We start from the raw sequence: 67,995 nt of genomic DNA, 5'->3' as shown, positions 1-67,995 counted from the left end.
CACAGATCCATCTGTTTCCTCTAGTCCTGTAACTGGTCACAGAGAGCAGAGCCTGGAGCTGCCCCTCGTGAGGATGCTGAAGAGCTCAGCAAGGTCTCCCCTCAGTCTCCTCTTCTCTAGGCTGAACAAACAGAGCGATTCAAAGAAAACAATCCAGAGTTTAGCAGGAAATCCTGGTCCTGAACTCTACTTCTGGTTCTCCTTGAGGAGAGGGCAGAAGCGCAGGGGCTGGCAGCGTCAGCGGCAATGCCTTGGCAAAAGGAACCAGCAATCGCTTAATTGCTCCAGCTCCAGCCAGGCAGCAGCAGGAGCGAACTCTGCACGGAGCGGCAGCAGCGCCGGGGAAGGTCACCAGCCGGGACCGGCTCCACCGCGGGGGATGCCCCGGGGTCCGCGCTGAGCCGGGGCTCCCGCAGCCCGCCCGCAGGATGCTCGGCCGGGGCTGTCCTTGGGAACGCGCTCCCGTGGAGGACGCTGGAACAGCGAGCCGCTGCTCCCCGGAGAAGCCATCGGCGGGGCCGGGCTGCTCCCCGCGGCTGCCGGCCCCAGCCCCGCGGGCGGGCCCAGGTAAGGCGCCGGAGGCTCGCTGCCCCGCGGGATGCTCGGCGCGGCCGCACCGTCCTCCCGTGCCCGGCCGGCGGCACCTCGGGCAGCTCGCAGAGCGGCTGCTCATCCCCAGGCAGCTGCTTCACCTTCAAGCCTGCAGCGATGCTCAGGCAGCGGAGGAGAGCTGATTCCAGCAGCCTGCAGGACATCCTGACTGCCAGCCGCGGCGACGGAAGCAGAAGCGTCCCTTCCTGAGTGCCCGACCCAGAGGTGACGGGGCCGCTGGGACAAAGCCGTGGTGCGATCGGCAACCTGGGCATGAAAGTGTTGGGGGCAGCGTCTGTGCTTTGGGTGCCAGCTCAGTGCCTGCCCAGGCTGGGGTGACTTTGGGGCTGCAGTGCTGTGTGGAGAGGGTGAGGAGAGGCGCTGGGGTGTGGATCCGGGCAGGGAGGCTGGCTGAGGGAGCCCATGCTCTGTCCAGGCTTTGGGGCAGAAATGGGCATAAGGGTTGGCTGGTCATTAGAGGGAAAGCAGGTCCCAGTTTGGAGCTGGAAGGTGCTCTTTGCACAGAGGGAACTGGCTATGAAATCATGGCCAGAGGTGCAACATGACCCCAAGAAATTGGAGTTTTAAAATGCAAGTGAACGAACAGCAAGTACCAGTCAGGGATAAATCCAGATCTTCCTTTCCAGAGCACCAACTCCATAGGGACCCCATATCTTGCTGAAAGTAAAGCCACACCTATAAGGACTCTTCAAGGCCCCTGAGACTGTGTCCCAGACCTCTCTAGTCCTTACATCCCAACAGATAATCCTAATGCACAGATGTTCACGGACAGAGGACGCAGGGGATCCCATGTGTGGCACATCCCTGGTCGGGCCAGGGTGAATGGCTGGTGTGGTAACAGCTGGCACTCTTCCCTCTATCACCAACCCTCCCAGCACCGCTCTGGGCATCACCATCACCCCTGACACCCCACTGCCACCAAGGTCAGAGCAGAAAGGAATGCTGGGGGACAAGGGATGTTCCTGTTCTGGGACCTCACCGGTCCTTCCCCACCAAGGGAGGGAGGCAGGAAGGTGAGGGGCACAGCAGTGACCTGCCTGGAGCCATTTCCTTCCTCCCATCCCCTCCTGGTTTTGTCCCTGGAGACTGTCAGGTTCCTCTTTGCTCACACCAGATTGCAATGGCTGTCCTGGTGTCCTGATCCTGTCCTTACAGCAAACTGACCCTGAGTTGGGATCTGCCCCAGCCTGGACACCATCTCCCCTCAAAGCCAGGTCCTCTCTGGCCCCAGCAGTCCCTGGATCCAGCAGCTCTGCTCCCCAGGCCAGGCTGATGCAGCTGCTGCAGAGCTGGGGATGTGACATGGGACAAGCAGGGCTGCACACGAAAGGCACCGTCCTGGCCAGAGACCTCCCAGCCCTCTGCTCCCCCTGCACCCCTTTGTGAGCCCTGGCCAGAGACCTCCCAGCCCTGTGCTCCCCCTGCACCCTCTGTGAGCCCTGGCCAGAGACCTCCCAGCCCTCTGCTCCCCTGCACCCTCTGTGAGCCCAGCCAGGCTCCCTCAGGAGGAGCCAGCTGGCAGCATCATCTTCCAAACAGGGGCTCAGAGGTGGCCAGAAGTGATGTGCCCAAAGGTGCATTTGTGGGGAGGGAGGGCATGGCTGCACTTCCCTGCTCGAGGGCTCTGCCCACCAGCATGGATGGGCACTGATGGGTGACCAGGGACATCTGCAGGTGTGGGTGGGCACCTGCCCTGTGCCCAGCGGGCAGGAGGAGGGGCAGGGCTCACTCCTGGGAGGGCAGCAGACGTAGGTGGGTGCAACAAGGTACAGGGGACAGCTTGCTGCCCAGGTGGCACTGAGAACTGAAAAATGCCCTGGGGCAAGCAGTGTGTTCTGATTCCCTCTGCTCTTGGTCTCACATCCAGTCTCTCTCTACCGGCTCATGCCTCTTTCCACCAGCACCTTCATTTTCGTGCTGTGGGTCTGCACAGGCCTGTGTCCCCTCCATGCTCTCCCTTCAAATGCACCTCCTCAGATGCTGCTGCTTTGGCAGAGGGGAGGAGGAGCAGCCATGCTGGCAGGTGGGAGCACACTGGGCTCCAGTTGTGCACCATCAGAGGTGTGTAAGGGTCAGGACATCTCAGCAGTGCAAACTTTTCAGCTCCTAGGAGCCTGGGCCTTGGCACATCCCCACACAACATCCCTACTGTGTTCCTCCTATCCGGGGTGAGTGGCCATGGCCCTTCACCCAATCCCTTCAGTCTCCATCGAAGTTTTCTGCACAAGGAGCAGCCCAAGGGGCCAGGTGTAGTTCCAGAGGCGACATCCTGGGTGTCCTGCTTAGCTGCAGCCAGCACAGGCAGGTGTGTGACTGGCAGAGCCAAGCCAGCAGCACGGGGAGCTCTGTCAGCAGCCAAGGGAAAGTGCTGCAAGGCTTTCCTGAGGACATCCCTGAGCATGAGGACTTGGTGTTGTGATGCTTCGGAGGCAGAGGATGCACTGCATCCCAGCATCTCAGCTTCCTCTTTCTCTTTCCTCTTTCTCTTTCTGACCAAATTACCAAATAAGTAATTTTGCAAAGGAAGTGCATCAACATCTTCTCTGCAGCATCCAGGGGCATTTCATGACCAAGGCAGAACCTGGCAGGAGGAATGTCTTGGTTTGAAAAGCCAGGTGTCTGCTAGTGAAAGCAGGATCCTCCCTTGAAATGGAAAATGTCCCTCCCTACAAGTTATTATAATTTTAAAATTAAGGGGCTCTCAGGTAAAGAGATGGGAGTAGGAATAACAGTTATTTACTAGGAAAACTAAAAATACAAATGCAATAGTACAAAAAATAAACACTGCCAGAGTCAGTGCATGCCCTGAGCCCCTGTGGGTCAGGGAGGTGGCTCAGCCCCATCCCAGGGTGGCTCAGCCCTCCTGCAGTGCCAGCTGTGCTTCTGCTGGAGCAGGATCTGCACAAGGGGGGAGTTTTCCTCTGGAGCTCCAGGGCTGGAGAGATGGGCCTGGGCTCCTCTGGGAATGCAGGGGGAAGGAAGCTGCTCCTCTGGGAATGCAGGGGGAAGAAAGCTGCTCCTCTGGGAATGCAGTGGGAAGAAAGCTGCTCCTCTGGGAATGCAGGGGGAAGAAAGCTGCTCCTCTGGGAATGCAGGGGGCAAAGGCTGCTGTGCTGTTCCCAGGTCAGATTGGATCCAGGTAGGAATGCTTGGCTCCTCCCCTGGGCAGAGCATCTCCCCATGGATGATGGAATTTTCTCAGCCATGCAGGGACACACACTGGCCGTGAACAGAAGATAATTAATAATTGAAGAGATCTCGTGGAGGGAGGATTGGCTGTGGGAGAGATAAAGAAAAGTGCCCAATGAACAGCAGAGAGCTGACCCAGCTCTGACAGATGGTGACAGAATGCACAGCCCCATTTCCCACCTGAGACACTCTCCTCAGGAGCTCCTTAAGCTCCAAGACACCCAGATGTGAGAGGTGTCCTGCACACTGAGAGCACAGACACAGTCCAGCCTCAGGAAGTGTCTGCATGTCTGACAGCCTGTTACTCCAGCAAGAACCTGGTTTGTTTACCCTGGATCCTTCTGGAAGTTTCTGCAGACACCTTGCTAAGTGTCACGGTGCTGCTCATGCCAGGAATTGCTAAGCTCTGGCAGGGACAGGGGGAAGGAAGGGCAGTGTGTGGTGGGGCTGCCTCCAGGCCTTACAGATGTGTTCTTTCATCCCTCACAGGGCACAGAACAATTCCTCAGTCTATCCTCCGGCCACTGTAGGATCTGCAGGTGAGACACAGGTGCTGGTGGCCCTTTCTGCAGGATAAGGCTGTGCTGCTGCTGGCCAAGCCCAGAACTTTGCTCTGGAGCTTGGGCCCTCGGGTGGCACTGGCAGGTCTGTCAGGACTGCCCAGGGAAGCTGTTGTTCTGGCACACCTGCAAACACACGGGTGTGCACAGACGCACAGCTCTCCGTAGAGGTGACAGCACAGTCACCTCCGTGAGCTGCCTGGGGTGGCTCTGGCCAGAGCAGCCCTCGGAGCAGACACGGGGAAGTGTTTGGGGTCCGTGGGGCTGTTGGGGTGCAGCGGGAGCTGCTGCAGCGCAGCGGCGTGGGGGCTGAGGAGGAAGGAAGTGTGCAGAGCCCGGCAGAGCAAACAGGAAGAGCAGTGGGGATGTGTCAGCGAGGATGTGCAGTGCCCCACGGGCAGACCTGACCCACCTGAGCCAGGCCCCAGGGACCTGCGTCCCCAAATACAGCCCTGCCCTTCCCTGCTGGGGAGCGGGAGCCCACCTGTCCTGCCCTGAGGTACCCAGGGGTGCTCGTGGGCGCTGAGGGGTGTCCCCGCGTGGGCAGGGCTGGGACAGTGGGGTGGCACAAGGAGCACGCAGGCAGGCGCTGAGGGCGAGAGGCACTGAGCGAGAGCTGGCACATTCCAGGAGCGTGGGGAACGGCCGGGCCACGGCCTGGGCCAGAGGACAGCGGGCATGGGAGGATTCACCCTGGCTTCCTGCAGGGCCAGTGGGGCATGGTGCCCCCCAGCAGCCCCATGGCACCATGCCAAGCACGCTGCCTCATTCCTCCTGCCAGCCGCACGGCTGCTCTCGCCCACCCCTCCGTGCCCCATGGGCGCCGGCCGTGGGGTGCCACAGCGTGCCACAGCGTGCCACAGTGTGCCACAGCGTGCCATAGTGTGCCACAACGTGTCACAACGTGTCACAGTGTGCCACAGCGTGTCACAGCGTGTCACAGTGTGTCACAGTGTGTCACAGTGTGTCACAGAGTGTCACAGTGTGCCACAGCGTGTCACAGCGTGCCACAGTGTGCCACAACGTGTCACAACGTGTCACAGTGTGCCACAGCGTGTCACAGCGTGCCACAGCATGTCACAGCATGTTACAGCGTGTCACAGCGTGTCACAGCGGGCACCAGCACAGCCCAGCAGCCCCTTGGAGCCGCCCCTGGATCCAGCCCGGGGCCCGGCAGGCCAGGCCGGCCGTGCCCGCGGGCAGGCTGGCGGGGCGGGCAGGGCGTGCAGCAGAGCCGAGCTGCAGAGATGTGGCCGGTATGTGTGTGGGCAGCAGCCGGGGTGGGGGAGAAGGAGGGAGAGGAAGCAGCAGAGGCAGAGGCAGCAGCTCTTTGATAAGCAGCTTCCTGAACACTTTCAAACCGCGCTGTCAGGCCGACAGCATGGTGCCCGCGGGCCCGTGCCAGGACCGAGCTCCTCGCCGAGGGCAGCAGGTAGGCAGCGCCAGGCTGGACAGCAGAGCCTGGCCAGTGCCAGGCTGGACAGCAGAGCCTGGGTAGTGCCAGGCTGGACAGCCTGGACAGGAGAGCCTGGGCAGTGCCAGGCTGGACAGGAGAGCCCCAGGCAGCGCCAGGCTGGACAGGAGAGCCCAGGCAGTGCCAGGCTGGACAGCAGAGCCCAGGCAGTGCCAGGCTGGACAGGCTGGACAGGCTGGACAGGAGAGCCTTGGGCAGTGCCAGGCTGGACAGCAGAGCCCGGGCAGTGCCCGTGCAGGGGTGGTGGGCACGTGTGTGCGGATGGCAATGCCAGGCAGGCTGGGATGCTGGGCAGGCCATGCGAGAGCTCTCCTTGTGGGTGCTGGCAGCTGAGGCGCTTCCCTGGGCATCTCCCAGGTGTTTCCTGGCCACGCTGGGATGGGAGCACACACTGGCTGTCCCTGCTCAGCAGCTGCTCTTGTCCTGCCTGGACTGAGAACACCCTGCGTGGGGCACGGGGACGGTGTGAGTGGCAGTGGTGGCATTGTCACTCCCAGAAATGCCACCGGGCAGCAGGGAATCCTGGGGAGCGGCTCCTGCCCTCGCTGTGTTCCCAACCACCATGTGGACACCTGCTCTCCACAAGACCTCCCTGAGCAGATGGGCTGCCTGGGATCCTGCTCTTTGCCCACCGAGAACTCTGACTCTGCATCATTCGCTGCCTCCGTGGGTCTGGCTCCTCCTCAGGGAGGAAGCAGGGCATGAGAAGGAGGCTCAGGATCCCTCCATGGAAGCACAGGGCCTGTGTTCCCAGCCCTTCCCCAGCCCTGCCAGGGCCTGACCCGTGGCTAGTGATGGAGGATGTCTGGCACCTTCCCCAGCTGGCTGCCCCATGGCCTTTTGCTCAACCACCCAGATAAAGCAGTTTCCTCTTGACACTTGCTGTGACCTGCAGGATGGAAGAAGCCGTCCCAGGGTCGTGAGGCTGTTGAGGGTGCCTGGTCTGTGTGTCCCTGCAGCAGGAGATGGCCAGACTCCCTGCAGTGGCTACAGCCTCCTTGTGTCACCTGCTGAGCTGTCTGTGCTCAGACATTCCAGCTCTCACTGTTCCCCACCATGTCCCCAGGACGAAGCAGGGGCACGTGCTGGGGAAGGGCTGGGAACACAGGCCCTGTGCTTCCATGGAGGGGGAGAGCACCTGGGGCTCCCCCAGACCAGACCTGCCCTGCCACCACAGGGTGGGTGTCCTCCCCTCAGGGAAGCAGGTGGCCCTTGTGCCATGCCCAGGGTCACCAGTGTGGGCTGCAGTGCTGCAGGCAGCCCCGAGGGTGACTCTGCTGGGAGCTCTCCAGGATATCTCCTGTATCTCCTGGATACAGGGCTGGGGGTCCTGCTTCCAGGACTTGAAGTCCTGAGCACTTAGATCTTGCAGACCATGTGTGGGAGCTCCATCCAGCCTTGTGGTATCTCTCAGGTCTGATTTGCTTTTCCAGCTGCTTCTCCTCTGATGGCTCCAAGGTCTCCCAGGAGCTGAGAGCCCCCCGTGTGGCCCTGCTGTGCTTCAGTTTGAGGGCTCTGTGGTTGCTGCAGCATGGTCCAAGCCTGCTTGGTGTGCTCCAGAGTTCATAGGGGCAGCCTGGCAGCCCGGGCAGCTGCAGCGGACATGGACAAGCAGGACAAGCCCAGTCCCTCTGCCAAGAAGCACGTGCGGCTCCAGGAGAGGTGAGTGTGCCTCGGGGTGCCCGTGGCACTGCTCATCCCCAGGGCTCCCCAAACATTCCTTCCTGCCAGCCCTCTGCCTGCCAGCACCTGCAGGTGCCAGCTCTGAGTGTGGAGGCAGCCCTGGCCCCCACCCAGCCCTGGACAGATCCCGACACCTTCAGTCCTTCAGGGGCTTCCCAGCAGAAAGGCAAAACGTTCAGTTAATTCCTTGTTCCTCCCCGTCTGCTGGGGTCTCCATGTGGCTTTTGCTCAGTGTGGGGTGGTTTTACCTGGTGCTGCTGTGGGGTGGTCTGTCCTGCTGTCCCAGGGTGGCAGTAGGGCAGCCAGGGACCCCTGTGCCTTGCAGGAGGGGCTCCAACGTGTCACTGGTGCTGGATATGAGCTCCCTAGGGAACGTGGAGCCCATCCAGCCTGTCTGCACGCCACGGGACATCACACTGCAGTTTCTGAGGACGTCCAGCCACGTGCTGAGGAAGCAGGAGCTGCAGCAGCATGCCCAGAGCCTGGCACAGCTCCAGGAAGAGTTTTCGGTGCGATGATCACGATTTTCCTTCTCCCTCCTCACAGGAGGGGCAGCAGGGGCTGGCAGTGGTGGGACTGACAGGGGTGAACATGGGACTCTGAGCCCAGCTGTGCCCACAGCCCCAGGGGGAGGGCAGGTGGTGTGAGCAAACAGAGGGGAGGGGTGCCCACGTCCCACCTGCTCCTTGGTGTTCTGTTGGGGTCCCTGGAAAACCCTGTCCTGCCCTCCCATGCCATGCTCTTCTTCCAGCACTGCCTCTCTGGAAGGAGTCCCACCACAGCTGGAGTGAAGACAGGACTCATCCCAGGAGCTGGCAGCCCTGGTGGTGCCCCTGGGTCAGCTCTGCCCTGCTGGGCAGCCAGGTCTGCCACCACCAGGGGACACGAGTGGCAGCAATGGGCTTTTCCTCATGGCTGTTTTCTCCCCCTGCAGAAAATCCCACCCAACTTTGTGAGTCCGGAGGAGCTGGAAATCCCTGGACGTGCTTTCAAGGACAGATACAAAACCATTCTCCCCAGTACGTTCCACTGTGTCCCTTTGCCTGTGCTTGCCTGTGGGTGAGGGATGTCTCAGAGCAGCCCTGGCACTGGGGTGGGCACCCCTGGGTGCTGTTGCTGCTCCTGTGTGGAGCTGGGTGCCGTGTTCCAGGGGCACACAGAGCTGGGGGGTACATGGGGAGCTGCTCCAGGGCTGTCCTCCCCACGTGTGCAGCACTCGTGGGGCTTGGCATGGTCCTAAAGGCTGAGGGTGTTCTGGAGGGACTCGGCTGGGCTCCAGTCAGGGTCTGTGGGACGTCCTGGGGGATGACTGCAGGGGAGTTGCCCACCTGCTCACTATGGCACCTGCAGGTCTGGGCTGTGCCCTGCCAGGGGAGTGAGGCTGGAGTGGGACAAGAACAGGCCTGAGGGAGGGTGCAGACAGCTCTGGGCATGGCACGGAGCAGCAGGACTCACCTCCAGCCCCTGAGGTCGAGGCAGGGAGGCTGGGCAGGATCAGTCCCTTGGGTAAGACCTGTGACATCTTTCAGATCCTGAGAGCCGGGTCTGCCTCAGGAGGGCTGGCAGCCAGGAGGAAGACAGCTACATAAATGCCAACTACATCACAGTGAGTGTCCTCCCGGGGCCTGCAGCCCAGGGCTCCCAGGGCACCGGGCTGCAGGTGCCACACTGGGTCACACATGCTGGGGCACCCTCACCTGCTCCCCTGAGGCTGCCCTGGGGCAGCAGACTTCACTTGCCACACCTGTTGGAGCTGGAGGGATGTGGCTCCATCTGCACAGGGCAGATTCTTTGTTCCCGTGGTGGGAGAGCCTCAGGAGGGAGCTGCTCTCGGGTCCTGGGCACACTGAGCACCCCAAAAGGCTCCCATGCAGTGGCTTCTCCATCTCCTCCTCACACACTGGCCCATTGTCTGGCAAAGCCATGGGAGGCAAGCTGTGCCAGCAGGTTATGGCAGCTCAGAGATCCTCACACCTCACACATCCTGGGATTTCCTCTCTGCTCGGGGAGCTTGCTGCAATTTCCCAGGAAGGGAGCTAATGAAGATGGGGTGTGGTTTATTTTTGGCTCGTGGTGGGGCTCCTTTCCAGAAACTGAGAAATCCCCAGACCCTAGGGTGTTACTTAGACAACTTGGTTTTGATTCCATCCCTGTGCAAACCCTTCCAGGCTGTGGTTTCTGCCAGAATGGGATCCCGTGTGAGCCAGGTGCCAGCTTTGCCTGGCAGGCTTCCTGCTGAGTGAGTGATCTCACTGCAGCACCCTGCCCTTGGGCTGCCCAGGCTGTGGGTGCTGTGGGTGCCTGGCAGTGAGGGAAAGCAGGACTTGGAAAAGCAGCCCACCGAAAAGGCTGTCTGGGGTGACAGACAAACCCCTGGGATGTGGAGGTGGAGCTGGAGGCAGTCAGGAACGTTTCTTTTCTGATGGTGCCTGTGGCACAGCAGCAGCCAGCACGGAGGGTGCTCCTTTGAGACAGGAACGCTGTGCCCAGAGCTGCTGGGAGCTCCAGGGGCAGCTGGGCCACGGGCAGCAGAGGAGCTGTGTCTTCCTGAGGCAGCCTGGCATCTGCACATCAGGTGATACTGGCACTGTCCCTGTGCCCCAGGACGTGGGACACTCGGGGATGCTGGGCTTTTCTTTACAAGGTCTTTTAAGGCTAAGCTATTTAATTAAGAAATGACACCTACATTATTTTCATTTTAACTCAATAACTCAAATAATTACTCAAAGTCTGCAATGCGGGCTTTTTTGTCTAATTACAAAACACTACTAAAGCTTATGAAGAAGAAGGTGAAGAAGGACTAGTAAATGCTTTAAAATTTCTATTTTAGTCCTATATATATTATTGTATTCTAGAACTCAAAGTTTTCTACTTGGTGATATTACACACTTCTAACTAAACTATACATTCATAATCCCAGTGCTATCAATCAATTTTGGAAGCCTTCCCTATGGCCCCAGGTCAAACAGAGTGCTCCCCTGGGGGTCAGAGTCTGTCAGCACAGAAAGTGTAAAACTCTCAGCCTCCACAACTCCAACATCTCCCCCTCTTTTTGCATCCCCTCTGTCTCACCTGACTGCTGGCAATGCACAAGCACTGCCAGTCCCTGTGGAATACACACCTGCACACAGGTGTGCACACTGAGCACACCTGTGCCACACACCCCTGTGTGCAGCTGGCATTTCCTGACCCCTTCCTCCCCCTCGCCTCTTCAAAGGTGTAACGGTGCAGGAATTCATGGGCACATCAGAAAATTGGCAACCCAGCCTGCCTGGGCATGCCTGGGAGGCACAGGAATTTGGGAGGGCTCTGCAGGTGTTTGATCACATCAGCCCCGCCTGGCATTGATGCTGTTCCTGTTGATGGTGCTCCATGAAATGTTTTTGAGCATGGCTGTGGGGGGAAGGTGGAATTCCCAGGGTTGACACCCCCAAGTGAATGGAAAATCACATTTCCTAGGAAAAATAAATCATTTCAAGGTATGAAAGTAGGGCTCTGCGAAATTTTCCTGAAAACATTCCTGTCTCTTAGCTGGGCCAGTACAACTTTGGTGTGAGGCCAAACCATTAACAGACTGCTGGGAAGGCCTGGATTTTCTATACCTTTGGCAATTTTATACCAGGAGAAGTGTCTGGAGACAGAGGATGCCAGCTGTGAAGCAGGGATTCCTGCTTGTCCTTGTGGGAATGGCCACAGTGAGGAGCACAGCTCCTTGTGTGAGCTTTGCCTCGCCAAGGCACCCATCACGCTGATGGGATGTGCACTTGGGTGTGCAAGGCCAGCTGCAGGGACTCGCTCCTGGGTGATGGGACGAGTTGGGGATGCACTTGGGTGTGCAAGGCCAGCTGCAGGGACTCGCTCCTGGGTGATGGGACGAGTTGGGGATGCACTTGGGTGTGCAAGGCCAGCTGCAGGGACTCGCTCCTGGATGATGGGACGAGCTGGGGACGATGCCTGGTGGCTCCTCAGCAGATCTGCAAAAGCATTTTAAGGACAGGTTTAGTAGGAAACAGCACGTGTAGCTCAGCCTCTAAACCGTGGAGGGGAAAAGCGTGGCGAGGGCTGGAGGGAGCTGGGGACAGCCCCGGTGGCCCCAGGGTGGCCCCAGGTTGGTCCCAGGTGGCCCCAGAGTGGCCCCAGGGTGGCCCAGGTGGCCACAGGGTGGCCCCAGGTGGCCCCAGGGTGGCCTCAGGGTGGCCCCAGGTGGCCCCAGGGTGGCCTCAGGGTAGCCCCAGGGTGGCCCCAGGGTGGTCCCAGGTGTCCCCAGGTGGCCCCAGGGTGGTCCCAGGTGTCCCCAGGTGTCCCCATGTGGCCCCAGGTGGCCCAGGTGTCCCCAGGGTGTCCCCAGGTGGCCCCAGGTGGCCCAGGTGTCCCCAGGTGTCCCCAGGTGGCCCCAGGGTGGCCCCAGGGTGGTCCCAGGTGTCCCCAGGTGTCCCCAGGTGGCCCCAGGTGGCCCCAGGGTGGCCCCAGGGTGGCCCCAGGGTGGCCCAGGTGGCCCAGGTGGCCCAGGTGGCCCTGTCCCCTGACGGGCTGTGCTCGGCAGGGCTACGCGGGGCGGCCCCGGGAGTACATCGCCACGCAGGGACCCCTGCTGAGCACCGTGAGCGACTTCTGGCAGATGGTGTGGCAGGAGGAGGCTCCTCTCATCGTCATGATCACCGAGCTCCCGGAGCGCAAGGAGGTACCACCGAACATGCCCCGCCCAGGGGTGCTGCTGGCAGCGCAGGGTTGTGTGAGGCCACATGTGGGGCTGTGCACCCACTTGTGCTTCTGTCTCCGAGGGTGCCCTGCTGAATCACAAGTGGAGGAGGAGATGCCCGGGGCTGCAGCCTTGGCCCCGTCTGGCAATATTCCTCCTCACGTGGCTGTGTGCTCTGGGCAGCTTTACCAGCTGGGTAATGGGAGAGAGGGTTTAGGGCAACCCCCAGGGATGGGGGAAAGCAGTGGGCAGCAGTGCCCCTCTGGCTCCCCAGAGCTCTCCCCTGGGCTGGATCCCCTGGCTGAGAGCTCTCAGCCTAGGGGAGAGCTGGGGGGCCAGGGGGGCACTGCTGCCCACTGCTTCTGCTTCTGGGATGGGAGCCAACAGCACCTGCCTGGGGCAACTGAGAACTGGAAACTTTCCTGGCCATGTCCTTGCTCCCTTCTCCCCCAGCCGACAGCCTCCCTGTGCCCTGGGTCCAGCTGCATCTGGAAGCTTCCTGGGCTGAGCAGGGATATGCACCCCTGGGGCCTGAAGCCAGGGCAGGGCATGGGAGAGGATGCAGGGCAGCAGATGCAGGGGCAGGGATCTGTCCCTTCTTTGCTTTCCCTCTGTATCACTCTGCATCCACCTACCCCTCTCCCCTAGCACCCCTAAGGTGCTGCCCCTTCCCAAGAACACTGACTCAAGCCCAGTTCAAACATCCAGTGGGTGCATTGACCATCTCCACAGCCACAAACCTGCCTTGTTCTCCAGAAATGTGTCCACTACTGGCCCGAGAAGGAGGGCACCTATGGCCCCTTCACCATCCAGGTGCAGGGGGTGAGTGAGTCTGTGGAGTACGTGGTGCGGGACCTCTCCATCCAGGTGGGTCTGAGCCTCATCCTGGGGGCACAGAGGGGGCACGCTGGGGCCCAGCAGTGCCCCTGACCCCCCTGGGATCTCTAGTGGGATGGCAATGCCCCGTGGCAGGAAAGAGGAGGGTTCATGATTCTCAGGAGGCCCCTGCCAGAGGAGGGGTGTGCAGAGCCTGGAGAGGCTGGGAGGGAGCAGGAGGCAGCCCTGGGGTACAGGGGAGAAGGGGTCAGCTGGGCAGAGCAGCGCCAGCCCAGTGTTTTTGCACTGTGTCGTTGGGCCCTGGCCCATGGGCTCTCTGTGTCACCCTGGGCTGACACCAGCCTAAAGGGTCTGCCTTGCTTTGCCTGCACTCTGGTGGCAGCATTGGAACCCTCTGCGTGTGTTCTCATCCTCTGGCATGGGGCACAGCCATTGTCCCTGGCCCGGGGGTCTCTGCCTCATGTCTGGCAGAGGTCAAAGAGGGATTCAGGAGGAGAGTGGCTGAGATGGGTACGGGCTGCTTGACCTCTGCTTGGGCTGAACTCCCCGTTTCATTTGGCCCGTGCCCTCACATCCCCATTTCTCTTTGTTCCGTGCTGGAAAAGCTTGGGAAGGAAAGCCGCAAGGTCAAACACATCCTCTTCCCTTCCTGGCCGGACCAGCAGACACCCGAGTCAGCCAAGCCCCTGCTGCGCCTGCTGTCCAAGGTGGAGGAGGCTCTGCAGACTGCAGCCAGCCCAGGGCCCATCGTGGTGCACTGCAGGTAAGAGCTTGCAGCTCCCCTGAGCCCTGTCTGTGCTTCTCCTTGGGGTCAATCCCACACGAGTCCTCACACAGGTCCCACGGTGGTGCAGAAATGTGCAGCCACCCTCCAGCAGAGCTGCCAATCTGCAGCTCCTGTCCTGGCAGCAGGATGGTGGCACGAGAGCAGCATATCCTGCACTGGGGTCCAGCAGGGAGGGAGCAGGAGGGGTCTGCATTTGGGACCAACACAGCTCCAGCTCTGGAAGATCCTGCTTGAACAGGGAGATGGAAGCAGGTGACCCTGTGGCTGGTCCCTTTGAACCTGACCCGTTCTGTAATTCTGTGATTCCTGCTCCCTGTGCCACCAAGCACCACCTGTGGCTTGGATGTGGAGCCTTGTTTCAGGACAGCCCTCCTGCAGGAGGTGGCCTCTGCCTGTTCTCTCCTTGCTGAGTGAATTTGGGGACAGTGGAGCAGAGCACTCGTTTGTCCCTAGGGAATGTGCAAAGCTGGGGTTAGAGCCCAGCTGGGAGGGAGGGGGCTGCAGGGCCCCCTGCACTGCACAGGGTGGGCACAGACTGGTTTTGTGCTTCCAGAGCAGCCTCAGCCAGGCTGTGCCACATGGCAAGGACTCCTTGCCGTGGCAGAGTGACCCCAGCCCGAGGCTTCTGTTGCCTGCCTAAGAAGCTTGGTCTGGCAGCTGGGGCCAGGGCCCAGCATCCCCCTAGGAAGAAATGCCAGCAAACCAATGCAGGAGTGCACCCAGCTCAGCAGTGTGAGTGCAGGCAGTGGTGCTGTGCGTGCTCACCCAGCTGTGTCTGCCCTGCAGCGCGGGCATCGGCCGCACCGGCTGCTTCATCGCCACCAGGATCGGGTGCCAGCAGCTGCAGGACAAGGGGGAGGTGGATATCCTTGGAATCGTGTGCCATCTGCGCATAGACAGGTGGGTACACGGAGCAGGTGGCTCCTGGGAGGGTCCTGCTGGGTGCCAAGCCTGAGAGCAGGGCTTGGCATGGATGTGGCAGAGACATGGGGAGGGCATGGGGACTATTTCTGATAGAAACCAGAAGGGTGGCTGGGGGATGCAGGTGTGTGGATACAAGCAATCCCCAGTGCCAGGCTGGTTCTGCAGTCAGAGCTTTTGTAGCTCTGACATGAGGGAGAGGAGAGGGGCTGTGAACCTGGCAGCCATCTGCTCCTCCCTTCCAGCTCCACCACGAAATCCAGAAACACTCCACCTGGCCACTTTTCAAGAAGTACAGGTGAAAATTAGCACCAAATCAGCTGCTAATCTCGTTTTGAACAGCCCAGCAATGCTTCTGAACGCCTCTCTCCTTTGGGCTGCTCTGGTGCCTGTTTCAGAGGCATCTCGACATGGCTGGTGAAGCGGGAATATTTGTGCCCTGGGAGCAGGGTTCTGTGTCTGGTGAAGTGTCAGTGGGCCCTGCCTTTCCCTTGCAGAGGTGGGATGATCCAGACGAGCGAGCAGTACCAGTTCCTCCATCACACGCTAGCTCTCTTCGCTTCCCAGCTGCCGGAGGGGGCAGGCTGCTAGTGCAGGGCTCCCACCGGCCTTGTGGCTGCCTGCTCTGACCTCCCCTGCACCAGCCTCGGGGATACCTTCATCAAAACCTCTCCTGATGCTGCCAGGCCACAGAGCAGCAGCGTGGACATCCCTCGGGATGAGTACAGCTGAGCCAACCCACGGCCACTGTGGCTTTGGACGCTGGGGATGAGCAAGGTGAGGTGCTGCACTGGGTGCTCGAGGTGGCCACTGCTGCTGGCTCCAGGCAGATTTCACCCATAGAGAGCAGCTCTGGCTTTTGAGAGGTGCAAGATCCTGAACCAGAAGAGCAAGATGTGCAGAGGATCTGCAGCTGGCAGATGCTGGAAGCTTGGTTTCCCTTTCAGCTGCAGACAAATGTCCACCCTGTTAGACACAGCACTGGTGGAACTACCCTGAAATAAATGGAGTCTCTGTCCTGGCTGTGCATCCTTTGTGGGCAGGGCTGGGCTTGCTCCAAACATGCACCACAAAACTCTTCTTGCTAAAGACACACCTTGATGGCTTCGTGCACGGTTGGCTAACGGCGTTCCACAGCTTGCTTTCCTCTCCACCTTCAGCCAACACCTTCTCAACAGCCTTAAAGTACAACCATAGAGTTATTAAGGTGGGAAAAGACCTCCAAGATCATCGAGTCCAACCTCTGATCAGACCCCACTGTGCCCACTGAACTGTATCATGAATTGCCATATATATTTGTTTCTTGAGCACCTCCAGGGATGGTGGGTGTACCACCTCCCTGGGCAGCCTGTGCCAGTGTCTGCCTACCCTTCAGGGAAGAAATTCTCCCCAATATCCAACCCAGACCCCCCCTCTCTCTAGCAGGGGAGATTCCCAAGTGCAGTTTGCAAGTGATGTGTTCCCAATTCCCTTTTGTTACATGAGGGTGGGGATTTTGAATTCTTGGGGTTTTTTTCTGAAATCGGAACAAAACAATATTTGGGTTTTATAAGGTTGTCTTTGTAACTGATAAATCCAGGGGGAGAAAAATAGGAGACAGAAAAATATTTTGTCGTAAATCATGAGGATGGAAATACTCTGTGAAGGATTTTGAAGTACTGTGCAGGTATTCAAACTGCCCTTGCCAATGGGCATTGGACACCCACTTGGGCAGTGAGGGCTGGGAAGGAGATGGGATCTGCCCAGTCTGTGCCCATGTCCTAGGCCCTGACATGACCCAGAGTGAGATCCAGGGAAAAAGGCTCAATCTTCCTGCTGAACGAGGCTGAGCTTGCCTGGGCTCCCTGAGCTTCCCCAGCTCAGGGCTGTGTGCATGACCTACCCCTTCACCACTCCATGGGCCCCCAAAATGCAGCTGAATTGCTGCCCTGTGGTCTTCCCTGTCCACATCCCTCCCCTGGCACCAGGAACAAATCTGCTTCCTGGCCCAGCAGCAGGAAAAGGAGCAGATCTCAAGTAACATCTTTTCACCTGCTGCATTTCCATCACCCTGGCAGAGAAATCCCCCTGCTCTTAGTGCCATTTCAGCCCTTCCTCTTGCCCCAGCCTGCCCAGCCAGGTGCTTTGGGGGAGAATTGTGTTCTTTGTGGGATTCCTGTGTGATGCTTGGGTACTTGGAGGGGCTGTGGAACTTCTGCAAGCTCCCTGCAGGTCAGTGCATGGCTCAGGACTTTGTCTTTTCAGGGAATTTGGTGTAGCACTGTTGCCTTTAATGGTGTCTCTGAGACAACCATAGAGTTTGAGTTGTGAGACAGGCTTTCTTCAGCATCCCCTTCCTCAAGTCTTTCCTCACCTGTCGGAATCTGAGGTGTTGATGATTCTGAGATTGTAAAAGTCTCTGTCTGTCAGCCCCCTGCCAAAGCAGAAGCCATAATTGGTCTGTGCTGGTTTCCAGGTTGTTTATTCTGTTGATCTCTCACATGTTCTGCTGCCCTGCCCAGCTCTGTCCTGCAGGGCAGCGTGTGGGGCTCTGCCCTCAGTGGGATGTGACAAACATTAAATACCAGAAACTCCCTGGGCTGCATTTACAAGAACGTGCCAATATCTGTCACCTACGTTGGACAGTGTGTCCCCAGCCTGAACCAACAGAAAAATGCCAACACCACAGTGAGACATGGAGGGCATGAAGAAGGAGAAAAAGGAAAAAACACACTCAATTTCTTCTATCTTGTTCCTTTTGAATTCTTAATCTAGAATCCAAAAATTTTACTTTTGCACCCGTGCCACACTTAATTATGACTCATATCAAGCACTCAGAGCTGGTAATTCACCCTGTAAGATTGAAAACTCTTTTCCATGGACAGAGATCACAGCCAGTGTCTCTGGGGGCTCTGTCCAGGGGGGTTCCTGACCCCTGCCAGGGTCCCAGACCTGCCAGGGCAGCCAGAGGGAAGCTCTGCTTTCCCACACTCACCCACTGCCATCAGGCAGGAGAAGTTGAAGGCTTGCAAACTGCACCTGGACAGTTTTCCTGCCCTCCCTGGACAGCAGGACACACACACTTTCCTCACACGTTCAGTTTGCTGTCCAGAGGAGAGCTCAGGGCAGGCTCAGGCCAAGGGCTGCACGAGGCTCTCCCAGGGCATGGAGAAGCAGCAGCAGGGTCACAGCTGGGCCAGGCGTGTTGTCACCTCCTCCCAGAGTCCCCACCAGGTGCTGGGAGTGTTTCCAGCCCAGGTGTCTGATGCAGATGCTGGTCAGTTAAACATGATCAGATTATGATCAGTTGAGCAGGTTTCCTGCCTTTTGATCTCATTTTTTACCAGCTCCATCACCTGGCCCCTGTGTGAGTTCTGTCCATCCTCTGCTCTGACCCCTGGGCAGTGCTGGGGGCTGTGCTGAGCCTCGCCTGTGTTACTGCCAAGCTCTCCTGGCCTCAGCCCACGCCAGGGCTGCAGCAGGGTTTGTGCAGGCACACAGTTCGTGGTAGCTGGGATGGGGCTGTGCCCAGAGCCTCATCCCAATGGGTCCAGCTGTGAGAAGCAGGTGAGCAGCACTGACAGCAATGAGACACGGAGTGCCCAGGTGTGCTGAGCACTCACACAGGGAGCAGAGGGCACACAGGGGCACTGCATGAACCATGGGGGTATAAAAGGCTGGGCTGAAGAACAAGAAGGGCTCATGCTTGAAGCCTTCAGAAGCAGTGTGGTGTTGCTCTGTTTGGATTGAAGCCTTCTGCTATTGTATGGTGCCACTCTGTATTGTGGCTGTCTCAGCTGTGACAGGTTTGATCTGCTCTGGCTGTGTCCTGAGAAACCCCCTCACCTGGTCCATGAAGAGCACAGGGTGCTAGAAGAGGAAAGGAATCTCTCTAAAATCTCGTGCTTCCCCATGCCCTGGGCTAGCATTAAGCCCCTGAACTTGGGTCAGCACAGCCAAGATCGCTGCTGTTCCTCACTCCCCCCTGAAACCCCAGGTGGGGTCCCAGCTGTCCTTACCCTTCCCGTGGTGTTCCTGTGTTCCACGGGAGGTACAGCCCAGGCAGGCAGAGCTGGGGCCCTGAGCTGCAGCACCCTGAGGGCCCCAGGAGACCAGCTCCTGCCCAGGGCTCAGGAGAAGTCCTTCCTCCACAGAATCATAAAGCAGTTTGGGTTGCAAGGCCATCTGTTCCTAACCCCCTCCACTCTCCCAGGCTGCTCCAAGTCCAGCCTGGTCCTGGGCACTTGCAGGCTTGGGGCAGCCACAGCTTCTGTGGGCAGCCTGTGCCAGGGCCTCACCACCCTTAGTGAAGGATTTCTTTCTTACATCTAAGAAAATATATTAGGTATGAAGTTATGAGATCCTGTTCTATGCACATGACTGCAATTTTGGCCTGGGGTTTTCCAGGCTGGTAGTCCATTCCCTCCCCTTGCAACAACTCACTGGGATGGGAGGAACAAAACAAGGTGGCCACGTGGCACACATCATGTTGTGGCACACATCATGATGTGGCACACACCAGCTTTGGTGGTGGTAAGTAGACCCAGAATGCTCCAAATTTACCTGCAGCTGGTGGAAAGATTCAATGCCATCAAACAGAGCACTGCTTCAGCAGGTCCTTGGAAAGGCAGAGTGTGTGCCAAAATCCAGCATTTTGAGTAATTAGTAGTAGCTTTGCTCTTACTTGTTGGAGCAACCATAGGCTCCAACAGCACCTGTGGACTCCAAGTTATCAGCGACCAAGCCATGACCTGGAAAGGAGACATTTCAGGGCATGCTTTGACATTTCCAGGCAGCACTGGGGTCCCAGCATCTCAGAAGGCCCCATGAGAGCACCTGCAGCAGGTGGGACCCCACAGAGGATGAGCCCCACAGCAGCACCCACCCAGAGAGAGCCAGGGGCTGGGAGCACCAGGAACAGAGGGACGTGGCACTGACAGCTCTTTGTGCTGGTCCTGGGTAAACCAGGGTTAAATTCAGCCAGGGGAGCATGAGGAAAAGCCTCTCCTTACCCACGTGGGCTGGCACAGCCCTGACCTCTGTTTCCTTAAGGAATTTGGTTGAGCAACCACATCAAAGCCTCCTGGGAATGTCAAACATGCTCTGGAGAGCTCTGGGGGTCTCAGGTCTGGAGAGGCCCGGGGGTGGTGCCAGCTCTTGCACAGGACTCTGCCCCATGGACACCATGGGGACACCATGGGGACAGTGCTGCAAGGGTGCAGCCACTGGGACCAGATCTGCTGTGTGCACCCCTGCATGAGCCACCGGCCCCTCTGCAGGGAGCAGAGCTTGGGACCCTGCTTCAAACCAGTGGGAAACAGCCAAATATCCCCAAACCTGTCAGGGCTGACTCCCCTTGATGGGAGTAAGGGAAATAGAGTGGCTGGAGTGGGGATAGTGCATGAAAATGATCTTTTTTGCTCATTTGTTCATGCCTCTCCCAGTGTGGGGATGGTCAACAACTGAGCTGGGGTCCCTGCTGTGAGGGGTGAGCTTGGTTTGAGCACTGGATGGGCAGTGTCTGTGGCAGGACTGCAGGAACACCCAGGGGCAACCTCTAACAGCTTCAGTGCTACAGGAATGCTGGGGGAAGCTCCAAACTGGTGTAGGGACATTCTTTGGGCTGGAATGCTTATGAAAAATCTGGTTTCCCCCCGTATTTGTGAGGCCCCACCTCAAATGCTGGGTAGAGTTTTGGGCCCCTCATGAAAAGAAAGTGCTGGAGCATATCCAGAGAAGGGACTGGAGCTGGGGAAGGGTCTGGAGCACCAGGAGAAGCTGGGAAGGGGCTCAGCCTGGAGAACAGGAGGCTCAGGGGGGACCCTGTGGCTCTGCACAGCTCCTGACAGGAGAGGACAGCCAGAGGGGTCAGGCTGTGCTCCAGGGAACAGGGACAGGAGGAGGGGAAATGGCCTCAAGATGCACTGGGGGCAGATTAGATTGGACATTAGGAAAGATTTCTTCACCAAAAAGAGTGGCCAGGCCCTGGCACAGGCTGCCCAGGGCAGTGGTGGAGTATCCATCCCTGCAGGACAATGACTTGGGTCATGGTTCAGTGGTGACCATGGCAGTGCTGGGATAATGGTTGGACTCAGTGATAACAGAGGTAATTTCTCATCTGAACAATCCTCTGATTCTATGAAAAAAAAAAAAAATCTTCAAGCAGAAATTACATTTGGGGGATGATGAATTTTTCGCTGGTGTGAGGAGCTCTGAAGGGGTGATTGCAGAAAATATTTCTGCTTCCTCAGGCCTCCCTTCGGGAGCACAGGGATCTTGAGCAGGCTGCAGCAGCTTGGAAAGCAAAAAGCTTTGTCTCCAAAAATAAAGTCAGCTTCCCCGTGACTTATAGCACATGAGGGAAACTTGCCCACCGTTAACTGTCGGGGGCTGTGAGGTGAGCTGAACCCCAGCCCCAGCCCAGGTTCCCGTTTCCTGTGCACACACATTTGCCTCAGGCAGCCCCAGCCGTGGATTCAGCACTTTGTCTCTCAGGAGAGCAGCCTCTGCTCTGGGCTGTGCCCAGCACTGCTGCAGCAAAGGAGGGCACTGCAAACAGCCTGCTGCGTTAGTCCTGCCTTAGGCCTGGCTCAAACCCCCGAGGGTGCAGGGAGCCCTGTTGGTGTGGCACAGCCTGGGCGCCCAGCAGGGCTGGGGAGCACAGCGGAGCCAGCACACACCCGGGGGCAGCCCAGCAGAGCTGGGCAGCGCCAAAGCAGGGGGAGTGTGAGGCTGCAGGGCCCAGCCTGGTGGCTGGGGGCTGCTGTGGCAGCGGGCTGGCTGGAGGTCTGACAGGAGCATCCTTCGAGGGAGCTGTGCCTTTGCCTTGTGTCTCCTTCTCCAGGTGGGAGCTGTCAGCTCCTGGGGGCTCCTGGCACCCCCTACACCCCGGTGACACCCTGGCTGCTGGCCCCCAGCTCTCCTGCACCCCCAGTTCTCCTGCACTGATCACACCCTGCACCCTCAAGTACCCCAGGACCTCTGCAAGCCCTGCACCCCTGCATCTCCCCCGCCAGCACTGCCCACACTGCCCACACCTCTCAAACACCTGCACCCCCAGCACCCCTGCAGCCTGCACCTGAACCATCCCTGCACCTCTGCAGCCTGTACCTGAACCATCCCTGCACCTGAACCATCCCTGCACCTGTGCAGCCTGCACCTGAAACAACCCTACACCCCTGCAGCCTGCACCTGAACCATCCCTGCACCTGTGCAGCCTGCACCTGAACCATCCCTGCACCTGAACCAACCCTACACCCCTGCAGCCTGCACCTGAACCATCCCTGCACCTGTGCAGCCTGCACCTGAACCATCCCTGCACCCCTGCAGCCTGCACCTGAACCATCACACCAACATCACCTGGGGAAACTGAGGCCTGAGGCACCAGCTCAAGGCACAGCTCCAAAGCCACCAAAGCAATGACTGGCCCCTCACAGAAGGAAGCAGCAGGTGCATGAGATCCTCTCTGTGCCCGTGGAGCTCCCATTGCAGCAGGGTGCACCTCCCTCAGGGCTGGACCCCCAGGAGCCCCCTCACCCACGGGTGCTCCCCGGGCCTCAGGAGCCAGGGTTCCTGCTGGGGCCACCCACCCCTGGCATTACCCTGCCACACCCCCCTTTGGGTGCACCTGCCACCAGCCCCGGGCACGGGGCACCCATGGCCAGGGCAGCTCCTGCCTTGGCTGTGGCCAGGTGGCTGCACCCAGGGAGGCACTGGGAGTGCACGGGGGGCACTGGGGTGATGGAGGTAGGGGTGCTGGGTGCAGATGCCCAGCACGGGAGGCACTGGGGTGATGGAGGTGGGGGTGCTGGGTGCAGCAAGCACCCGGTGAAGAGGTGCTGGGAGCACAGGAGCACGGGCTGGGGGGATATTGGGGGTGCAGGGGGCACGGGGGGAAGGCTGCAGGGGAACTGGGGTGCAGGGGTGTCGGGGTGCAGGGGTGGCTCGGCTGTGGGATGTGCAGGGCTGTGGGGTGCAGCGGTAGGAGGGTGCATCCCCCCTCCCTCGGGCCGTACTGTGATCTGAGGAGCCCGGGGCTACCGGGGGTCGGGGATGCCGGCAGTGACCAGGGCAGGGCTATGGGATATTCCGGCTGTCCGGGCTGTCCGTCTGTCTGGCTGTCCGGCTGTCTGGTCTGTCCAGTCTGTCCGGGCTGTCCGTCTGTCCCTCTGTCCGGCTGTCCCTCTGTCGGGCTGTCCCTCTGTCTGGCTGTCCCTCTGTCCGGCTGTCCGGACTGTCCCTCTATCCGGTCTGTCCCTCTGTCGGGCTGTCTGTTTGTCCGGCTGTCCCTCTGTCCGTGCTGTCCGGCTGTCCGGCTGTCTGGTTGTCCGTCTGTCCCTCTGTCCGGGTTGTCCGCCTGTCCCTCTGTCCGGCTGTCCCTCTGTCCGGGCTGTTCCCCTGTCGGGCTGTCCCTCTGTCCGGGCTGTCCGTCTGTCCCTCTGTCCGGGCTGTCCGGCTGTCCGGCTGTCGGGCTGTCCCTCTGTCCGTCTGTCCGGGCTCTCGACCTGTCCGGTCTGTCCAGCTGTCCGGCTGTCCGGCTGTCCGGGCTGTCCCTCTGTCAGGCTGTCCGGCTGTCCCTCTGTCAGGCTGTCCGGCTGTCCGTCTGTCCGGCTGGCGCGGTGCAGCGGCTCCTCCAGGCCGGCAGGGGGCGGTGCAGCGGGGCGGGGGAGGCGGCGCGCGGGCCCCACCCGGTGCGGCAGCAGGGCCCGCGGCGCGCGGACAATACCGGCGGCGGCTCGGCCTCCTTCGGCCCCGCTCGGCTCCGCTCGGCTCCGCTCGGCCTCCTTCGGCTCCGCTCGGCCTCCTTCGGCCCCGCTCGGTCCCGCTCGGCCTCCTTCGGCCCCGCTCGGCCCCACCCCGACTGGCCCCGCCCCGCCTCGGCCTCGCTCGGCTCCGCTCGGCCTCGCTCGGCCCTGCCCTGCCCGGCCCGGCCGCGCTCGGCTCGGCCCGGCCCAGCCCCGCTCGGCCCGGCCCGGCCCGGCTCCGCTCGGCTCAACTCGGCCCCGCTCAGCGCGGCCCGGCCCGGCCGGCACCATGCTGGCGCTCTTCAACAAGCTGCTGGACTGGTTCCGGGCGCTGTTCTGGAAGGAGGAGATGGAGCTGACCCTGGTGGGGCTGCAGTACTCGGGCAAGACCACCTTCGTCAACGTTATCGCGGTGAGCCCGGCGACGCCCCGAGGGGTCACCTGCCCACCCAGGGCTTCACCCTTGGACCCCCGTTGCGTCCCCATTGTACCCCTATTGTATCCCCATTGCACCCCATTGTACTCCCATTGCATCCCTATTGCACCCCACTGCATCCCCATTATATCCCCATTGCATCCCCATTGTAATCCCATTGCACCCCATTGTAACCCCATTGCACCCCACTGCATCCCCATTATATCCCCATTGCATCCCCATTGTAATCCCATTGCACCCCACTGCATCCCCATTATATCCCCATTGCATCCCCATTGCACCCTACTGCATCCCCATTATATCCCCATTGCATCCCCATTGTAATCCCATTGCACCCCATTGCACCCCACTGCATCCCCATTATATCCCCATTGCATCCCCATTGTAATCCCATTGCACCCCATTGTAACCCCATTGCATCCCCATTGCACCCCACTGCATCCCCATTATATCCCCATTGCATCCCCATTGTAACCCCATTGCATCCCCATTGCACCCCACTGCATCCCCATTATATCCCCATTGCATCCCCATTGTAACCCCATTGCACCCCATGGCGTCCCCACTGCATCCCCGCACCTTCTACGCCCCCGCTGCATCCCCACTGCATGTCCCCATTGCACCCCTGGGTATTTCTCAGAACGTCTCCGCCCCATCGCGCCCCAGCCTGAAAATGCCTTTGGGGAGGGGGTGCAGGCTGGGGGTGCGGGGTTCAGCAGCGGGGTGCAGGGTGCGGTGCAGGGTGCGGTGCAGGGTGCAGCAATGGGGTGCAGGGTGGGTGCAGGCCCGGGCCGTTCCAGGCAAACCGCATCCCCGGGGCCGAGGGAGTGCTCGGGCCGCAGCCGGGGCAGGCCCGGGCCGGGCCGTGCTCCGCGGGCGGTGCCGGTGCCGGGCCGGGCCGGGCCGGGCCGTGCCGCCGGGGCACTGCGGGAGCTCCGGGGCGCTTTGTCATCCTCCGCGCCGCCGGGACGCGCAGTGGGGCCTCATGCGGACCCCGGCGGGCTCGGTGCCCCGGGGCCCCGTGCCTGGGGGCCGGTGTGGAGGTGTGTGCCCGGCGCCCTTCCCCGGCAGCAGCGCGCTGGGGGCGCCGGCGGCTCCCGCAGCGGCGGCCGAGCGGGGCCGGGCAGGGCGCACCCTGCATCCGGCAGCGCATCGGGAGCTGCGTGCCCTGGATCCCGAAGCCAGGGCGTGGCTTCACCCCTGGGGATGCTCGGCACTCGCCCCTCTGCCTTTTCGGGTTGTTCTCGCCCTGTCACTAGTGATGGTGCAAGGCGGGAGGATCCTGAGGGGGTGGGTTTGGGCTGTTGTCCCCCGAGGGTTTCATGGAGGGTGGCGGATGCAGATCCGCCCTGCTTCCCCCACTGGCCCCTGGTCCCTGGTTGCGCCGAAGTCCGTGCCTGCCACGGCTCCAAAGCAGAGCGAGTTGGTGCTGGAAGCTGCTGGAGCTCATATGGAGGCTTTATTGCACTGCCCTTTGGGAGGTGCTGAGGGACGAAAATGTCCTTCCTGAAGTGTCTAGGGACAGAGAAAGGACACCCTAAAATACTTTTCATCGTGGAGATGATGGCGCTCCTGCTCTCAAGCCGTTTTGCTGGAAGTCACTTCTTAGTGCTCCAATCTCCTGCTGGTTCCCCCCATAAACCAACACCAGTGTCTGGGGACAGGGAGCATTTTGGCTTTAGGGCAGTGACCCTGAGTACCAATCCTATTTTTGGGGGACCTCTCCCTGCCACTTGCGTGTTTAATAGTCAATTTTTGTAATCCCATGCCAGGGTGGGATGTGGTGGTGCCACGTGTGAGCTGCTCCTGCTCTTGATCTGCTGGGTGCTGCTGCCTGTTTACAGCACCCAGGCTACCTTAAAAATGGCAAAGTAATTTAGTGTTGGTTTTAATCACCCGCTTAAGCTGTGAAGGGTGATGGAGTTTTATCCCAGACCTGCTTCACTGTTCTGCCTCGCAGGGCTGGAAACCCCAAGGGTTGGTGTTCCTCGGTTCCCTGTTCCCCACATGCCTCCTCCTCTCCCAGCCACATCTGGGGCAGACAGGGCTCAGTGTGAGCTTTGTGGGATTTACTTCTGTGAGTAAAATACTTTGTACCTGGCACTGTAACTGTGGGCAAGACCCCACTGGCAAGGCCCATGCACTGGGACTCTCTCTACTTAGTCAGGATTGCTGGTGTAGGGAAAAGGAACTTTGAGGAATTGCAGCAGCTCTTGAGGTGGCTGAAGTTGGCACCATGGTCTGCTGGTCTGTTGTGGGGTGTTTGAGACCCTCACATGGCAGTCAGGCTGAGGGTGCTGAGTGTGGCCTCTCAAGTTATTTGGAAAGTTCAAATTTTGTGGCAGATGCACACAAGAAGAGGCACCAGCTTTTGAGAAGACATCCTGGAATTGTTTGGCACAGTGAAAGAGAAGCATGGCACAGGAAATGCCAACTCAACAGGAACTGCCTGAGGTCTGGAGGCGCCTGGCTTTAGGGTGTTGCAATGGGGTTGTTGGAAGGGGAAATAGCTGTGATTTGGGCTTAGTGGGAGGATAAAACCTGAACTGAAGAAGTATGGGATTTAGGTGTTGGAGAGATGTCACAAGAAGCTTTTCTGGGGCCGGAGCTGCTCTGGGCAGGTTGGAACTGGCCTTTTCTTGGAGGATTTGTAGCTGCACCTGACTGAATAGTGGACTCTGGTTCCCTGGAAGGTGGGTGGCTCCCTCCAGCAGCCAGGCTGTGCTTGTGCCAGGCAAAGACTTTGCAGAAGCCAGCTGTGATCAGGGTGACTTCTCGAGGCTCACCTGCCTGGGGTGGGAACTTTGATTTTCCAGGACTTATTTTTTCTTTTCCTAGCTGTTGATAGCTGAGGCTTCAAGTCTTTCCTGCAAGGAGAAGTGAACACTGTAGATACACCTGGTCTTGATTTAACCTGAAGCTAGTGGGCTTTTAGCTGCCTTTTCTCCAGCCTGGTGGTGCCATGAATGACTCAAGGGTGTTGAGAGCTCCTCAGCAGGTGCTGGGGCCCAAAACCTGTCAGTGCAGGCCATGGTTAGAGCAAGAGAGCATTGCTGCCTTTTAGCATCACATGCTTTCTGCCTGTGCTAGAGCCTTCCAAGAGAGTGAAGGCACAAGTGCCGGAGTGTTGGACGTGTGGTGGGCGCTCTGGAGCACAATCCTCTGCTCTCTGCTCCAGCCTGGCTGGAAAGTGATTCAGACCAGCGCTGCAAGAGGAAACATGGAGCTCCTGGAGCGAGTTCAGTGGAGGCTGTGAAGATGCTGACAGGACTGGAGCATCTCTCTTATGAGGACAGGCTGAGCGAGCTGAGGCTGTTGAGCCAAACAGACAAAAAGAGGTGGCTGAGAGGGGCCCTCAGCAGTGTCTGTCAGTGTCTGCAGGGAGGGGTCAGAGGCTCTGCTCCCTGGGGCCCAGCAATGGAACAAGAGGAACGGGCAGGAGCTGATGCCCAGGAAGTTCCCTCTGGACATGAGGAAGAACTTTCTCTGCAGTGACTGTGCACTGAACAGGCTGCCCAGAGAGCACGAGTCTCCCTCCCTGGAGACATTCCAGAGCTGTCTGGGAATAATGCTGTGCCATGTGCTCTGGGGTGATCCTGGTTGAGCAAGGAGGTGGGATCAGGTGACCCACTGTGGTCCTTCCAACCTGACCCATCCTGTGAAACCACATCAGCCCGGTGTTTGGCACCAGGTAGGATGGTGGATGGTGGGGCAGTAGCCAGCTCTGCAACAGCACTGCCAGGGGAGGCATGGCCTGGAAGTGACTCAGAGGACTGCAGAGCTCAGCACCTGCTCCCACCCCTCCTCAGACAGACACTGAGCCCTTGGCCGGCCAGCTGACCATGTGGGCAGGATGTGCCCTGGATGAGCCTGGGAGGGAACGTGCAGCTCCAGGTGTGCAAGGTGCCCAGGGTTTGCTGGGGAGGTAGAGCAGAGAGATGCTGAGGAAGTAGCAGGGAGATGTTCTGATGGGTTTGCACTGTTCTGTCTTGGCACCACCTCTCCTGGGTGTGCCCCGAGTGGGGTCTGGCAGGGCCAGCGTGGGTGGGAGGTGGCCATGGGTTCTCCTGCTGCCTCCACATGCAGCACCTGGGCCCTCCACGATGTGTCTTTGCACCTTGCCTCATAGTGCAGAAGGTGTGGTGTTTTCTGGGGGAGGGGAGGGTTTCTCCATATTCCTGGAAGAGGAGGAGAATCTGGCTGAGGCATGGTCTTGTCTTGCTGCTGGAAGCTCTGTCAACATGAGCCAAGAAAAATGGATGGACAGTGTGGCTTTCCTGAGATAGGATCCCAGAGTGATTTGGGTTTGAAGGGACCTTTAAAGATCACCTTGTCCAACACCCTTACCGTTGGCAGGCACATACAGGCACCTTCCACTAGCCTGGTTTGCTCCAAGCCCCATCCAGCCTCACCTTGAACATTCCCAGGGATGGGGCAGCCACAGCTTCTCTGGGTAACCTGTGCCAGAGCCTTACCTCTCAGATCATAAAACATTTCTTTTTTAAGTATTTTATCTGTAAGTTTCCCTCTATGTTAGAGCTTGGACAGGGTTTGGCAGGGACTCAAGTGCCACATGGCAGGAGATGCCTGCAGAAGTGCCAGGCTGGGCAGTTTTGGGGATGGTCCAGGCAGTGGTGGGAGGCACCCAACCCGAGGTGCTTTGGGCTTCTGCCTGCCCCACAAAGGGCCATACTCTGGTGCAGACACAGCTGCAGAGCCCCAGGGCTTCCAGCACTACCATCTCTGCCTTCTGGGGGGCAGGGCTGCAGAACAGCCAGCAGTGATGTATCTGGAGCAGGTCACATCAGTTCAGTGTCATCCTGTGCTGGGACAGGGTGACAACCACCTGGCTGCAGTGAGGAGGAAGGCTTGGCCACCTCAGCCCTGCATGCTGCTCACCAGAGCAGGGGGAGGCTGAGGGGGCTCCTGTGCACATGCCAGGAGCCGAGGTCCCTGTCTGAGCCAGGCCTGATGGCTGTAGTGGCAGGTGATGTGGTGCCCATGGGCATGTGTCAGGATGGGGCTCAGCATGAGCTGGGGGCACCGCTTGCCCTGGCAAAAGCTGAATTCTGACCTCTCCCAGTGACCCAGCTGGAGAGTGTTGGGGCAGGGCACCAAGGCAGAGTGGTTTGGGCAGAGCAGTGGGTGGCCCTGGCAAAACCAGCAATGAACTGGAGTCTGTAAAGACCTGATCTGCCATTTGTGGCCACAAAATCCATCTTGCCTGCAACAATTTTTGTGCTTCCTGGTGGAATTGGGTTGGACTCAATGATCTTGAAGATTTCTTCCAACCTAGTAATTCTGTGAATTCTGTTCTTAAGCAATTGATGTGGCTTGGCATCATCTTCAGGTTGAGCATGGATGTATGTCCATTACATAACCAAAATTTGGGGGAAGAGTGTGTCCAGTGAAGCTTTTGCTTGTCTCCATCTGAGTGCTCACTGCTTTCCTGGCAATGGAGCTGTGGATAGCTGGACCCTTCAGGGAGTTAAAAATATGATGAAGGCACCAGTATCAGGGATGGTTGGAGAAGGAAGAGAAAACTCTGTGTTTCCACCAGTGAGAGTTGCTTTCAGAGAAGAGCTGATGCAGGATGAGCTGATGGAAGAGGAGCATGTGCAAGATGCTTCTGTGGGTGCTGGGACAGCAGGGAGCACGTGTGAGCCATCCTGGAGCTCAGTGCCTCGCACTCCCTGCTCAGCCTCTTTTGGACAGCTCAAGTAGTTTTATTTTGGCCCTTGGCCATGGACAGCCTGGAGGCAGGTGCTGCAGTGGGAGAGGGGTTTGGGGCAGGCAAGGCTGTGGTCACTCAGACATGCTCTGTCCTACCTGTGGAAGAAAGAAGAGGTGACTTCTGGCTCCTGCAGATCATCCCTTCCTGGAAGAAGGTTCTGTCACATGGGAACCTTACCTTGTGTGGCTTTTGCACAGCCACATGATCCCATGATGTGATCTGGAATTCCTGAGGGAAGTGCCTGCAGCTTCCAAGAGCTCTTCAGCAATTGCTCTCCGTGCCCACCGGTTCATAAAGCTCAGTTGTGTGTTGAACCTCAGTCCACAGGAGAGGTCCCCTGTGGATCCCTGCCTGCTTCCCCTCCTCTCCCATGCCCTTCCTCACAGTTCTTTCTGGGTGCAGCGTGGCCTGAACCCCCCTTGGCTGCTGAATGCAAAAGGGATGTGAAAAAGGGAAGCCGGGTGTATTGCAGAGCCTTTGGAAGAGGTCAGGAAAACCCTGGGGACTTGCTGATGTGGTGCATCTGGAGGAGCCACAGGCTCAACCAGGCACAAAAATCTGCTTGTGACAAAACAGCATAAACTGACTTCCTGTTTTGAGGCTTGTGTTAACTAAGAGAAAAGCCCTCAAGAAAGTGAGGATTTTAAGGTAGTAAAGACCTGCTAGGATGAGTTCGGCCATGGTTGGTGGTTGCTGCAGGTTTCTGGCACTGATGGCTGAAATCCCCAAGGCTGCACTGTGCTGGCTGTCAGACATTCTGCCCTACTGGCTCCTCAGCATTCCACAGCATGGCCTCCCCCCAGGATGTATTTCTGGGCCATAAGCCTGGTTTAGTGCCAGGGAAGCTGCAGGGCTGTGCCAGCTCCTGTCTCCTGCCCCAGAGCTGCCACATCACTGCTGGCACTGCCCGTAATGTCCCTGTGCTGCTCCACCTGGGCCCATCCTGCAGCCTTGGGATTTGAGCAGCACGCAGGGACGTGGGGTGGGCTTTGCCACACTGTTGGAGATGAGCAATGAGCTGGTTGAACATTCTGTGTGTGTTAAGGAAGTTTTGGAGATGCAGAGCTGTGTTACTGTAATGTATCCTCCCCTCACTGTTATCATGGGATGGCCTCGGCACTCGGGAATTTGGGAGGGTTGGATCCTTACTGTGGCAACACCGGAGCTCCAGCCGAGGTGTGAGAAAGTGATCTGCACCCCGGGCAGCAAGGAAGGAGTCAGGGACAGGACTCCAGGAGTGGCTGGAGGTAGAAAAGGGGAGCATCCATCCTGAAGATGAGCACATGGCTGGTAGTCACAGGGTCTCCCAGTGCTGTAATTTTTCCTTATGCAGTCCTTTTGTTGTAGTTTTTGTTAAGGTTTAATAAACCTTTAACATTTTAAAAGTGAGGGTTGTTTTTCACAGGACCCCTTGGTGTGGTGCTGGGCTCCTGAGCTCGTGAGCCAGCAGCAGCAGGGGGATGGCTCCTGCTCACTGCTCCAGCAAGCCTGCCCCGTTCCACAGCAAGGCTGGGCTGCTGCAGCCCCGCAGGGATCCTGTGCATCTGATGCATGAGCTCAACAGACATTGGAGCTGCACTGGGAGCAGTTCTGGGGGCAGGAGGGAAGCCCTTTGTGATCCCCAAGTCACCCAGCACAGGCAGGATGCAGAACTGGGTACCAGTGCAGACAGCTCTCATTTGAAAGCAGAAGTCAGTCTGGTTTCAGCTGGGCTGTAAATGATCCAAAGCACAAAACATGCTGGTGCCCCCAGGACTTGCAGCTGGAAAGGAGCTGGAGCAGGAGGTGGCTCCTGGGTGGGGAGCCCAGCCTGGAACCAGGGGGTCCTTCCAGGGCTGCAGTCACTGCAGAGGAGCAAGGGCTCAGCCTCCTCCCACAGAGGGCTTGAGAGAGCTGGGATGGGCAAGCCCCCAGCCCACTGGGACACCAGTGAGACCAGGGCTGAGGGTGGCAGCTCGCTGCAGGGTTGGGGCCTGCATTGGGACACCCAGGGCACCTGTGGCACTGGCAGCAGCCAGTGTCATGGTTTAGGAATGGTATTCCCCAGTTTGGAGCTCCCGCTGCTGTTAGGTGTTGGCTGCCTCTTGCTTCCCCTTCCCCCTCCAACTGGAAGCACAAAAGGCAAAGATGATGGGTTGAGATAAGAATAATTTACTAGAGACAGCAACGAGATAAGAAGACAATAAGCAGCACTACTAATAACAAAAGTGTACTGGGAGAGGGTGATTTACATGCAAAATGCTCACCAAGCCTGGCACAATGGCACAATGGCTTCCTTCTGCCCACCAGGCTTTCTCCCAGCTGGAAAAGAGCAGCATTCCTGTAGTCCTGGTGGCACCGTGTCTCCTGGGCTCTGTGCTCCTGGCACCTGCGGGAGGGTTGCACCGTGCCCAGGGCAGGGCTGGCAGAGCCTTTGGGGTTAAACCAGGCTGTCAGCCTTGCTGCCCTGCCAGGGTGAGCTGGCCCCATTCCTCTACCTGCTTGATTTATTAAAAAAATATGGATATTGATTTATTACCAATATCCAACTGTGACGGACAAAAACTCTCTAACAGTTTAAAGTTAGAAAGTGTGTGTTTATTGTGTGTGGGATAGCTCCCAAATCCACACCGCAGCTTCCAGGTGATTACAGAGCCCTTTTATCCATACAAGTATTGAATAACCAAAATACAAATACATATTCATCATTTTGGTACATCCCATTCCTCACTTCCTATGCTAATCACTCCAAAAGCTGTTTAAGCATGTGTGGTTTGTTCCTTGATATGGGTCGGTGTCCCTTTCATGGGGAGGGGTCCCAAAATGAGGAAGTAAATGAAGTCTTCCTCATTCTGACCTTTCTACCTTTTCAATGCAAATATGACAAATGAACTCTTGGTAGAACTCCCATTCCTTGTCTTCAATTGGTTTCAGAACAGAGGAGGCCACAATTGTCTTACGTTCCTAAAAGCAATTTGTCAGTTTGTGTATTCTTCATTATAAACCCAGCTAACTAAACATTGTGCTGACAAGCAATCAGTTATCAGTTAACTACTAACTCTTAACTTCATCAAGGCCTACTCATTTATTTTAATTAACTCTAGTAAGGCTTATCTCTAACTAAAATCTTAGTTCCTCTAAAATCTCTAAATTCCTTAAAATTTACGTTTCATGCTAACGCTGTCTCACCTTGTTCCCTGCAGTCAGGACAGTTCAATGAAGACATGATCCCGACAGTGGGTTTCAACATGAGGAAGATCACCAAAGGGAATGTTACCATAAAGGTAAGATGCAGTTGTTACTGCTGGTGAGGGCTCTTGGGATGAAAGGTGAAGGTGAGGGAGGTGAAAGAATTCCAGGGATCCCAGCTGCAGCGAATAGGATAGGGTAGGATAGGATAGGATAGGATAGAATAGAATAGAATAGAATAGAATAGAATAGAATAGAATAGAATAGAATCATAGCAGCATTAAGGGTGGAAAGTCCCTTTAAGATGGAGTCTGACCAGGGGTGCCATGTTCACCACTAAACCGTGTCTCCAAGTGCCACATCCAGGTGTTTTGTTAACATTTCCAGGGAATGTGATTCCACCACCTGGAAGTTAAAGATTTGCCCTCTTAGGGTCCTGCAGGTACCCACCAGAGGTGGTGGGAAGGGCTGTAGGAGATCCAGACTTGTGCAGTGAGAGCTGGTCTGGGCTGCAAAGCTGGAGGTTTCCTTGGATCTCTGGCTTGCTGGGAGGAACTTATGGATGTGGTCACCTTGCTGAGGGTGGTAGTGCTGGGGAAAACAGGTCATGGCTTGCAGTGGTGGTCTCTGCCTTGAGAGCAAAGGAGGAGGAGGGTTCTATCTGTTCTGGACTTTCCAAGGGCCCGGTGTTGTACTGGGAAATAGCTGTTGGACAGGCTTGAAAAGCTGGCTGGGGGATCTCTGTCTGCTGCAGGAGCACTTTTGAGAGTGTGCAGAATGTTCTTAAATGGGATGTGCCTCAGGGAAATGGCAGGAGGTGTGATGGGCATGGGGAGGAGCACCCAGCTTGGGCCAGGGGTTTCTCCATGCCAGCAGAGGCACACCACAGGGGGATTGATTCAGCATCCTCCAGCTCCCCTTCCTGAGATTTCTTCCTCCTTTATCAAGTCAGGAGCCTCCTCCTGAGGTTTGAGCTGAAGAGGAGAGGATGGGGGTGGGTTTGGTGCATGAATGCCCCAGGTGGCCACATGGAGGGGGAAGAGTGCTGGGCAGGAGTGTAGGTGCTGGGTGGGTGCCAGGGTAACCGTGCCATCTCCCTGTCACAGCTCTGGGACATCGGGGGGCAGCCGCGGTTCCGCAGCATGTGGGAGCGATACTGCCGTGGAGTGAGTGCCATCGTGTGAGTACCCAGAGCCCTGCTGTCACCCTGCTGCTGCTGGGCCGTGCCAGGGGTGCTGGGGTGCCTTTGCTGCCCGAGCTGGACACCCGTGGCAGGAGTTGGAATCACCGAGTCAGCATGGAGTCACGAAGGCTAAGATCATAAAGTCCAGCCATTAACCCAGCACCACTGTATTCACCACTAGACTGTTCCCAGATGGTTTTTGAATACCTGCAGGGATGGTGACTCTACACTGCCCTGAGCAGCCTGTGCCAGGGCCTGGCCACCCTTTTAGGGAAGAAATTTTCCCTAATACCCAACCTAAACCTCCCCTAATCCAACCTGAGGCCATTTCTTCTGGTCCTGTTGCTTGTTTCCTGGAAGGAGAGCCCGACCCCCACCTGGCTCCACCCTCCTGTCAGGGAATTGGAGAGACTGAGAAGGTCCCCCTGAGCTTCCTTATTTCCAGATACTTCCCTTGGGGACTGAAGTCTACATGGGCTATGAGCAGAGGACAGCCAGGTCCCTCCAGCTGTTCAGAGCCTCCTCTTCCCTTCCAGCATCCCTCAGTGCAGCTCTGTTGCTCAGATCTCACCCTTCCAGGCTCCCATGCATCCTCTGTGCTGGCTGCTCACTGCAGGGGCTGAGCAAACCCGGTCATGAGGCTCAGCTCTTTCCAGAGGAGAGGCTGGTTTCCAGGTCAGGATGTTTATGTGCTGCCAGATAAATCTTGTGCTGAGAGCAGGAGTCTCACCCGCTACTGAGTCAGCAAATCTGAGTGTCCCTGGGTGTCCCCTGCCTGCAAACAGTGCAGGAAAAGCAATCCCAGGGAGTCCAGGCTTGGGGTGAGCGTGGCAAGGCACTCATGGGAAGCAGCTTGCCTATTCCAAAGGACAAATACTGATCTTGGGACACCATGCTGGGATTACTTAAACCCAGTCAGAAAATGAGGTTTATGGGATCTTTCCCAGGTGACCATACCCTGAGATTTGGAGGGCTGCTTTCTGTGCTGCCCTTCCCAGCCCTAAGCCTTGGCAGATGAGGAGGAGTGTGGTACTGCTTGTTCTGCATGTTGAGACAGTGGTGTCTGCTCCTGCCCTTGCAGACTGTCACCATGGTGGGACATGGCTTTGGACCTGCAGGAGTGTTTTTATTACACTTTTTATGACAATGAGCTTTGCTGGAAATGATAAAATCTCTTGTCTTTTCACTCCTTTTGCTGCCTCCTTTCATAATGTTGTAATTTTGGCCCATGTGGTTGTCAGGAAGCAGAAGGACCTGTGAGCATCCAGGTCACACTCCAGGCCTCGTCACATCGAGCTGTGTCAGGTGCCTTTCCCTTTGCTCTCAGCTGCCCCCCATGCCCAGCATGCCAAAGGCTGGGGCAGTCCCTGGGGGTGGTTTTCCCTCTTGGCACAGCGTTCCCATTTTCCTGTGTTAAGTACTTCAGTAGTTAGGAGCTCTTTTCCTATTTTTAAATAATTCCCCAAAGCCTGATGAGCTGGTCTTTCTCACTCCTTCTCTCCCAGCTTCTTGATCTTTGAAATCAAGGCTGCTTTGATCAGTTCCTCACCCAAGTTTTGGCTTCACTGACGTCATTTGTAGGATAAAAGTTGGCCTTTAAGAACAAAGTCCTTTCCCAAATCTCCTCTTTTGCTCAGAGGAGCATTGGTGGCCACCGGCTTCACATCCACGTCCTCCATGGCCCCTCCCAAACTTACCCCATTGATGGGATGAGGAGATCCTTCCCCTTCTTGTCTCATTGTCACCTCTGCATCCTCAGCTTCTCCTGCCTTCTCTGCTTGTCCTGAGTGTTTCCATGGCAGCTGCCATGTGTGTGTTGTTGGAGACAATGTGTGTCCTGCAGCTTCTCCTGCCTGGCTTCCCTCGCCCAGCCTGGGGCTGTCAGCAGGGTGACAGCTGCAGGGACAAGGATGAGGTGCTGCCCCACTCCCCTGGGAGACATGAGGGGCTCAGCTCCACAGCCACCCTTGGGAAGAGGTGGAAGGATCCTGTTACCAACCACCCCCACGTGCTGGCCCAGTTCCCGGGGGGGGCAGTGAGCTGCTGTGGGACGAGGTTTGGGGGTGGCACGGAGACCTGGGCCCCTGTGCTCAGGGCTGTCCCTTCCCTTGCAGGTACATGGTGGATGCTGCTGACCAGGAGAAGATAGAAGCCTCTAAGAATGAACTGCACAACCTGCTTGACAAGCCACAGCTCCAGGGCATCCCGGTGAGCTGGTGCCTCCCTCGTGGTCCCCGGGCTGGGCACTGCCAGGGCTCGCAGAGCAGATTCAGTGAGGAGCTCTCCTTCCTTGCAGGCATCACTTCCCTGCTGCACTCCTGAGGGAGCCAGCTGGGACAGTGGCACTTCCTAGGTCAGAACTGGGCCAAGCAACACAGAGGGACCTTTAGGGCAGAGAGCACAGGTCAGGTCCCCTGGGGGAAATCTGTCCTCTCACATGGATTTGCACCTGATTTGTGGTGTGACAGAAGGTGCTGTCTCCTGTGAGAGGAGCTGCTGGGCTGTGACACGTGCAGGAGGTGGGACATGTCACAGGTAGGCTGTTCTGCCAGGTGGGCTGTGCACCAGCCATCCCAAATCAGCATCCTTTGAAAGGAGCTAACTGAAGATCTTGCCAAGGGTCCCAAATGCCCACTGCCAGCTAAATTAAGCTCCTGACATACCAGGCTGCAGTTGCAGGCCTCTGAAGGCTCTCTCTGAGAAGAAGCCTCCTGATGGGGACTGGGGTGGGGAGATGCTCATCCTGCTGAGCTGAGCCTGCCCAGTGCAGGCAGCCACAGCACCTCCCCTGTCAGGTGACAGTCACACTGCTCCGAGGGACAAACCAGTCCTGCTGGGAGGAACAGGGATGGCACAACCAGCTGATCCTGCCTTGGGCTGCCTGCCTGCAGAGTGTGCTCTGCTCAGCATCTAGGGCTTGCTCCTGCTGGATAAAGTCAGTGTTAGCCATTTCGTTTGATTTTTTTCCCCAGAGACAGCGAGAGGCTCCTGGGAGAATGTCCTGGGTGGCACAGCAGATGCTGGTGCCCTTCAGAGGGGATGTGCTGTGGGGCCATCTCCACACTGGGAGCAGGGAGTGCACAGGAGATGCTGTGTATGGCTAATTAAAGCAGTTAATTGAAGTGCTCTGTCGTCTGAGTGCTGCTGAAGGGAGTTCCTCTGTCTGGGACATCCTAGTGGAGTAGCCAGGGCTGTGTGGTGTCACGAGCAGCTCTGCTTCTGGCTGGCAGAAGCCAATTCCTGCCTGGTCTGCTGGCCGGGTGCTTCAGGTGTCCCCTGTCCTGCCCTGCAGGTCCTCGTCCTGGGGAACAAGCGGGACCTGCCCGGTGCCTTGGATGAGAAGGAGCTCATTGAGAAGATGTAAGTGTGCCAGTGCCCCCCCGGGCACGGGGGGTGTGACAGTGTGACCCTGGGGCACGGGGGGGTGTGACATTGTGATCCCTGGGCACAGGGACTGTGACACAGTGTGACCCCAGGCACAGGGGGTGTGACACAGTGTGACCTGCAGGGACTGTGACACAGTGTGACCCCGGGCACAGGGGGTGTGTGACACAGTGTGACCCCAGGCACAGGGGCTGTGACACAGTGTGACCCCAGGCACAGGGGGTGTGTGACACAGTGTGACCCCAGGCACAGGGGCTGTGACACAGTGTGACCCCAGGCACAGGGGGTGTGTGACACAGTGTGACCTGCAGGGACTGTGACACAGTGTGACCCCGGGCACAGGGGGTGTGTTACACAGTGTAACCCTGGGCACAGGGGGTGTGACACAGTGTGACCCCGGGCACAGGGACTGTGACACAGTGTGACCCCTGGGCACAGGGACTGTGACACAGTGTGACCACGGGCACAGGGGGTGTGACACAGTGTGACCCCGGGCACAGGGACTGTGACACAGTGTGACCCCTGGGCACAGGGACTGTGACACAGTGTGACCCTGGGGCACGGGGGGTGTGACACAGTGTGACCCCGGGCACAGGGACTGTGACACAGTATGACCCTGGGCACAGGGGGGTGTGACACAGTGTGACCCTCAGGGACTGTGACACAGTGTGACCCTGGGGCACAGGGGGTGTGACACAGTGTGACCCCGGGCACAGGGGGTGTGACCCACGGGCACAGGGGGTGTGACACAGTGTGGCCCATCCCTGTTCTGCCCTGTCCCCACCAGCACGATGGCCTGTCTGGGGTGGCACTGTGGGCCTGGGGTGGGCTGGCAGAGTTGAGTGGCTGAGGATGTCCAAGGTGACACCTTGTGGAGACACAGAGGAGATGGAACCACCAGTGCCAGGCTGGGTCCCACGTGCCACATGGTGGCGTGGGGGCCTGGCACAGCGTGGCACTGGCTGCTGGAGCTGCTCACTGGGCAGTGGGACTGGGCTCCTCCACTGGGGGGATCTGGGATGCTGCACTGACTCCCAGCATTTCCTCCCCTTCAGCCACCTCTCAGAGCACCTCTGGACTGTGGGCTCCTGTGCAGCTCCCATGCTGCTCCCAAAACCTCCCTGCCCCATCTGGCTGCAGAGCTGGGGGAACCTATGGAATTTGGTGGCCAGGGTCTCTGTGGGATCGGGTCCCTCCTGCCCTGTCACACAGTCCCACCCCAGACCTGCCATGGTGCCCTCACCTGGCCCACACCCAGCTCCTGGAGAGCCTGGGGAGCTGCTGCCCCTCCACTGTGCCCTGTCTCAGAGAGTCCAGAGAGACCCTTCAGGGGCTGCCCAGGGGTGTCTCCCATGGCCACCCCACACAGCTCAGAGGCTGCAGGCAGCACTTGCTCCCTCCCCACAGGAACCTCTCTGCCATCCAGGACCGAGAGATCTGTTGCTATTCCATCTCCTGCAAAGAAAAGGACAACATCGGTGAGTGCTGTGGGCTGGGGGGCAAGGGGGGCAGCCCATGCCCACGTGTTTGCCCGGGTACAGGGGGAGGTGACAGCCAGAACAGGCTCTAAGCGTCCCCTTGCCTCTGCAGACATCACCCTACAGTGGCTTATCCAGCACTCGAAGTCCAGGCGAAGCTGAGATCCTGCGGGCCTGGCTCGGATTGGGAAGATGCCATTGTCCAAGCCCACGCCCCTCTCTCCTGCTCTGTCCCTCCAGCTCTCTCTCTAGATGGGTATTTTTAGGGGACCCCAGACTCTGCTGACATTGGGGCAGAGTCCTTGTTTTTATTGTAAAGGAGATGTCTGACTGCCCTCCTCTTCCCCTTTCCTCTCCTCCCCCTCTCTTCCTCCATTTTGGCACTGTTCTGTTGTTGTCTGTGTATACAGTATATATATATGTATATATATTTTAATTTTTTAATTTAAGGGATAGTGCTGTTATTAAATTGGGCCCTGTGAACAGTAGGAAAGCTGGGGCTCCCCAAGGCCAGCCAAGGGTCAGTGTTGGGATGAGGAGGGTGGTAGCAGAAGGCAGCCCTTGGGGATGGGGCTGTGCCAGCTGCAGGCAGGTTCCCTGGGGCTCCCTTTTCCCTTCTCTGGGTGTCCTGCTGCTGCCTCTAGGCAGAGACCACCCTGGGGGTGTTGGGGGTGCCCACCATGCCCTGCCTGCCTTGGGCTTGGAGAGGGGAGTGTGTCAATGCCACCTGCAGGCTCCTCACCCCTCCGGGGGACAGGGATTAGCCACAAGCCACTGCCATCAGCCTCCCCCTGCTGCCTCCACTTCCCTAACCCTTCTCTGGGGTCCAGGGCCACTTGTCCCCCTGCCCCATGTGTCCCCTGCTCTTGTGCCTGGGCCAGATCCTGCCCACTGCCAAGCCTGGTGGCTCAGGGGATGACCTGGGGCACTGGTGCCAGTGCTGGGGGCCCAGCAATGCCAGCAGCCCCTGGGGGAGCTGGGGCTGGCATCTGCCTCCCCCTGTCCCCATGTAACCTGCCTCAGCCCCATGTAGCCCCTCAGGACAGCTGTGCTGGCTCCCCACGTGCCAAGTGGCATCGCCTGTGCCCGGCTGGGGCTGCTGGCTCTGCCCTGGCCAGGGACATCCCTTGGGATGCCAGAGAGGGAGGGGCACATGGAGCCACCTGGAGACACACTCAGAACATCTGTGCACGCTCAGTGCTGCTCACCAGTCCCAGGGGTTGTGCCCTGTGCCTGCTCCCCGTGCCCTTCTCCCTGTGCCCTGCTCCCCGTGCCCTGCTCCTCATGCCCACCTCCTCATGTCCTGCTCCCTGTGCCCTTCTCCCCATGCCCTTCTCCCTGTGCCTGCTCCCCATGCCTTGCTCATGCCCAGCTCCCTGTGCCTGCTCCCCATGCCCTGCTCCCCATGCCTACTCCCCGTGCCCTGCTCCCCATGCCCTACTCCCCGTGCCCTGCTCCCCATGCCCTGCTCCCCATGCCCTGCTCCCTGTGCCCTGCTCCCTGTGCCACCCCTGCCCTGCTGCCCTGGCTGGGAGGCACGGGAGCAGTGGGGCAGGGGGCAGCAGGGCTTGTGGGGACGATGGTCAGGTCTGGGTGTGCACCATGGGGGACGGTGGGAGTCCTGTGGGGTGGCAAAGGCTGTGGCTGTCTGTGCCATGTCTGTGCCATGGGCTGGGGCTCTGAGGTGCAGCCTGGGGCCTGGCCACGTTGTTTGGGGCCAGTTTGGGGGCACTGGGCTGGCACTGGAGGGTGGGTGTGCAGGGGGGGCAGCTGCTGGTCCCAGTGCAGGGCTGGGGCACAGGGTGGACATGGTCAGGGGGGCTGCAGGGCCCCTCTCAGCCTCTTCCCCCTCAGCTCCAGGACATCAGGCCAGGAATTTACCTTCTGTTCTTGTTTTTGCAGAATTGCACAAAGAGAGGTTTCTTTTTGTTGTTTTTTTTTTTTTTTAATTTAACGACTTGTAAAGTGTTGTCTCCCCCCACCCCCCCCCCTTTTTTTTTTTTTTGTAAGAGATATTTTGACTCAGATTTGACCTCTGTTGGGAAATGATTCTTGTAACTGTACAATTTTTTTTGCCTCCTAATAATAAATTAACAATTTTGCGTTGCGGGTGTGGTTGCTGTCACGTTACTTCCTCGCCATCTGTGCCACCCATCCTTGGGGGCCCTGCCAGGGAGGGAGGTCCCTGTGCCCTGGGTAGCACTGGGCACCTGTGTGGCCGTGCTCACCCAGGAGGTGCTGGAGGCACATCTGATGCTTCCAGATGCTTTGCTTCCGTGGCCTGGGTGCCAAGAGCAGCTCGGACACTCCATCCGCAGCCATGGTTGCTGCTGGACCTTCATCTGCCCCTGCAGTGTCCCAGAACTGCTGCAGAGCCCTGCTGGGTTTGGGGGCCCTGCAGTGCTCCTGCCCCCTGTCCCCGCTCCCTCCTGGGGGCTGTGCCCGCTGCTGCAGGGCTCCTTCGGGGCTGGCTCCTTCCCGCTGTCCCTGGGAGCTGGTGGCCACCGCTGCCAGGTCCCACCGTGCCATGTCCCCAGGGTGGCCCGTGCCATGTGGGCTGCCCTGGCAGCAGGCTGGGAGCACTGCCACAGCCCGTGGGGCAGCGCTGCCTGCTGTGGAGAGCTCTGCTGCTCCAGGATGGTTTGGGTGAATGGAGACGAGGGATCTCTGAAGGCTGTTCTTGGGGTACAAGGTTTATCAGGGATGGAGTAAGGTCCTGCCTCGAGCTGCCAGACACAGCACGTGGTGAGGCTTGAGAGGATGGGAGAGGGGAGAGAAAAAAGGATGCTCTAGGAGAGGGTGAGTTCCAAGAGGAGGGGGAGTTCCAAGAGAATGTGTGGCCCCTCGAAGCCCCCTTTTCAAGGAGCTTCAAGGTGGGCTGGAACAAGGCTCGGGCCAATGGGGTTACAGGCACTTGATGTTTTAGGGGAGGGATACAGGTGTGGGGTGAACTGTACATTTTGGGGGGTGAGATGGAACAGTCCATTTGACCCCTGGACCCATCCGCAGGCAGGGGCATTGTCCGGCTAGCAGGGAGGACTGTTTTATCTTGGCTGTATTATTTATGAATAATTATATTTATCCATCCTTCCCAACAGCCTGCCCCCCTGCCCCTCCCCACGCCCGCAGCCCCGTGGGGCCACAGCACAAGCCTGGCTTTGTTCGCCCTTGGCCCAGGCTCAGGACGGAGCGATGAGGACCAGGCACATGAGAGGTGCCCTCCCCCACCCCCCAAAGCCTCCCGGGACCCCGCTGCCCCCCGGGACATGGGGCTGAAGGCATGGCCTGGGCTCTGAGCCCCCCTGGCTATCCCTGTGCCCAGACGAGACCCCTCTTCTCCCAAACTGTGGGGCCCAGCACGGGCTGAGGGGAGGAGGATGAAAGGAAAAACCCAGTTCTGTGCTCTGGAAAGAAAACTGGGGCTGTTGTTTCCCTGGAAACGGCTCTGTGAAAGCGGAGCGCGGAGCCCGGTGGGTGTTGCGCACAAAGGCCGCAGTGAGCCCCCGGCTTTCAGCGCCCCTGGCAACCCGCTCCCTCGCCCTGGCACTCGGGGCTGGGCCGGCTGCCAGCCCGGGACAAGGAGCTCTCACAGCTCCTCTGGATGGATGGGCTGCGTGGCCAGGCTGCCCTGGGGCAGATCCGTCCTGCCTGCTCCTGACCCCCCTGCTCCTGACCCCCCTGCCTTGCCCTGCCGGGGCCATGTGGGCTTGGACACCCTGATGCCCTGAAGCGTCCTCCTGGGCCAGTCCTGTCCCTGCAGGGGCACGTGGATGAGGGCCAGGAGCCCTGTGGGGCAGTTTGGGGGAGACGCTCTCACCCCAAGGGGTGCTGGGGGTGGTGGTGCCACATCTTCCCACAGCGCTGCACAGCAGCAGGGTGCAGCAGCAGCACCTTGGTTGTGCACATGGGGAACCAGCAGGCTGGGGGCTGCCTCAGCCCTGTGCTGGGCTGGCTGGGTTTTACTGAGTCCAGTTCAAGTCCTGCAAATCATCCCAAACCAAACACTTCAGTGGGAACCCTCTTCCAGGCACTGCTCAGCATCACCCCAGAGGGAGGGAGTAAAGGGGCTGGGGGCCTTTCCCCATCTCCCCTGGCTGCTGCCCGCTCTGGCACAGCTGCTTCCCTGCCCTCCTGCCCCCCAACTGCCCATGCCCACCCCAGAGCCCCCCGGTTTTAGGGAAGAGCCATTCCGAGGGGCTCGCAGGGCTCAGCCCAGCAGTGCCAGCGGCTGCAAGCACGGGGTGCTCTAGGTTACTGGTTTATTGAGCTCGTACAGGGCACGGCTGGAACCCGTGGGATACAGCCAGTTGGAGCTTTTCCTCTTGTGGAGGGGCTGGCAGGAGGGGAGGGGACGGGAAGAGGGCAGTTTGTGTTTGCTGTGTCCTCTGTGAGCCATCATGGTCAGCCTCTGTAGCTTCAGGTAAGACCTTTCCGGCACAACGCCATCTCCAGAGCAGCAGCCCCAGGGTGCCGGGACAGGAGGGTGCCGCTGTCCTCGCTGACCTTTGGGCAGAGGCAAGAGGGTCACCAGTGCAGCCACGGGGACTGGCATTTCAAGCCCCACCTGCCCAATGCTGGGTTTGAAGCCCACGGCGCAGCCCCCTGAGCTGTCTCTCTCTGCTCGTTCCACGTCCAGACACGAGTACTAATGGCAGAACAACGTTTGGTCTTGGGAGGAGGTGGTGAAACGATCACTACGGCTCCCCTGTGGCACTTAGCAGGGGGTGCCAAGGGCCAGGAGGGGTGGGGGAGTCTCCCGGGGCTTGTCGAAGAAGATGGAGGAGGACATCTCGGTTTTGAGCTTGCTGTCGGCGCTGCTCTCGCTGGAAGTGGTGTCGGGGCCGCAGCCCTCGCAGCAGCAGCAGCAGCAGTCCATGAAGGCCTGGCCCAGGGGACGACAGAGACACAAGAGCAGGACGGGCGTCACCGAGCACTTAAAGAACAGGAAGAACTGGTTGATGAGGTTGAGCAGATCCAAGGTGTGCTTAGACAGGTCGGGGGACATGTAGGCCACCACGATGTTGCAGACGTTCTCGGGGGTGGCGCAGAGCCCGTAGATGACGGTCAGGGCGATGATGGTGCAGTTGAGGTGCCCCTCGCTCTGGCCGTGCTTGGCGCCCCGGCACTCGCCCTTCCTGTCGGAGCCGCGGACGCGCCGCGTCACCAGCTGGCAGCTGACGGTGAACAGCACGGGCAGGCAGAAGTAGCAGCCGAAGTACCACCACATGCGGGCGTTCTGGTAGGTCAGCACCAGCGAGTAGATGGACTCGGGCAGGTTGGACGAGGGCTTCATGGCGCAGGACTCGGTGGCCGCGCCGGACGCGGGCGACGCGTCCCGCGCCAGCTGCCACAGCAGGATCTCGGGCACCGCCAGCGTCATGGAGCCCACCCAGATGACGGCCAGCTTGGCAATGATGGACTGGCACTGCTCGATGGGCCGGGTGCTGGCCTGGGGGCTGGTGGCTGCGTGGAACCTGTCGATGCCCAGGGCACAGAGGCTGAAGGTGGTGACTCCCAGTGACGATACCTGGCGAGGGAGGAGCAGAACAGGTGGGCCCTGCTGCAGGGACATCACGGGGGGCTTGGCTCTACCAGGGTCGTGGCAAAGCCCTGGCTGCCTAAGACCACCACCCCTCCTCCAAAGGCTGTAGGGAGGTCACAGCCTGTGGCTGCATCCCAGGGTTTAGAGTCACTTTTCTGTGACTCCTGAAAGGACAAAAATGTCCTCTGACCCTCTAGTCCCTGCCCAGCTCCCTTTTCTGCAGAAGGGAGAAGTTTAGCTGGATATCTGTCTGTCCATCCAGCCAAGGTGGGAAGAGCAGGATTGTCCTTCAGGCTGTCCCTCTATTCTGGGTGGCTCTTGCAGAGGAGAAGCAGGGACCATCACACCCACCAGCACCTTCCCAGGGTTCCCAAGGCCTGCCTGGACGGGCCAAGTGAGTTGAAGGCGCTCTTGTCCCAAATCAGCTTGGGGCAATTTCCGCTGCATTGAGAATAGCAAGAAAAACATCCCCCTTGCCAAAGGAGGAGGCCAAGGGGGGGAGAGGATTCGCTGTGGCTCTGGGAGGGCTGGCCAGGACTGACCAGCATTCCCAGTGCTAGCCCCAGAGCTGGGAGCCAAGTCCCACAGCCCCTGGCCAAGATGATGGCAGAGTCACATGCTGGTGTCCCAGTGCTGTGGCCGTTCCTGGCCTCACGAAGCCATCAAACATCAAACCCTGTGCTGAAAGGCCTTCCCAGCACTCAGGAAACTTCCCAGGACTCCACGTGCTGTGTGGGGAACAGCCTGGAACACTGCCCCCAACCCCCCAGCCTTTTCCTTGGCCCTGGGCTGGTCACTGCAGCAGCTGATGGCCAAAGTGATGCCAGCACTCCTGTGTCCAGACACAGAATGAGGACCAGCCCAGCACCAGCACCTCCCAGCATGTCCCAGCTCCTCTGCCCAGAGCCAGCCTGGGCACCCAGCAGCCTGCTCTGCCCCCAGCACACTGTGCCTGTTCCCTGGCTGGCACTGCAGCCCTTGGTGCTGCTGTGCTGCTGCCTCCTACCCCTACACCCTTCCAGGGGCTCTTCTGTCCCTCCTGGTGCCCTTGGCCCTGTGGAGCAGCCATCTGCAGTGCCCTGGCAGGGATGGCACTGGTGGCACCATCAGTGCAGCACATCCCTGCCCACGGCCTGTCCCCAGGAGCCCCCAGAACCAGCTTTGCTCCCAAAGCCTGGCCCTGTGCCACAGCACTGAGGGTGCCTCTGTGCCCACAGCGTGGCTGAGCCGCAGCCCCAGCAGACAGGAGCCCCTGGCTCAGGTGGTTCCCCTTTCACAGCTGACTCTTTGCTGGGAGCCCCTTTCTGCCCACGCTTTGGGGGGCAGGAGGGCAGTGCAGGGCTGGTGCTGGGGGGCAGAGCAGGACCCCCCACACCAGAACTGTGCTTCCCAGCTGTGACACACTTGTCCTTCTCCATCCCACCATTCCTGTCCCTGACTCCTCTGGCACCAAGCTGTCCCAGGGCACCCTGGTGCTGCTGAATCCCCGAACCTGGTGATGCCACCCCCAGGCTTCTCTCATGGGGCCAGAGAGTCCATGAGCAGCAGAGATCCCTCAGATCTCCCTGGAGACAGCATCTGTTTTGGGAACATCCCCCTTCTCTGGGACACTGAGCCAGCTTGGGCAGATGCCTGCCCCTCTCTGAGCTCACCCAGACGCAGTGTTGGAAGCCCGAGGTGGAGTGTTTGCCTCATCCCTGTACTCCACCTCAGGCTGGCTCAGTGTCCCAGGGAAGGGGGATGTTCCCAAAACAGATGCTGTCTCCAGGGAGATCTGAGGGATCTGATAGTGAGAGGATGGGGTGGGACACCTCTGGAAAGGAGCAATGCCCATGGGCAGGGGCACAGGGGAGCAGGGGGGCTCCCCCAGCACACAGCCCATCCCTGTGCTGGGCTGTGCTCTGCAGGTTTGGGGCTGTGCTCCTGGTCCTCACCCTGCACCCAGAGCACCCAGGGGCATTGGTGGAGCTTGTAGGGCTGTGCCCAGCCAGGGACCCTCGCACGAGTGCAGACCTGGGGCACGGACAGGTGGGTGCCACAGGTGAGTGCCACAGGTGTCTGGCACAGGTGAGTGCCACAGGTGACTGTTCTGGGGCCAGCAGGGCACGGAGCAGCCGGGAACACCTGGAGCACTGGGGTGGATGCTCAGTGGGAGGGGCAGGTTCTGAACACCAGCTGGTCCAACCAAGCCTGAGAGGTTCTTCAGTCACTGCCCCTGAGCTCTCCCAGGCATTTGCACCCTTTGATAAACGGGGCATTGAGCACAGAGAATGGGCAGGCTTGGTCTGTGTGTGCCACCAGGGCACCGAGGGGCACAGCTGGACCCCAAGGCTCCCTCGAGGATGGGAGATGAGCACACGGAGGGTTGGTTTGCAGCACAGGAGCAGCATCAGCCCAGATCCTGCCCTCTGGGGCATTTCTGCTCATTCTGCCATCCCTGTCACCACAGTCCCTCTGGCCTTCCCAGTGGGTGCCTGGCTCTCCCTGAGTGTGGCCAGCCTGTCACACCTGAGGTTTGAGGACAAGCACAGATCCCGGGCTTCCAGACCTGATTCCTGGGCTGTCCCATTCCAGTGCTGACCAGCACTGTCCACCTGCAGCCCCTGCCCCTGGCCACCCTCAGCAGCCCACAGTGGCCACTTGCTGGGCCAGCACACAGCAGGGCTGAGCCCCCAGGCTTTGGGGTGGGCCAGGAACAGACAAAGGGAGGGACCCTGCTGTCAGAAGTCCCTGTGCTGGCTGGATGAGGCTCTAATGGGCTTTTCCCAGCCCTGGCAGCACGGGTGCTGGCTGCAGAGCCTGAGGAATGCCTGGGACAGAGGGAAGGTCACTATGGGACTGTCCCTCAGCTCCCTGCCGTGCCCCACTGGGGGTCTCTGGCACACAGTCCTTGTGCCAGGCCACCGGACTGCCCCGGAGCAAGAGGGCAGAGGGGAGCAGAGTCCTGGATCCCTGTGGGACCCCCGCAGCCCCTTACCTCCATGAAGGGCACGATGCGACAGGACATGTCCCCCAGCAGCCTCTTCTTGGTGATCTCGTTGAAGATGACCACGGGCAGGCAGAAGAAGAGGATGAGGAAGTCCCAGAAAGCCAGGCTGGCCAGGATGGAGTTCCAGGCGCTCTTCATGTAGTAGTTGTGCCACACGATGCACATCACCGAGAGGTTCCCGATGATCCCCACGGTGAAGACGACGAGGGACAGGAACATGACGGCGTAGGCGCTGTAGGAGCTCTCTGTCACCGGGTACAGGGGGTTGTGGATCTGCAGCCGCTTGTCGGACACGGTGCTGAGGTTGGCTCGGGGCTCTGCCCCGTCCCGCTCCGTGGGCACCCCGGGCAGCTGTTCCGAGGGGTCGGTGCTGGACGGCAGCAGGGCCCTGGTGGGCTGCAGGCTGGCGGAGCTGAGGGGCCGCGGGAACTCCACCCGCACCCCCGGCCCGTAGCGCTGCACCGACCGGGGGTCCCCGTCCGCGCCCCGGCGCGGCCGCGGCCGCCCCGCCGGCAGCTCGGGGCCGTGCCCGGCGCTGCCCCGCGTCCCCGGGGCCAGCAGCAGCAGCGGCAGCAGCGGCAGCAGCAGCAGCAGCAGCGGGGCTGGGCTCTGCATCGTGCCCCGCGGCGGTCCCGCAGCCCCGAGCGGCTCCGGGCACGGCCGCTCGCTCCGGCTCCGGCCGCGCCTCTGCGCGCCCGGGAGCGCTGGGCAGCACCAAGCTCGGGAGGGGAGCCGAGCCCTCTGCTGGCCGCCCACCGCCCGCAAAATGGGGCAGCGGCCAGACCGGGCAGGGCCACAGCCCCCAGCACCCCCAGCGTCTACCCCAACAGCCCCAAACAGCCCCGCGACATCCCCAAAACATCCTCAAACCTCTCCCCGGCATCCCCACAAATTCCCCAGTATCCCTAAACGTTCCCCAATATACCATGAGCATCCACAAAAAATTCCCCAATGACCCCAAACATCCTTCAGCATCCCCCATAAAATAGCCCATCCTGGAATACTCCGTATGCCCCAACACCCCCAGCTTCCCTCTGCATCCCAAATATCCCCCAAGATTCTCCAACACTCCACAACAGCCACAAGCATCCCCCAGGATCCCCTGAGAACAGGTGAGGGGTGCCCACACCCTGGCACTGGCCAAGCTCAGCTTTTCCCATGGCAGATATTCCACACTTTCCCTGGAGCAGGGGGCACTCAGGAGTCCTGAGGGCAGCACTGGGCCTCCTGTGGCAGGGCTGGCACCGGGCACAATGTGGCACAGCCCCTGCCCACTCAGCCAGGCCACAGGACAGCCTCAAATGGCAAAATCACCACCTGCAGATAGGGCACAACATGGATGCCCATGGCAAGAATAAGGACAGACAACTATAGGAGATGATCCTGGCAAAAATGTGGGGTTGGATGTGCTGGCCCAGGTCTCCCAAGGCTTGTTGCTGCTTTTCCTGCTGACTTCTCCTCAGTGGTTTGAACACAACTCTACCCCTAATCCAAACCCCAAACCTAACACTAAGCCTAAACCTAAGCCTAAGCCTAACCCCAACCCCACCCCCAAACCCAACCCAAACTCAAACCCAAACCCCAACCCCAAACCTCACCCTAACCCCAAACCTAACCATAACCCTGACCCTAAACCTAAACCCAACCCTAACCCTAACCCTGACCGCAACCCTAGCCCTAACCAGAACTGGGTGTCTGTCTTGGTTTGGAAAGACAGGAGTCTGTGAAGGAAGGCAAGAGCCTCCTGTGAAATGGAAAACGTAAACCCCCTCCCTCTGAATTACCACAATTTCAAAATTAAAAAGGCTCTCATGCAAAGATATGGGAATGGGAATAACAGTTTTTTACTAGGGAAAAACTAAATAATAATAAAAAATGTAATTAGTACAAACAAAACTAGTGATGGAGTCAGAAGCCTGACACCCTGAGGAGTCAGGGTGTTGGTAATAGTCCAGTTAAATGGTGGCTGCTCCTCCTGGAGGGGCAGATGGAATGCTGCTGGAGTGGGGATCTGGAGCAGGGTGGAGTTTTCTCTGAAGGTCTGGTGATGGAGTAGATGGGCCTGGTCTTCCTCTGGTGTTGAAGCCCACGCTAGGTTGCAGGGTGGCTTTGTGTGGTGAAAAAAACTTCTCCTCCAAGCCATACTCCCAAAGAAAGGCTCAGCAGTCTCTGTTGTTCAGTCTCAAGGCAGTTTACTGCAAGTTATCTAAAAGATTTTCTCCTCAGGCTGCTGTGGTTTGCTCACAGCTCAGGCAGAGGCACACACACACCCTGACATCCTCTCTGACCCCGACTGCTGCTTCTCTCTCGCCCAGGGCTGCTGCTGTCTTTTATATGGAACATTACGTGTTACATGGTTACAGTTTTTCCCCAATGCCTATTACCCATATTAAATGGTGATTTTCTATCTTTTATATGGTACATTACGTGTGACATGGTCACAGTTTTCCCCAATGCCTACTACCTATATTAAATGATGATTTTCTACTCTAAACCAACCTGTGAGTGCCAACATCACCAAGAACATGGAGGTGAGGAAGAAGAAAGAGGGAGGACAGGGCAGGCCCAGATCCCAAATCCATCTTAAACCCTCTGATCCCCATGTACAAAACCAAAACCCCCCTGTACAGCACTCAAAAATTCTTCCCTCTATATTGTGACTACTTCTACTATAATATCTAAACTTTTGTGACTTCTTGTCCTTCCTGCTAGGTTGGTAAATCATTCCATGGTTCAAACCCAAAATCACAGCTGTTTCCAGCTGCCTGCCAGGGTCTCAAATGCTTCTGACCTGAACCTCCAAAAATGTCTGAGGGACATTTTGAGTTCCCACACTCCGGGGATCCAGCAGGGAAGAAGTTGCTCCTCTGGGAATCCAGCGAAGGGCTGCTCTGATGTCCAAAAAATGCTGATTTTATGCAGGTAGGAATGCTTGGCTCCTCCCTCTGGGTGGAGCATCTCACAATGGGATGATGGAACTTTGCAGTGAGTCATTAATGGCCCATTAACAGAAGATACCTCCCCAGAGGGAGACATTGTTCTTGGGAGAGATAAGAAAACTGCCCCACCTCCAACAGATGGCAATAGAATACATGCTGATCTTACAAGCCAGGACAGTGTCTGATCTCTGTATCTGGGACTCTTCCCCAGTCCCAGACTCTCCCCAGGTGCCCCACTGTCTTTCCCTGTGTCCCCCTCCTGTCCCCAAATCCACCTCATCTCCTCTGTCCCAGTGCTCTGCTCCCCCACCTGTGGTCCCTCCCTGCTCTGTCACCTCATTCTCAGCCTGTGGGATGGGAGGGCCATGGGGACGTGTCCTTTGGGGACATGCCCTGTGTCATGCAGGCAGCCTGGAGTGGCAGGACTGTGTCCCTGTCCCGCCCAACCTCAACACTGGCAGCCAGCAAACCCCAGCTTCTCCTGTCCTGGGACACCCTGCTTTTGACACCCTGGTTACTGAGAGTTTGAAACTCTCTGTGCTGCCACACTGAACCCCAAGAGAACTCTGCACTGACCTGAGGCCGTGGAGAAGCTTCCAAAATGGAATGACAGAACTGGGATTGTGGGTGTGGAGTTTGAATAGAAGTGTGTAACATCACAGGGTGGAAAACTCAGAGTTTAAGGGTTGAGAATGCAGTAATATCTATAAAGAATGATGGAGGTTTTAGGGTGGTGTCTGGTCCTTCTTCTTCACCTTCTTCTCCATGGGTTTGGGTGGTTTTGTGTAATTGGATTTAAAAGTTCCCATTGTTGGCACAGGTGGTTGGTTACTGGGATAAAATAAAAATAATTTAGGTGTCATCTCTTAATTGGACAGTTTATCCTTAAAAGGCCTGGTAGAGAGAGAGACAGGGCTCCATTTTTAGTTTGTTGAAGTGCTGCAGAACTCAGGGTTTGTGAGACTGTGACATGGATGAGAACTGATAAACATCTGAGTCCCAAAAAGAAACACCATCTCACACATTTAATCCCGACCCTGGCAGAAAAGAAGATAAAAACTCAACCCTCTTGCCACGTCTGTCCAGCACTCCCAGCCCTGCCCGAGCAGAAGGGACGAGGGGCTGGCACCCCGAGCACAGGGGACACGAGCTCCCGCTGTGTCCCTGGAGCTGGGACAGACAATGGCACCGGAGCCAGAGCAGGGGATGAGCCCTGGGACCCAGAGGGGCTCCCTGTGGAAAACACCAATCACTTGGTTTTTAAAATTTTTAAAGTTTAATAATAATAATAAAATGGTTCTAAAAATAGTAATACAATTAGAGCAATAAAGTTTAGTTAGGACAATTACAAGACAATAAAAGCAAAGAATTATGGACGTCCAGATGCTCTTGGACACTAAGTCAGGAAAAGTATGACTTGTTAACAAAGGAATAACCTTAAAACAATACACTTGTTGCATATTCATATATCCTTCATGGTTATGCGTACATTCTATTTTAAACAAGAAACTCTGTCTGTTGTATGTCAACTGTTTCCTTTAATCCCCTGGCATCTTGGAGTTGAGCAAGGCCTGAAGAAATTAGCTTCTTCTGATAAGAAACCATAAATTCCTCTCCTTTGGAAGATTTAGGTGTTCCTTGAAGCGAGTATCTCATTCCTAAAATAAAACTTCCCCACATACATAGTCTCTATTTTAACATTATGTTGGAACCTAAAACTATATTTAACACACTATTTAAGAGTTAATACAGCATAACTTTCTAACATGACATATAATATTCGTTGTAACATTTGCAAAATGCCAATCATAAATATGCATTTTTCACATCCCTGAGGGGAAGTGTGCCCCAGATGGGCAGGACAGCACTGACAGGGGTTCTGGGGGGAACACAGGGTGCTGCTGGCGTGGGTTATGGTGTGGGACATTGCTGAAGGGGTTCAGGTGCTGGGATGGGCCCTTGCTCCCATCAAAGTCACCCTGAGCTCAGCTGGCACTCGGTGCTGGCCAGCACAGCTGGGCTGGCACCAACTCTGGGGCTGGGGGGCAGGAGGAGTGAGGGCTCCCACACCAGTGGGCTCAGTGAGGCACGAGCCCCTCATCACTCCTGACTGGAGCTGCTCCTCCTGGCTGGCAGCGAGGGTCAGCCACGGCCACAGAGCCCGGCTGGGCTCGGCGGTGCCCGGGGGCTCTCCCTTCTCACCGTGCCTCGGCTTTTGGCTTTTGGCTTTTGCACATTCTGTGCTGCTTCAGTGTGGGGTCTGGGCTCCATGTGAGGGGATGCTGAGCTCTCTGCACAGAGCAGGGAGACAAAACAATTCCTGCTCCAGCTGGGGGCCAGGGACAAATGATCCAAATCTCAGCCCAAGAGCACAAACACCCTGGGCTGGAGAGAGAAAAACCAGAAGGATGGGACTGCCTGGGCTGAAGCTGGAATTGGACAATGAACTCCAATATGCAAATGGAGCAGAACTGATCAAAGTGAGAGACCCTGTGACCAGTTGTGCATTTTGTGACCATTTTGTTTCATCTTGGGTGCAGCCCTGGCTGGGCTCTTGTGCTGCCCAAGGTGGATCCATGGAGGCCTCCTAATAAATCCCTGCTTTATTCTTTAGCTCTGTCCAGCCTCTGTTCCAGGCCAGCCTTCACAAGGCATCACTCACACTGCTTCTGCAGCCATGTGCTGCTCCCTGACTCTCAACAACATCAGTTTAGAACACTATTTGGAAATTTTCATGAGAAAAAGAGGATTTTGGCTCCTGCTGGATTCTACAGGAGCAGACTGGCAATGCCTGGGGTCTGGCCTGAGTGAGGGAAGCACTGCAGCCTCGGAGGGATCCCTGGGCTGATGCTGGAAGAGCCCAGCTGCAGCAGGGGAAGAACAGCTCAGCCTGAGCTCCCTGAGAGCCCAGGGACCTGACAGGACTCCTGTGTGCTCCAGGGGCTCTGGCTGCAAGGACTCCAGGGAACCTGTACAACCTCAGGGCTCATGACTGCTCTGCCCTTGGTCCACTGCTCTAAACCTGAAATGAGCCCAGCATCTTCCCTAGTGGAGAAAAAATGTCCAAACCCGACCCGTGTCCTGTTTGAACAGAGCACAGCGCTGTGCCCGGGTGTGGGGGTGCCAGCAGAGTCAGGGCGTGGGCAGCTTGGCCAGCCAAGCACCAAGTGGTTCACTGAAGGATGGATAACTTGATGGATCACTTGCCCTGGCTGCTCAGCAAACCCCCAGTGCTGATCCCACTCCCTCTGCAAAGCTCTGGCAGGAGAGATGGGGCACCAGTCCCCACATCAGGCTCAGGGAATGATGGCACTGCACCTTGTGAGGCTTGGGCTGTGCCCACGCTGTGCCAGGGGCCGCGATGGGCAGCTTGGCAGCCCCCAGCATCCCCTGAACACCTTCCAACATTGCCCAGCTTCCCCCCAAAATCTCCAGTAACATCTTAGCATGCCCCAGCATCCCACAGCACCCTGGAGCACCCTTCCAACACGCCCCAGATGGCTGAGCAGGGGCTGAGCAGAGGCCAGGCAAGGCTCGGGCAGGCGAGAGCTGCGGAGTTCCTGCCTCAGTGCCCACAGCAGCTCGGAGGAGGGAGCCCTCGGAGCGCAGTCCTGGCAGGTGCTGGCAGCCAGGTGCTCTGCCAGGAGCTGCAGATATTTTTAGTTTCACTCCTGGCATTGCACAAGGGCCAGGCGTTGTCACGGAGCTGCCTGGGCACAACAGGAGAGGTCACTGGGGCAAGGAGACACTTCAGTGGCACAGGAGTGACCTCAGGCTGGCTCTGGAACCCACAGAATCACTGTTCAAGCTGCCTCCTTGAGATTCTCCTCTCCCTTCCCTCCCTCTTTGCAGCTTTGCAGTGAGGGTCCCTGGCTGCCTCCAGGCTGGGCTCAGACAGCAGCCCTGGCCCCTGCTTGGGAATGGCACATTTATCCTCTCCCTGCTTGGGAATGGCACATTTATTTAACCTCTCCCTGCTTGGGAATGGCACATTTATCCTCTCCTGCCTGAGCTCACACGGGGGTGACCCTGTTCCCCAGGAGACGAGCGTGTGTTTTGCAGATGTCTCCTGGGAGGTGCCTCACCAGAGTCCAAATATTCCACTGTGACCCAGGAGAGGTGTTTTTCCTACATCCCCCCCCCCTCCAGATATTCATTCAGCCCTCTGTGTTTTGGACAAGTCTGCATAAAAATCACACACTACTGACATCCCCCCATGTTGTGGCCCCCAGGGACACCCCCAGTGCACATTCCAAACCCAGCAGCACATTCCAAACGCTCTGATAAAAGAGGAACACGGGTCCTGCACTGCACCACACCTCTGGGAATCCAGGGCATCCCTCTGGTTGCCCTGGAAGGTCTAAGACCCTGGCAGGCAGCTGGAAACAGCTGTGATTTTGGGTTTGAGCCATGGAATGAGTTACCAACCTTGCAGGAAGAACAAGAAGTCACAAAAGTTCAGATATTATAGTAGAAGTAGTCACAAAGTAGAGGGAAGAATTTTTGAGTGCTGTACAGGGGGGTTTGGTTTTGTACATGGGGGTCAGAGGGTTTAAGATGGATTTGGGATTTGGGCCTGCCCTGTCCTTCCTCTTTCTTCTTCCTCACCTCCATGTTCTTGGTGATGTTGGCACTCACAGATTGATTTAGAGTAGAAAATCACCATTTAATATAGGTAATAGGCATTGGGGAAAACTGTAACCATGTAACACGTAATGTACCATATAAAAGATAGAAAAGCATATTTAATATAGGTAATAGGCATTGGGGAAAACTGTAAACATGTAACACGTAATGTACCATATAAAAGATAGAAAAGCACCATTTAATATAGGTAATAGGCATTGGGGAAAACTGTAAACATGTAACACGTAATGTCCCATATAAAAGACAGCAGCAGCCCTGGGCGGGGAGAGAAGAACAGCAGAGACTGCTGAGCCTTTCTTTGGAAGCTCGGCTTGGAGGAGAGATTTTTCCAGCACACGGAGCCACCCCTGCCCTGGGGTGGGCTTCAGCACACACCAACAAACTGCCCCATTCTGAGGCTCTTCAGAGCTGTTCCTCTGGGGCAGGAGAGCTCTGCTGCAGCCAAGGGCAGGTGTAGCACCCCCAGGGAATCTGTCTCACCCCATGCCCCCATGTCCCTGTACCCCCACGGCTCCCCAGGCGCTGACCCCATGGTCTGACCCCATGGGTGGGGAGGACAGTGAGGGTACAGCACCAAAACACCAGGGTGAGTGGGTGGGCACAGCTGGGACCCCCAGCTCTCTGACGAGTTTCTCAGAGTCCCTCCTTGCCCTGCAGGATGCCCCTGTGCTCTCCTGCTCCAGCAACTGCCTGGTGGGGCCCAGTGGGGTGAGCTGTGTGTAGTCTCTCTGGCACTGCTCACTCACCCGGGAATTCCTGGGGAAAAGGAGAGTTTCTCCATGCCATTTGTTCCAATCCGAGCCCAGAAGAATGGCTGAGATGGAGAAAGCTTGAAAGGCTGGGTAGCAGTAAGGCAGCAGTGCCTGCAAGGGTGGTGCTGGTGCTGAGATGGGCAGGGATGGGCAATGAGATGGGCAGGGGATGGGCAGGGGATGGGCAGGGGATGGACAGGGGATGGACAGGGGATGGGCAGTGGGATGGGCAGTGGGATGGGCAGTGGGATGGGCAGGGGATGGGCAGTGGATGGGCAGGGGATGAGCAGGGGATGTGAAGTGGATGGGCAGGGGATGAGCAGGGGATGTGAAGGGGATGGGTCCCCTGAGGGCAGAGGGGGCTGCCTGTGTGCAGGACGAGGAGCATCTTTGCTGGGAGGTGACTTTGCCAGTGATGCTGAGCTGCTTGCCTTAGGCTGGGAGGGCAGCAGGGACAAGCTGCCCTGTCCCCAAGGCGTGCAGCACCCTGTCACCCTGTCCCTGAGGCTCTTGTCCGTGACCTCAGGCTTCTCTTCATGTGGCCACCACAGTCACAGAGCATCCTCACACCGAGCTCAGGGGATGCCAGGGCTGCCCAGCCCCTCTGCCCTTGGCAGAATCCCTTATCAGCCCCTGGCAGTGTGAGCAGACCCAGCCAGGCTCAGCTCTCCCAGGGCTCTGCAGGGCTCAGACTCTTTCACCCCTGCTCTGTCAATGAAAACATCTTTTTTTTCTAAACTCAGAATCGATGTCAGAGCCCCATGAGGCTTCAGCCGGCCTCTGGAGAGCTCTGGTGAGCTGCCAGGGCTGCCAGCAGCTCTCTGCACCCACACACAGAGCAGCAGACCCGTCCTGGTGGCCTGCAGAGGTGTCACAGGGGACACTGCTGCAGACCCCCCAGCTCCTGCATGACCGCTCATCCCCTGGCACCTCTCGCTCATCCCCTGGCACCTCCCCTGGCACCTCTCGTGCTGCACAGAGCCGGGGCACGTGAGGCAGAGATGCCCCGTGGCAGGAGGAAAAGCTTCCCTTTTGTTTCCAGCAAACAGCCGGGCTGCGGGAGCGGGCACTGACCGGGCTGCTCCACGCCTGTTTGCCCAGGAAAGGAGGGAGAGGGCAGGGAGGGGACACAGCAAACACAGACGGCGGCTGCGGCTCCGCCAGGGCTCGGCTGCTGCTGCTGGAGGGCCGAGGGCACCACCGAGGGTCCCTCGGGGACGGCACCCTGCGATTTTGTGTCCTTCCCAGGAAGGACACCGAGGCCGGCCCAATGTCCGTGCCAGCCCCGGGGCACCAAGCCGAGCCTGCCCCAGCCACACTGGGGTGCCCAGCAGTGCCCTGACCCCACACCCTGCCAGGCTCCCGGAGCGGGAACGGGGAGCAGGGGCTGCCTGCAGAGGCAAGGAGGGAGGCACAGAAACCCATCCCCTGCAGCCCGGCCGTGCCACTGCTCCCGGCCACGGGGATGCTGTGCCACGGGGAGTGGAGCACCTCAGTGGTGCCAGCCAGGAGCCAGGACAGGCTCTGCACCTGCTTTCTCCTCCTCGCTCCCCGGAGATGATGAAAAGCTGCTCCTGGCTGGGCATGGCACACTGCACTGTGAACTCGCAGCCTCCAGGGCTCTGTGGGATCCCAGCTTATGAACAAAACAGCCTGGCTGGGACACTTGGGCTAAGTACTGACATTGAAATGTTAATTAGCTAATTGCTCCTAGGAATCACCTACCGCCCCACCCACAATGCCATTCTAGGGCTGGGATGCAAATAGAGGAACCAGTGGAATCGTGGGAGGGGGTTTTGGGGTGAAAACACCCCTAAATGGAAAAGATGGGCACAGTGGAGGGAGCTGGATGGGTGTGCTGGTTGGGAAAAGGGAACCACATCCCTGCTCTGTGTCTGACCTGTCACCAGAGCCTGCAGGGGACTGCACTGGGCTGTGGGAAGCAGGAACAAAGGAACAAAACTCTTCCTGGTGTTACCAGGAGGGCAGGAGAGGGATAGATGCTGCTGGACTCGGCAGCAGGATCTGCACATCCCCTCACCCTTCGGAGAGCAGTGTGCCAGGAGGAAAGGAGAGAGGATGGTCTGGTGATTGGGACTGCAGACACAGGCTGCACACCTCTGCACCTCCGGCTACCAGTGTGCCACGGAGACTCCAGGGACAGACTCTGCAGCCTTCTCCCCCTTCGGCTACCGGGAAAAAGCTCCAACAGCGGGGGCGAGCTCCGTGTCGAGCCCCCTGCCCAGCTGATCTTCTTAATAAAGAGCTGAACATTAATAAAGGCATAGACCCTGTTCCTTACACCAGCCCGGCTCCATCAGCAGTTCCCCAGGAGTCACGGGTGTAAAGCAGGGCAGGAACACTCAAACCCCATTCACAGCAGTAAAACCCAAATGCCAGTGGAATTTCCCTTACATGAGGGCCCGGGAACAGCCTGGCACTGCTGGGTGGGTGCCATGGCTGTGCCAGGAGTGTTCCAGCTCTGAGAGCAGGGGCTGCACTGCTGCATGGGGCACTCGCACTGTTTTCCCAGAGGAACTGAGAACCCACAGCGAGCTCAGCTTAGGGCAGAGGCAGTGTTTGCACATGGAATTGAACAACTGAACAAGCAGTGCTCTGCAAGCAGCAGAAGGCTGATGGGAGAGGCCGTGAGCTCTTCCTTTTGGGGGACCCCCCTCGGTGGTTTACCTTTAAATTCCCTGTAAATGTCAGGGAGAAGTCACAAATGTAAAAATGTGACTTGGAGCAAAAACACTCCTAAGTGTAGAAAATAAATCAACCTCAAGTCCACTGCCTTTCTTTTGGGATGAGTGTTTGGTTTCTCCATTAGTGTCAGTTCAGTCCCTCTGTCTCTAGCAAGAAATCCTTCATTTTTCCCTGCTGTGGGTAACCCTCCTGTTCCCTTGCTGCTGTGACCCCATTCTGGCCATCTCACGCTGTGCCCAGGGGCTCCAGAGCTGCGTGGATCTTGGCTGGGGTGACATCTGCACGGGGTGCTGCAGCCCAGGAGCCATCCTGGTGAAGGTGATGTGCTCCTTCCCCGTTTCCAGCACCCCTCTCAGGGTGCTTCAGCATCCCTGGCCACTCTCAGTGAAACCAGCACCTCCTGCAGCCATGGGGGCCCAGCCCTTCTGGCCACAGGGCACACTGAGGCTCCAGAGAAACTCGGGGAGGCTCTGGGGGAGCTCTGGGGCAGAGTCTGTGCTGGGGCTGCCCTTCAGGGGTGGCCTGTGCCTGCAGCCACCTGCACTGGTGCTGGGCAGCACCTGTGGGAAGCACCTGTGGGAAGCAGCCTGCTCCCAGAGCCATGAGCCCAGAGCCATGAGCCCCGAGCCAGGCACGGCCCTGCTGCCTGGCCACGCTCTGCCACGGCTGTTCCAGGCTCTGGGTGAAAGCCCAGAGGGCTTGTGCCTCCCAGGAGCACTAACTTAGGGAACACTGCTGTTGGGAACGCTGTCATTGCGTTTCCCGGGACGCTGTGAGGGGGAGGCGGTGCAGGGCAGTTTGTGCTTTGTGTGTCCCTCAGGGCAAGGGACACCTGCCAGGGCCTGCGGGGCCTCAGCCGGGACACCAGTGTCACACCCTCACCAGGAACACCAGTGTCACATCCTCACCAGGGACACCAGTGTCACACCCTCACCAGGGGCACCAGTGTCACATCCTCACCAGGGGCACCAGTGTCACACCCTCACCAGGGGCACCAGTGTCACCCTCTCACCAGGAACACCAGTGTCACATCCTCACCAGGGGCACCAGTGTCACCTCCTCACCAGGGGCACCAGTGCCACCCCCTCACCAGGAACACCAGTGTCACATCCTCACCAGGGACACCAGTGTCACATCCTCACCAGGAACACCAGTGTCACATCCTCACCAGGGGCACCAGTGTCACATCCTCACCAGGAACACCAGTGTCACCCCCTCACCACGGACACCAGTGTCACACCCTCACCAGGGACACCAGTGTCACACCCCCGGGAGGGTGCCCAGCGCCCAGCCAGCTGTGCTGGGAGATCTGGGAGGGCCGAGGTGCATCCAAGGGCTCCTGAGCACCTGCAGCCCTGCCTGCAGTGGCTGCCAGCTCCTCAGCTGGTGGCCTCAGGTGTCCCAGCTGCAGGGGTGCTACCCAGAGACCTCCCACCCACATTCTTCATCTCCTGAGCAGCCTCTTCTGGGTGTCCCACTTCCAGCCCTCCCACAGACAGTTCAGCCTCTCCATGCTGAGCAGATCCTGCCCGTGCTGCACCCACGGCAGCCCCTGGCACAGGGCCCGGTGCTGTGGTGCACTGAGTGACCCCAGAAATGCCCGTCCATCATCTGCCCAGGGGCACCAGGGGCTGCTACAGGCTGGGCAGGGGAGACTGGGGGCACTGGGCCCCGCTGATGCCCAGAGGTGGCTGGGGGCCCTCCCTGCCCTCCCTGGGGGAGATCAGGGGGGCCCTGCTGTGATGTTTCCCCCGTCCCAGCCCCTAAATCATCAGGCTAGCCCAGAGATCCGAGGCTTTGAAGGGAGGAATATCAGGAGAGGCAAAGATTTCCAAAAGAGGCTCTTACCCCGATGTAGTTGTCCAGCACTCTTTATTCTGTGATGTCCATGGGGAGAGTGGGGCAAAAAGGGGACGAACAGGAAATGTCAGGGGTTTATCCAGGCTTTGGGCAGGGAGGGCTCCTTGGCTCTCCACCAACCCTGTCAGGGCAGGAAGGAGGGTCCAGGGTTATGTGATCAGAGTCCCGGGGTCCTGGGGAAGGGGGAAAAGGCATGTCCAAGTGCACTGTAACACTGCTGGTTTGAGCTGGCAGTGCCAGGCTGCGGGGCAGAACGCAGTGCCCTGGCTGCCCCACCACGGTGACATTTGTCAGCTGCCGTGGGCTCCCAGCCTGCCTGGGACAAAGGTCGCCGTGCAGACATTTCGGCTGCTCGCTGGTGGAAAATTCCCTGCTTTGCACACATGCAAATGAGGGCTGGGGAGCTGTGCCCACGCCCCTGCCACTGCATTCCCTTCCCCAAGCCCCAGCCAGGCTGGGGGTTTCCATTCTGCCCCCACTGAGGTCACCACCACATCTGTTGGCCCCTCAAAACCTGTCCTTGCCCTGGAGATGGCCTGGCACAGGGCATGGCCGTGTGCCCAGCCTGTCTGTGACCCGGGCTGGGCTGTGCCCCTGCCCTGCCACACAGACCCCATTCCCCTGGGGCTTGCCTGGGGCCAGAGAAGCCTCGCTGAGCTCACACCCAGTCAGGGCCATGCCAAGGTCCCAGGGGTGTTCTGTGGAGCAGGTCAGGTCCCCATTGCTGTGCACAGGTGGGGAGGAAGGTTATGCCAGGCTCCTCGGAGGCAGGAGGCTGTGGCAGGCATCTGTCCATGCTCTGCCATGTGGGTTTGGTACCTGTGCCCACTGCAGGGGACTGCAGTGCTGGCACTGCACTGATGCTGCATGGTTTGTGGGGCAGGAGCCCCCTGAGGGCCCAGAGCTGCTCTGAGGGTTTCCAGGCTCAGGGGAGGGCACAGGACAGCAAGGGAATATCTGAGCCTTGACTAAAATCCCTGTTTTCCAGGATACTGCCTGGGATGCTTGCAGGATGATGCAGGAAGGGAAAAACTCCCTGCTAAGCTTTTTACTTTGCAGGCTCTCTGCACCGTGAGATGCCCTCGTGACAACCACAAGGACCTGTCCACGGGTGGGCAAGATCTGCTCCAGCAGTGTCACAGCTGCTCTGCACGTCTGCAGTATGGCCAGTCGCAAGCACAGAGGTGCAAGTGGGATTCCCGAGGCTGTCAGCAGCACCCATGGCAGGCTCCAAGCCCTGCCACCCGCAGGGCAGAGCTGTCACCTATGGCTGTGGCAGCAGCAGAGCCCGAGGGAGAGGATGGAGAACCACCCAGGCCACCCGAGCAGTTCTCCCCTCTGTGCAGTGACCCAGTCCCGGGCTGTGAATTGCCCAGCGCTGACCCACAGAGGCCTGGAGCTCCTCAGTGCCACAGGAGGCAGGGCCAGCAGCAGGACATTGTCCCCTAGGCTCGGGTCACGGCTCCCGTGCAGAGCCAAAGCCAGCAGCCCTGAGTCACCGGTGACGCTGCCCTGCTGGAATGTCTCAGGTGTCTCAGGTGTGGCAGCACCACGGGTGATGTGAGGCAATGCAGCAGCAATGCACCTCGGTGCTCACAGCACTCCTGGCTGTAGGTGGGGGAGCTCTCCCTGCTATTCACAGCTTTGGGCAATTGCTGAGGAGCTGGTGAGACAGATCACTCAGCTGGCAGATGTCCAATGTCTGCCAGGATTTGGGCCCTTCTTCCCTGGGAGAAGCTATTGAGCTCCAAGGAAGGCTCCTCACCGCTCTGTCCCTGTCCCGGACAGCAGAGCCATGGGCACACTCTGCTGCCTACACATCCTGCCCATCACACTGGGACCTTTCCTGCCCACTCCTCAGAGCCAGGTGTCCCAGCTGGGGACAGAGCCAGCCCCTGGCACCACCTCCTCCTCTGTGCCAGGACCTGAAGAACGGCACGAAGCTGTGCCAGGGGAGGCTCAGGCTGGAGATCAGGGAAAGGCTCTTCCCCCAGAGTGGTCGAGCACTGCCCAGGCTCCCCAGGGAACGGGCACGGCCCCGAGGCTGCCAGAGCTGCAGGAGCTCTGTGACAAAGCTCTGGAATGGCTGCCTGGGGACGTGGTGGAGTCACCATCCCTGGGTGTGTTTAAAAAAGCCTGGATGTGGCTCTGGCTGCCAGGGTTGAGTTGTGGTGGGTTGGACTCGATGATCCTCAAGGTCTCTTCCAGCCCAGTGATTCTGTGATTCTGTGATTCTGTGATTCTGTGAATTCTGTGATTCTGTGAATTCTGTGAATTCTGTGATTCTGTAATTCTGTGATTCTGTGATTCTGTTATTCTGTGATTCTGTGATTCTGTGATTCTGTGAATTCTGTTATTCTGTGATTCTGTGATTTTGTGATTCTGTGAATTCTGTGGATTCTGTGATTCTGTGATTTTGTGATTCTGTGAATTCTGTTATTCTGTGATTTTGTGTTTCTGTGAATTCTGTGGATTCTGTGGATTCTGTGATTCTGTGATTATGTGAATTCTGTGGATTCTGTGAGCATCTGGACAACGCTCTCAGGGATGCCCAGGGTGGGATTGTTGGGGAGTCTGTGCAGGGCCAGGAGCTGATGATCCTTGTAGGTCCCTTCCAGCACAGGAGATTCCATGATTCTCTGGTTCTGTAATGGAGCAGGGTCCAGGGCTGGCTGCAAGCCCAGCACACTCCTGGGGCTGATTTGTGTTTGGGGCAGATGGTCCCTTGGTTCTACCAGGCTGTCTGAAGTCCTCATGGTGGCCATGCAGGGGACCATGTCCTGCCCAGCCTGGCAGGTCTCTCTCTCCTGTCTGGGACACTCAGAATACTGAAACATTTCTCTGCTCTCCCTGCACAGGAGCAGTCCTGGGGCTGCCAGCAGGGAGCAAGGTCAGAGGGGACAGCAGGAGAGGACGATCCAAGTGCTGATACTCCATGAGCATCATGGACAAAGCTCTGCAGGATTTCCTGCCCCTCGGCACCTGACATCCCTGTGTCTGTGGGTGCTGAGTGAGCCCCAGAGAAGGCACAGGAGAGCAGAGGACCAGTGCTGAGCAGAGCCAGTGGGGCACAGCCAGGCTGCTCCTGCCCTGGGTGCCTGTGCTGTGGCCAGCTCGTGCCTGTGGATGTAGGGAACCCATGAAATGGAACACCTGGGCCACCTCCCCACTCCTGTGTGCAGCAGGCTGGCAGATAAGGTACCACGGGCAGGTATTTCAGTGAGTGCCAGGCTCCAGGACCAGGGAAAGAACGGGCTGCCAGGCAGGTGGCAATGCTGCCAGGAAGGTGGCAATGCTGCCAGGCGGTGCAAGGATGCTGCTGCCAGCCCTGAGTGCCAGCCCACTCCTGCAGCATGAGGTGATGCCAGCAGACACCCCATGTCCTTCCTTTCCCAACACTTTGACAGATATCAGTCAGAAAAGACACCCACAATGAAAATGAACAGCTAAAAAGCTCTGCCTGAGTCCTGTGGAAGGTGAAGAGAGCAGTGTTTGGAGGGGAAAGATCCTGCAATAATAATTGCTGATGCATCCAAAACCTTCCCCAAAACTGTTTTGTCGCTGCCAGTTGAGAGATCCCCATGCAGAGGAGACTTGACGTGGCAGCCCTGTCCTGTGTCTCAGCCGTGCCCCTTGTGCAAACACCTCAGGGTGGGGGCGGCCCTGAGGATGACAGAGACCAGAAGTGTGAGAGTCTGAGTCAGTTCCACTTAAAATAGAAATCCCCTGACATCAAGGTCTGGCCCTGAGTTTTGGTGCATGCTTGGGAGGAAGTTGTTGCTCCTCCTGCACTTCTGCTCTGACCTTCTCCAGCCTAATTTGATCAGTGCCATGGCCCCAGTAAGGAGGTCACCAGTTCACTGGGGACAATACCTGCTTGTAGGCAGACTTTCAGACACAAACAGTCCCTGGAACTTGGGGAAAGGTCTGCAATTTCTGCTGTCCAACATGGCCTATAGCCTAGAGTGTCTTTCTCATCTCCTGTGCCACTGGCAGAAACACCTCTGGTCCCTCACCCATGCTCAACCTGGGGACCCATCTTCAGGCATCTCCTCCTCTGAGCTTTGTTGAAATGGAACAATTTGCTGAAATGACTTTTTTCCTATCACTCTTTGCTCACTTTTCTTCTTGACCAGCATTTGCAGATGCTGAAGTTTCCTAACCTCAGCCTGGAAGATGGAAGGATCCTTCTAATCCTACTGGTCTTTTCCCACTCAGTGATGAACGAGTGACAAGGAGCATTAAGTGCTGGGTGCCAGTAACTCAGTGCTGCTGTGGTTTCCTTGGAGTCTGCTTTGGAGGGGTGCTGAGCCTGGGATATCCTGAAAAATCGTGCTGATGGGTCACTGCAGAGGTCTCTCACAGGAGCAAGGAGCCCTGCAAAACCCATCTACTGTAGCTCCAGGTCTTCCATGGTGGTACCCATACTCCTCCCTCCCCCTTTCCCTGATTCCAAACACCTTTGTGACCTTGACTGACCCAGTTCTGCCAACTTGCTCTGCCAGGAGGAGGGGCTGAGCCCTCCCGTGTGGCTGGGCAGGCGTGGGCAGTATCTGCAAACCCTGAGTCAGGCTGCAGGAATGCAGCTGGGATGGGGCGGCAGGGAAGGACAACAAAAGGACAACAACATGACCCAAGGGATGCAGGGGATCTCCCAGTCTGGGGGTGATGTCTTTACCTGCAGGTGACATGGCCACACCTGCACCTTGCTGGGAGCCCCACCTCTGCTGGGGTAGTGCTGTCCCCTGAGCAGCCCCTTTCCTGGGCAGCCTCAGTGCCCTGCACTGGGGTGACACCACAGGGATCTTCTCCTGGGTGAAGCCTGTCCAGACACGTGTGGGAACATAAAAAACACCCTTGGAAACCTCCAGACTTTGCCCTGGAAAGGTCTACCACCATAGGCTTTTCCCCACTAAGGCTGAAAGAGAGGACTCAGCCCATGGTGCTCTGCAGCACTATTGCCACTCTACATTAGATTGCTTCCCCTATTGGCCAGCTGACCCTGCCCACCCCAAATGTTCATCCCTCATCCCCCTTTACAGGTTGCTGCCCTTTGTCCTGCCCCTATGCCCTCAGGTCATTGGCCACTGTCCCCACACTTGCCTGTGCACAGCACACGGTTGTGTCTTTGTCCCTGATCCCTTTGGCGTGGTGGATGCAATAAACCTTCGCTGGAATACATCACACAAAGACCCTTCCTGCCTTTCCTCTGCTGAGCTATCTGTGGTGTGTGTGTGCATGGACTTGAAATGGCTGTTCTTGTGGCCTTACTCCACGTGCCTTCTGAAGGAGATATTTTGAGGGAGGTGGCAGCATTTCTACCACCCTGCCACCCTGCCACAGGCATGGATCTGCAGGTCTCAGCAGGGCCAGGGTGATCTCCAGCAGAGATCCTCTCTCAAGCGTTATTCTCCTCCTGCAGGGTTGGTGCCACACCAAGCCAAGCCCTCCCCAGCTCTGGGGAACAGAAGCAGTGCTGCCAGGGGGTAACCACGGCACGGAACCGTGGTTCTGGCAGCCTTCAGGAGAGCCCCTCTCCATGGACCTGCATGGACTGGGAGGGTTTGGGGAGGGCACAGCACCAACCATTGCTCTCTGCACACCATCCCCAGCTCACGGCTGCTTGGCAGCTCTTTGCAGCTCTCTAGGATTTCACAGGGGCGCTGCCTTGTGGAATCCAACCTCACTCTCCAAGAACGTGCTCCCAGCAGCTGCAGGAAGCAGCACTGCCAGCCTGGCCAGCACATCAGCAGCTCCTCAGTGCACAGAAAACTGCACCGGGCAAAGGGACTGCAGGTCCAGGAACAGCCCCAGCCAAGGCACAGGCGTGTGGCAGAGGCTGAAGGCACACAGATACCACTGGCACCTCAGCCCCCCAAAACTGGCCAGGAAATCCCTCCAAGGCTGTACCAGTGGGGTGCATGCTGGGGGTTGTGTTTCCTCTGGGTCAGGCACATTATATGTGTAAATTCCTTGGAGAAAAGGATTTTAATTAAAATAAACTGCCTGCCTAATGTTGGAACCCTGGCTGCAGAGAATTTGAGACTTTCTGTGCTGCCAGGCACTGACCCCCAAGAGAACTTTGCACTGACCTGAGACTGTGGAGAAACTTCCAAAATGACAGAACTGGGATTGTGGGTGTGGAGTTTGAATACAAGTGTGTAATACTACAAGGTGGAAAACTTAAAGGTTTTAAAATATAGTAATGTATATAAAGCAAAATGGAGGTTTCAGGGTGGTGTCTGGTCCTTCTTCGCCTTCTTCTCCATGGGTTTGGGTGGTTTTGTGTAATTGGATTAAAAAGCTCACATTGCAGGGCACAGGTGGTTGGTACTGGGTTAAAAGTAAAAATCATTTAGGTGTCATTTCTTAATTGGACAGTTTATCCTTAAAAGGCCTTGTAGAGAGAGAGACAGGGCTCCATTTTTAGTTTGTTAGAGTGAAATGCTGTAGAACTCAGGGTTTGTGAGACTGTGACATAGATAAGAAATAATAAACATCTGAGTCCCAAAATACCATCTCATGGGCTTTCAATCCCGACTCTGACCCAGGCAGAAAAGAAGTCAAGAACCAGCATTAGCCTCAGTCACTGCCACTGTGCATGTCCCAGTGTCACTCACCCTCACACTCACCTGCTCAGGGGCTGCCCAGGTGCAGCACTGGGTGAGGATGATGGTCGCTGGGTCCTTTCTGTGCCTCAGGGGTTCCTCTTCACTGCCTACAGCACACGGTGCCAGCAGCTCTTTTTACACCCTGTAGGAACTGACCACTGTCCCGAGTGTCTGATCCACCTCCCAGGCTGCATTATTGCCTCTGCCTGGCTGTCCTCGCTGTGGTGCCTTCAGAGGTGCTGTCATGGTGCCAGGGGAGGAGATGTGAGGGATGTATTTGTATCTTGTGGCCATCCTCCCACTATCAAAGCACAGCTCTCCTGCTGGTGTTACCAGCACCCCAGCCCAAATCAAAGTCCAGCTATGTGAGCTGATGCAAACAAAAGATTGCTCAGCATCTTCCTGGTCTTGACTGTGCCCTGTGCAAGCCACACTCGTAATTTTCCTCTTTAGATTTCATTCTGGTACTTCCAAACCCAGCCAGTCACACAGACACTTCCTTCATCCCAGTCTCAGAGTACATGTTGACTTTACCTGCAGGACAACAAACCTAGGCCAAAATGTCCTTCTGATGACCACAAAGATCTTTAGGACAGGAAAACGAGCAGCAACAGTTATGTGCAAAAAAAGGGACATGATGAAACTTAAGAAAATAAAAAAAAATAAGGAAATTAAGAAATTAAAATTAAGAAATTAAGAAATTAAAATTAGCAACCAGAAGAGTTCCTGAGCTGGAAGTGGCTTTTGAGTGCAACCCCTGGCCCTGCAGAGGACACCCCAACAATGCAACCCTGTCCCTGAGAGTGCCCTCAGCCCCTCCAGGACTCCTTTGGCTGTTCCCTAGCAGCTTTGTCTCTTGCCCTTATAACGTGCTGGCTGTTGTGCAAATGTGACCCTGGAGGCAGAAAGGGAACGTGTGTGCCTGCTCACAGAGGCTGTGGCAGAGTTACAGCAAACGAGCTGAAGTAAAGTGATATCTTTGAATAAGCCATAACCGTGTCCAAACAGCAAGGAGGGGAAACCTGGGCAAGTGAAATGTGAAACCATGCTCAGGCAAGCCAACTGGTTTTTTTTGAGGAAC

At 57.9% G+C, this 67,995-nt stretch overlaps 3 protein-coding genes across 7 annotated transcripts; 2 read left to right on the top strand and 1 right to left on the bottom strand.

The window, feature by feature from the left end:
- Positions 1-213: 213 nt before the first annotated feature.
- PTPN7 (protein tyrosine phosphatase non-receptor type 7) lies at positions 214-15,780 on the top strand. 5 transcript variants are annotated; one of them, XM_085561466.1, is made up of 11 exons: positions 214-567; positions 4,291-4,340; positions 7,269-7,497; positions 7,844-8,027; positions 8,453-8,537; positions 9,048-9,124; positions 12,062-12,199; positions 12,974-13,084; positions 13,660-13,817; positions 14,628-14,741; positions 15,260-15,780. In XM_085561466.1, the coding sequence occupies exons 3-11, from the start codon at positions 7,367-7,369 to the stop codon at positions 15,351-15,353; spliced, it is 1,092 nt and encodes a 363-aa protein (XP_085417592.1). In that variant the 5' UTR covers positions 214-567; positions 4,291-4,340; positions 7,269-7,366; the 3' UTR covers positions 15,354-15,780. The 5 variants fall into 5 exon arrangements, with proteins under 5 accessions (XP_085417592.1, XP_085417591.1, XP_085417590.1 ...); XM_085561465.1 differs by having other exon boundaries at positions 451-816; XM_085561464.1 differs by lacking the exons at positions 214-567; positions 4,291-4,340 and adding an exon at positions 4,728-4,860.
- A 7,862-nt stretch (positions 15,781-23,642) lies between these two features.
- On the top strand, positions 23,643-39,292 carry ARL8A (ARF like GTPase 8A). Its single transcript, XM_021527659.3, has 7 exons — positions 23,643-23,897; positions 32,838-32,918; positions 33,930-34,003; positions 36,121-36,214; positions 37,299-37,366; positions 38,798-38,868; positions 38,981-39,292. The coding sequence occupies exons 1-7, from the start codon at positions 23,775-23,777 to the stop codon at positions 39,028-39,030; spliced, it is 561 nt and encodes a 186-aa protein (XP_021383334.1). The 5' UTR covers positions 23,643-23,774; the 3' UTR covers positions 39,031-39,292.
- A 3,818-nt stretch (positions 39,293-43,110) lies between these two features.
- On the bottom strand, positions 43,111-48,097 carry GPR37L1 (G protein-coupled receptor 37 like 1). Its single transcript, XM_031506965.2, has 2 exons — positions 47,388-48,097; positions 43,111-44,395 (listed from the first exon to the last, which is right to left on the bottom strand). Exons 1-2 carry the CDS (start codon positions 48,012-48,014, stop codon positions 43,583-43,585), a joined length of 1,440 nt encoding a protein of 479 aa, XP_031362825.1. The 5' UTR covers positions 48,015-48,097; the 3' UTR covers positions 43,111-43,582.
- Between the last annotated feature and the right edge of the window lie 19,898 nt (positions 48,098-67,995).

Source organism: Lonchura striata, chromosome 26 (assembly GCF_050655825.1).
Source record: "Lonchura striata isolate lonStrDom1 chromosome 26, ASM5065582v1, whole genome shotgun sequence".
Lineage (NCBI taxonomy): Eukaryota > Metazoa > Chordata > Aves > Passeriformes > Estrildidae > Lonchura > Lonchura striata.
This window is presented reverse-complemented; position numbering and strand designations above follow the sequence as displayed.

What these genes read in the sequence shown, in the direction of transcription:
- PTPN7 (XM_085561466.1), top strand. Translation starts at nt 7,367, where the DNA reads ATGGTCCAAGCCTGCTTGGTGTGCTCCAGAGTTCATAGGGGCAGCCTG. An exon ending in AGCTCCAGGAAGAGTTTTCG is followed by an intron (nt 8,028 to 8,452) that starts GTGCGATGATCA and finishes CTCCCCCTGCAG; the next exon opens with AAAATCCCACCCAACTTTGT. An exon ending in AGCTCCCGGAGCGCAAGGAG is followed by an intron (nt 12,200 to 12,973) that starts GTACCACCGAAC and finishes CTTGTTCTCCAG; the next exon opens with AAATGTGTCCACTACTGGCC.
- ARL8A (XM_021527659.3), top strand. Translation starts at nt 23,775, where the DNA reads ATGCTGGCGCTCTTCAACAAGCTGCTGGACTGGTTCCGGGCGCTGTTC. An exon ending in AAGGGAATGTTACCATAAAG is followed by an intron (nt 32,919 to 33,929) that starts GTAAGATGCAGT and finishes TCCCTGTCACAG; the next exon opens with CTCTGGGACATCGGGGGGCA. An exon ending in CAAAGAAAAGGACAACATCG is followed by an intron (nt 38,869 to 38,980) that starts GTGAGTGCTGTG and finishes TTGCCTCTGCAG; the next exon opens with ACATCACCCTACAGTGGCTT.
- GPR37L1 (XM_031506965.2), bottom strand. Translation starts at nt 48,014, where the DNA reads ATGCAGAGCCCAGCCCCGCTGCTGCTGCTGCTGCTGCCGCTGCTGCCG. An exon ending in GCATCGTGCCCTTCATGGAG is followed by an intron (nt 44,396 to 47,387) that starts GTAAGGGGCTGC and finishes CTCCCTCGCCAG; the next exon opens with GTATCGTCACTGGGAGTCAC.